This window comes from Canis lupus, chromosome 17 (assembly GCF_003254725.2).
Source record: "Canis lupus dingo isolate Sandy chromosome 17, ASM325472v2, whole genome shotgun sequence".
NCBI classification, from domain to species: domain Eukaryota; kingdom Metazoa; phylum Chordata; class Mammalia; order Carnivora; family Canidae; genus Canis; species Canis lupus.
Window position 1 is genome coordinate 36613182 of NC_064259.1, and position 55565 is coordinate 36668746.

At 49.6% G+C, this 55565-nt stretch overlaps 1 protein-coding gene and 1 pseudogene across 6 annotated transcripts; one reads left to right on the forward strand and one right to left on the reverse strand.

The window, feature by feature from the left end:
- The first annotated feature begins 2078 nt into the window (after positions 1-2078).
- On the forward strand, positions 2079-50953 carry FBLN7 (fibulin 7). Of its 6 annotated transcripts, none has more exons than XM_025453938.3 (9): positions 2079-2332; positions 24057-24216; positions 28853-29023; positions 39802-39927; positions 40254-40358; positions 42639-42776; positions 43684-43821; positions 44883-45021; positions 46502-50953. In XM_025453938.3, exons 1-9 carry the CDS (start codon positions 2252-2254, stop codon positions 46872-46874), a joined length of 1431 nt encoding a protein of 476 aa, XP_025309723.1. In that variant the 5' UTR covers positions 2079-2251; the 3' UTR covers positions 46875-50953. The 6 variants fall into 6 exon arrangements, with proteins under 6 accessions (XP_025309723.1, XP_025309725.1, XP_025309730.1 ...); XM_025453945.3 differs by lacking the exon at positions 2079-2332 and adding an exon at positions 2561-2704; XM_025453939.3 differs by lacking the exon at positions 2079-2332 and adding an exon at positions 2615-2741.
- On the reverse strand, positions 11946-12674 carry LOC112664405 (DNA excision repair protein ERCC-1-like; annotated as a pseudogene).
- Positions 50954-55565: the final 4612 nt, after the last annotated feature.

The following is a 55565-nucleotide window of genomic DNA, read 5'->3' on the forward strand; positions in this document are numbered from 1 at the left end:
GAGACACAGGCAGAGGGAGAAGCAGGCTCCATGCAGGGAGCCTGATGTGGGACTCGATCCTGGGTCTTCAGAATCACGCCCTGGGCTGAAGGCGGCACTAAACCGCTGAGCCACCCAGACTGCCCTAAAAATATTTTCTTTAGATGTATAGACCCTCCACCACCACCACCAATCCCTGACATCCTGGAATATTCTCTTAAAAACTAAAGATAGAAGAAACAGAAGAACTAATATAGAGGACAGACCCAATTCGTTTTAAGTCAAAGGTTGGTTTTTGGAGCCCTGAATAACTTTGCTTATTTTCAGTCTGCTTTCGGACAGCCCTAACAGGTCCTGGGCTGCAGGGGGGCTGCCTTGACCACTGCAGGTCCAGAGGGGTTGAGGACAGAGAGAAGAGGCAGTACTGCTGGGGCAGTGGGACCTTAGAAGTTTAATTCAGAGCAGACACCAGAGCTCCAAGTGGAAGGCTGCCATAGGACCAGGGCGACAAACAAACCAGTAGATAGGGGAATAAAATCCCTGTTGAAATTTAGAAATGCTTACAAAATATAAAAAGAAAAGGAAGGGAGGGAGGGAAGAAGGAAGGAAGGAAAGGAAAAAGATGAGACAAATTCTATAACTAAAATTCCTGAAATCCTCTGCTCGTGTACTTAAGTGAAATGTGGTGAGGTGGAAGGTGGTAGCCTTTGCTGGAAACAGCACAGCTCCGGGAGGGAGCCTGAGTCTGGGGTTTACATACCTTGGGCAAGTCATTCAATCATGCCCAGATTCAGCTTCATGAATGCACAGAGAGGGCAAGAGAGAAAAACAGAAGCTTCCTCAGATCTGCCAAAGTCTGGTTCCCAGTGCGCAGCCAGAAGACGGCCAAGAAGTCTGGGCCCTCCAGGGGAGGTCACCACGTAAACACAAGGTGGGATAAAACACGCGTTAACCATGGAACCAAATCTTTCAGTAGTGGGAGGGAGAGAGGAGGGTAAATGAAAGGGGCTGGGGGGGGGGGCGCACTGGCTTTGGCATCAAGGGCAAAAGACAGAATGAGGCAGAAAACCATAATTTCCACAGGCTTCCTGGGACTGAGCCACTGCTGCCCAGTCCCTGCACTTGGACAGGGGGAAGCAATGTTTCCTGGGTCTCCAGGAATGCAGAGTAAGATCACACGGGCGCTGCTCTACTTCCTGCGACAGGAAGGTGGAGGGAGAAGCACAGGCGAATTTCCTGGGTAACGAGGGCTCAGGTGGCCAGCCCACACCACACCCTCACTTTTCTGGGGACTCCGACTTCCCCTGCTGCCTTCCAGCGGAACTCTTGGTCTGAGATGACGGTCTTCTGAGCTCCGGTCCTTGAGCTGAGTGGGCTCTGCTAAGTGAAATGCGGGGAGGAAAAACCGCCCAGACTTGGTGTGCACCGTAGACCTCTGCAGTGGGGACCCCTGGGTGGCTCGGCGTTGAGCGTCTGCCTTTGGCCCAGGGCGTGATCCCGCACGGGGCTCCCTGCAGGGAGCCTGCTTCTCCCTCTGCCTCTGCCTCTCTCTGTGTTTCTCATGAATAAATAAATAAAATATTTAAAAAATAAATAAAAGTAAACATCCTCAGTGTGGCCTCCTGCAAACATTCCTCCGGGAAGAACTCGATCGTGTTTTCCAGGAGCTGGGGGCTGAGGCCGTCGGGGTCCTCCCGCCGCCCCGGGGCGATGCCCTCCCGAGGGGTTTCGCCCCGACGTCTGCGGAGCCTCGGGAGCCCCGCTGAGCCGGCCTCGTCTCCCGCGGTCTCTCCTTCCGGGTGGGGAGGGGGGAACCATCGGGTCCGAGGGTCCTCGCCCGCGCGACCGCACTGGTCTGGGGCGGCAGCCCAGGTGCCCCGCGGCCCGGCGGAGCTCTCCCGCCGGGGCCCGCCCCTGCCCCCTGCCCCCTGCCCCAGGCCCTCCGGACGGATGCCCGGCTCGTCCTCGGCGCGGCGCCCGGCCTCCTCGGGGAGCCGCGCGGGCTGGGCGCGCTCCCAGGCGCATTCCTGGCCGGGCAGCCCCCCCGCCCCCCTCCCTCCCTCCCTCCCTCCCTCCCCTCCCCTCCCGGCCCCGGCCCCGGCCCCGGCCCCCGGGCTGGCGCCTCCCCGCCTGGTCGCGCGGGCTCGTGCGGGCGGCTGCGGAGGCTCGTGGCGGGCGCGCGGCGCACCTGGACCCGGCCCCGGCCCCCGCCGCCCCCGCCCCGGCCCCCGCGGCGTCTCCCCGCCCCCGGCCGAGCGGCTCCCCCGGCAAGATGGTGCCCGGCCGCCCCCGCGCGCTCCTGCTGCTGCTGCTGCTGCTGCTGCTCGCCGGCCCCGCGTCGCGGGCTTCCCAGGTCGGTGCCCGCCGCTCACCTGGGCCGGCCGCTCGGGCCCGGGACGCCGGGCTGGGGGCGCGGCGGCTCTCGGGGTCCCCCCCGCGCCCCCCGGGAGCACCGCTCGGCCCGCGGGTCCCCGGGACGCCCCCGGCCCCGCTAGGGTCGACGGCGTCCCCGCCCCCCGCCGCACACGCCGAGCTCCAACTGCGGTCCCGCCGCCGCCGCCGCCGCCCTTGAAGGCGCGCGGCCGGGGAGGTCCCGGGACCCGAGCGCGGGGCCGCCTTTCCCTCCCCACCCGGCGGGCGCCGCACCGCCCCCCCCCTCGCCGCTCGGGTCGGCCGGAGTCCCGCTGGAGCCCTGCATTGGCCGCGGTCACTCCTGCGCTAGCCGGTAAGAACCGGTGGTCAAAGTGAAGATGAGAACGCAGGTAAAATAACGTCCTCCGAGAGGGGGACCGTGGAACTGGAATTGCTGAATTCCGCGCCAGCAACCGCCGGCCGCGCTCGGGCCGCGGGACCCCCCCCCTCCCGGGATTCCCCCCCCCCGGGAGCTCCCGGCCCCCCCCGGGAATCCCCCCCCCGGAATCCCCCCCCCGGGAGCTCCCGGCCCCGGCCCGTGGCGGGCGTCAGGGCAGTTACAGTAACGCGGGCAGCAGCAAAGCCCGCACGCGCCTCCTGAAAGCCTGATGACTGCCCGGCTCTTTGCTAAGCATCTGCCAAGCCCTTAATTCTCAGCCCTGGGCGCTGAGGACCACGGTCTGTCATCCCCATTTTGCAGAGGAGGGTACCTAAGGCCCAGGGAGACTGTGACTTGAGGCCCCACAGCCAGGAAGGAGTAGAGGAAATTCAGTCGGTCTCCTTGGGTTCCAAACCTTTCGCCTTTCCCGTCGACACGCCTTTACGGTCTAAATTCCTGAACCAGGCAGGCACCCTCTTGGTCACCTGGGAGTCCCTGGGGTGCGGGAAGGGATTCCAGGCCGGGAGACTGCAGTTCAGACCAGAGATGCGTAGTGGAAGTGCACAAGTGGTCAGGAAAAGAGGCAGTTGATGGGGAAGGGGGCACAGCTGGCAAAGCGTCACACACTTGGTTTCTGCTCAGGAAGCCATCTCAGGGTCTTGATCTCAGGGCCGTGAGATCAGCCTCGGGGGAGTCTCCTGCTCAGCACTGAGTCTGCTTAAGATTCTCTCTCCTTCTCCCTCTGCCCCTCCTCCCTTGCACACAGGTGCATGCTGTCTCACAAATCTTTTTTTTTTTTAATTTGTATTTATTTATGATAGTCACACACACAGAGAGAGAGAGAGAGGCAGAGACAGAGGGAGAAGCAGGCTCCGTGCACCGGGAGCCCGACATGGGATTCGATCCCAGGTCTCCAGGATCGCGCCCTGGGCCAAAGGCAGGCGAGGCGCTAAACCGCTGCGGCACCCAGGGTTCCCAAATCTTTAAAAAATAAAAATAAAATAAAAAAAGCAGGCAACTGCAGGAAGCCACTCAGCAACCAGGCAGCAGAGGCTAGTTCAAGGCCACAGTGAACCCACCAAGAGAGCAAAGTCTCTCCCACCCACTTTGCAGAATACAAAACAGAACAAAACATCAGGTCCAGAGCGGAAGGCCAGAAGCATAGGTGGGCGCATCTAGTCCCAGCCGTCAGAGGATGGACAGGATGCACAAGGAGATGCTGAGGCACCTGCTCTGCCGCGGTCTCACCTTCTGGGGCCTCTTTAGGTAATCTCCAGATTACCGAAAAACAGGTGAGACCCTGGCAGTTCTCAGATGTCTGTGGCTACTACAGAGGCAGAAGAGTGAGCCCTCTCAGGCTCTGGTCCTGGGGGATCTGGGTCCAATCCCTGCCTCCCTGGGCTTTGTGAGGGGGAAATCAGGAGCAAAAGGGATTGTCCAGAGAAGCTGGTTTAAAAATGCTAGTGAAACTGTCCTTCACACAAAGTCTTATGTGTTTGAGGGGTCTCTGCCCCCAACCCCTGCCTGGGGGAGCCTGACAGGTAAACCATAAAGAAAGCCCCAGGAACTTTCCTTACCTGGCTTCTTCTAATCTCTTGGTCCTGCTCAAATAAGCAGAGGCCTTCCCAACACCATGCTAAACGGATCTCCTCCTTGCCTTTGTGCTTCCTATTGTGGTCCTATGAAGGGCTCTGGAATAGGACTGATCACGTTGGTAGTGGTTTCTTTTGGTAGATTTTGAGGGTTTTTTGTTTGTTTGTTTTTGTTTTTACATTTTGAGTTTATTGTCTGTCTTCACTACAGGCCTCAGGGCTAGGGATCATATCTGGGGTTTTTAACCAGGGACCACACATCGCAGGAGTTCAGCAGAATGAATGGAGTATAGTCACACTGGTGCTGCTCTGAGCAGGACCAAGCTGGGCAGCCTCTGGGTAAACCTTAGCTGCACATCAGGTCACCTGGGAAGCTTCTAGAAATCTCAGTGCCAGCCACATCCCAGAAAATCTGCTTCAACTTGTCTGGGCTGGGGGTCAGGCATCAGGATTTAAAAAAAAAATTGTCCCTAGTGATTTTAATCAAGCACATGTATGAGACTCAGTGAAACCCGGTCTTTCTGAGTTAAAAGTGGCAGACCTAGGAGAGGGCCAAGAGCAGGGGAGTTTAGAGTGGGCAAAGGATTGGACTCAGGAAGACCCAAGGTGATATAGCATCCCTGGAGTTGACTTGATCTGAACACAGTGTGACTCTGGGGCTCTTGGACCCGACAGTAAGACCTGCCAGCTGGTGGAGACTCAGCTCATGTCTGGAGAATGAATGGCACCCATGGGACTATGTGCTGCCACACAGGAGATGGACAGGGCACATGACCACCCACGGACCTCTAGCTAGAGGCAGTGGGCATTGCTTGCTGGCAGTGCTGCACAGTGCTGTCCGGGGTTCCTCTGTTTCCCAGGAAATGTGCTTACTTTGTTCTATCAGGTGAAAACCCACAGGAAATACGATGGGTGTGTGTTTGTGAGTATGTGTGTGCATATCTGTGTGCCCGTGAAGACACACATGTCTGTGTGAAGGAGTGGTTGTGTTTACTGTGGCCTGTGTATGTGCATGCATATCTATGTGTGTCTTTGTGTGAGTATGAGTGAGTGTGTGTGTGTGTGTGTGTGTGTGTGTGTGTGTTACCGAGTAAGGGGAGGCTGCTGTCTGCAAGGGTCTGGAGCAGTGATCTCTTGGGGATGGACAGTATCCTCCCCTCTCCTGTGGCCCTCCATGGCTTTCCATTTCTGTCCCTCTTGTCAGCACACCTGTCCTGAGTCACTTTGCAGGGTTTTTGTGATTAGCTGAATGGGAGCAGGTGGTCATGGGGAGGGACGGCAGGTTTAGCAATGTGGGGATCCCACAAGTGGGGGCCCTATCTTAAAACTGCTACATACTCTGTGGTCTTTCCACTGGAAGAGAAACAGTTCTGTTGGGGGAGACAAGAACGGGAAACGTGTAACAAACCCCTGCACCTCTTGTCCCCACAACAGCCCTAGGTGAACAAGGAGGGCAGGGTCTCAGCATCCTTCTTGCCTATGGGGTTATTCAGAAGGCTTCCCCTTCCCGAAAACTTCTCCTTGTGAACAGATGTCACAGGGTTCCAAGTTCCACCGTTAGAAGTTCATTCTTTTGGTTACGGTCTCCCATTTACTTTTTACAGTTTAATGCAAAAAAAAGTTTTTGGTATACATTTCCATGATTTTTTTTTCCATGAAACTATATTCCATATGTGGTAACCCCCACCACAGTCGGGATACTGTTCCACTACCCCAGAACCAGTCTGTCCGTCATCACTGTATAGTTTTGTCTTCTCCACAATGTCCTGTAAATGGAATCAACAAATGCATAGCCTTTTGAGTCTGGCTTTCTAAAATTTAGCATAATGCATTTAAGATTCTTCTGTGTTGTTCTGGGTCTGCATAGTTGTTTTTACTAATACTATGACTGAGTCATATCCCGTTGTGCAGATGTACCACAGTCTGTGCGTCGGTTCACCCACTGAACTGAATGACACCTATGGTGTCATTTCGACTTTTTGGCAATTATGAATGGAGCTGCTATTATAAATGATTCCCAAGAGAAATACTCATTTCTCTTGGGCAAATATGTAGAACTGAGATTGTAGGGTCATATGGCAAATGTATCTTTAACTTTGTAAGAAACTATCAAACTGTATTCCATTTTAGTTGTATCATTTTACATTCCTACCAGCAATGTATAAAAAGACACTGTCATCCTCACCACTTAATATTGTCAAGTTGGTTAGTTTGTTTCCAAGTCATTCTGATAGGTATGCAGTGGCATCTCACTGTGGGTTTTATTTCCATTTCCCCAATGACTATAACATTGAAAATCTTTTCATGTCTTTATTTGCCATGAGTAGTCTACAGGTAAAGTGTCTGTCTGCCTATTTTAAAAATGAATTAATTTCTTATGGTTCAGTTTTGAGTGTTCTTTGTATATTCTCATTGCGAGTCATTTTCAGATAAGCGAACTGCAAATATTTTCTCTCAGTCTGTAGCTTATCTTAATGTCCACCCCAGAGCAAACATTTTAAACTTTGATGAATCTAACTAAACTGATCGGCTTTTTATTTTTATGGATCATGCCTCTGGTGTCAAGTCTGAGAACTCTGCCCAACCTCAGGTCCTGAAATTTCTCTTCTGTGTTTTCTTCTAATTGTTTTTTTTATATATAGTTTTGCATTTTTACATTTAGATCCGTGATCCATTGGAGTTAATGTTCACACAGTGTGAGTTTTATATTGGGGATCACTTTTTGCATGTAGATTTCCAATTGTTCTAATATTGCTTGTTGAGAAAATGCTTGAGTCACCTTTGAATTATCTCAGCAGCTTTAACAAAAATCAATTCATCACACAGGTATGGGACTATTTCTGCCAGTCACACACTATCTTGATTACTGTAATTCTATAGTAAGATTCAAATCAGGGAGATTTTAAGATTTTGTTATTCTTTTCCAAAATTGTTTTGACTATCCTAGTTTCTTTGCCTTTCCATTAAATTTTTAGAATTAGCTTGTCTATTTCTTGTAGACAAGAAATCCTATTGGAATTTTGATTGGGATTACATTAATGCTATTGATTGATTAGGGGTGAATTGGCATCTTAACAATACAGTCTTCCAATTCGTGAACATAATATGTCTTTTTTTTTAAGATTTTATTTATCTATTTGACAGAGAAAGAGAGAGAAAGCACAAGCAGGAGGAGCGGGGGGGGGGGGGGGGGGGGGGAGGGGGGGGAAGGAGGCTACCCGCTGAGCAGGAAGCCCAGTGTGGGCTCCATCCCAGGACCAGGATTATGACCCAAGCTGAAGGCAGACACTTAACGGACTGAGCCACCCAGGTGCCCCAATATGTCCATCCATTTATCTAGATCTTCAATTTCTTTCATCAGCATTTAAAAATTTTCAACATAAATATGCTTTGTCAGATTTATGCCTAAGTATTTCATTTTTGGAATCTTTAAATGGTATTGCTTTGTTAAATTTTCATTTTCAGTGATATATTCCTAGTATATGGAAATTTAATGGACTTTTTCTTTTTTTTTTAAAGATTTTATTTTATTTATTCATGAGAGACATGTAGAGAGAGGCAGAGACACAGGCAGAGGGAGAAGCAGGCTCCACGCAGGGAGCCCGTTGTAGGACTTGATCCCTGGTCTCTAGGATCAGGCCCTGGGCCGAAGGCAGCGCTAAACCGCTGAGCCACCCGGGCTGCCCTAATGGACTTTTTCTATATTGACCCTGTATCCTGTGACATTGTGGAAATCACTTATTAAAGGGTTTTTTTTGTTGTTGATTCTCTCAGATTTTTTTTACATAAACAATTGTGTCATCAGTGAATATGGGCAGTTTTATTCCTTCCTTTCTAATTTATGTGTCATTGGTTTATTTATTTAGCCCTATTACACTGAAACCTCCAGTACTATGTTGAATAGGGAAGTGAACATCCTTGCCTTGTTCTAGAACTTAGGAAGAAAGCATTCAGTTTGCATTTTTTTTAAAGTGTGATGCTACCTATAGGTTTTTGTAGATGCCATTTATCAAATTAAGATTTCCTTCAAATCATAGTTTGACAGAATATTACAAATGGATGTTGAATTTTGTCACATGCTTTTTTCTGCTTCAACTGATATGATCCAAGGGGTTTTCTTCCATTTGTTAAAAAGGTGGATTACCTTAATTGATTTTCTGATTTTGAAAGCAGCCTTGCAGTCCCAGATAATCCTAATTGGTTGTAGTTTTATTCCTCTCTCTCTCTCTCTCTCTCTCTCTCTCTCTCTCTCTCTCTCTATATATATATATATATATATATATATATATATATATATATAAAATTCTGGATTCTCTATATTTCTGCTAATATTGGGTGAGAATTTTTGTCTGTTTTCATGAGGGATATTGATGTATAGTAGGGGTCAGCAAACTATGGCCCCTGGGCCACATCCAGCCCACTGCTGGTCAAATCTGGTGACATCTATTCATTTACATATTTCTGCAGCTACTTTCTGCCCTACAACTGCAGAGTTGAGAGGTGGCAACAGAAACCATATGGGCTTCAAGAAAGAAAATACTCTCTGACCCTCTACAGATAAGTTTGCTGACCCCTGGTCCTGTCTTTGCGGGCTCCTGTTACCAGGGTAGGGCCGGCTTCATAAAGTGAGTGAAGTGTTCCCTTGTCTTCTGTTTTCTGGAAGAGATTGTGTAGGATTTGTGTCAGTTCTTGAAATATTTGGTAGAATTTACCAATGAAATCACGTGGGCCTGGAGACTTCTTTTCTAAAAGGTTTTAGCTATGAATTCAGTTTCTTTGACAGATACCAAACTACTTAGGTTAGTTTTCTTCTTTGGGCGAGTTTTGGTAGTTTGTGGCTTTCGGGGGGGGTGGGGGGTGGGGGAATCGATCTGCAGTCCTCTGCGTCTTGAGGCAGTTGTTTTTGAATGCCCTGGAGGTGACTCCACATTTCTAAACAAGGGATCTCCTGTAATGACAGATAGATAGATACTCTGTTCCTTTGTTAACAGCTGAGCCAAATAGTCTACTATGATTAACTCTGTTTCTTGTGCAACCCTTTGGCCATCCTGAAGTTTTTCCCCTTTGCCCTCAGTCAGATACCTAAGCACGGTGATTTCCAGAAGCTCTTTCCTATTCCAGGTTATGTCAGGGCTGCTTTCCCTTGGAGCCTGTGCTCTCCAGCCGGGCTGACCCTGACTTTGGCTGCCTCCTCCTCGGAGCTGGAGTCTGTGTTTTATAGATCAAACCTCTTCCTCTTTCTTGGCTTACTCCCTGGTTTTTTTGAACGCGTCCCCAGGAAAATGCTGTTTTAATCTGCTATCGTTAGGCATTCCCAAATCACTGGCGTACTGTAGATATTACCCCTTTTCCACGCCGACCGGTTAGAGCAGTCCGGGGAGCACCGTTACCCCGGGCTGCGGATGGGGCACCTGCCGCGCGGGGAAGCGGGCGGCGCGGGAGTCGCGTGGGCAGCGGGGCCACCGGGAGAAGCGAGGGACGCAGCTGCCCCTTCCACTGTCCCTACGGGCTGCGGGGGGTGGGGGCTGGTGGAGGGGTTCCAGGCGGAGATGACCAGACGAGGTGCGGCGGCCAACCCGAGCGCTCCTCCGCCCGCGGCAGAGCGGGGTCAGCTTTCCCAGGTCAGGGGTGAGCACCCAGGCTGCGGGTGCGCCCCTGGGCCCGCCTCGGGCCGCCGCTGGGACGGCTCGCTGCTCCCGTAGGAGCTCGGAGGGAAAGGACACCGCGAGGCATCGGGGGAGTCTGCACGCGATCCTGGGGATGGGCTGGAGCGACAGGCACACGTGAAGCATCCAGACCTGAAATAGGGGTACAGGTATCCCCCACTCTTTGAGAGTCTGCGTTGCGCCACGTCGCTTTTAGGAATGACCTGTTTTCACGATCGGGAGGAAATCCGAAGAGGATTTTCGCTGTTTTTGAAAAACAAGGCGAAAAGCAAAAATGCGCGTTCGGTGTTGGTTTTGCAGCGAGCGGGGGTAGCGGGCGCGGGCGAGAGCGCAGCGAGAGTGGCGCCACCCAGCGCCTTCCCCGGGAACTGCACTCGGCTTCTCGCCTCCGGCCGCCAGAGCTTTACCTGGGGTCCGGGAGCATCTTTGCTCCGTCTGGGAAAGCTCAAAAAAAAATGTCCATATAGATGAATTGTAATTGCATCTTTGCTTTATGCCGCCCTGGCTTACAGAAGGTTTCCTAGGAACGCTCAACTTTCAGATGGGAGGGTAGAGGGGTGGGAGAGAATGGACCTGTATTTCACGGAACAAGGACTTGGTGTGCCTCCCATGGCCCAAGGATCCAAACAGACCAGGATCCTGCTTTTGGTTTTAAAAGCAGGAGCTTTGCCCTGGAGCTGAATTTGACAAGCCAGGATGGCAATTGGAGCTAGCCTCAGCTGGGCTGTTCTGTAGATCTGCTCCAGACTCGGCCCCTCTGGGCTGGGACCCCCTTCATCTGTGGGCAACTGCCAGGTTAGTTGGGGCAAGTTGGCCTAGGGGGGCTCATCTGGTGGTCTCTGCTCTGCCCCACACAGCCTCTTATCCTCCAGCAGGCTAGCGTGGCCTTTTCACATGGTGTGGTGGTTGAGGGCTGAAGCTGAGCATAATGCACAGGACTTCTTGAGACCCTGTTCCAGAATGAAGCTGGGATTTGAGGTTTATCCAGGTATGGTGATGCCAGCAGATCAGGAGACAACCGCTATTGAAAACAGTTCCCAAGCAGATGGGGCATGACAGACCTTAGGAGGCCTCAGGAGAGAACAGCAGGCATAGAGAAAGAAGGGAACTTCTAGAAAGCCTATCCTGGGGTTTCTGAGGGAAGGAATGGGTGAGACAGGGTCAGGGGGCTAACCAAGTTGGGACTGACTAGTTTGACTCATTTTAGCAGGATTGAGGTGTAGGGCTTACCTGGTGCCTGACCCCAGGGTTACTGGAGAAAGGGGGAAAAGATTGGGGATCAGGGGGTGTTAGAGCCAGATAAGGCAGGGGGAATGGTTCTGGACAGGTTGGCTTGCATGTCAAAGGTGTGCTGGCAGGTGGGTGCAGGGTGTTGAGCTGTTTGCTACCTCTAGGAATTGGCTAGTCCTGAGAGGGGCAGTCTCTGCCAAGCCAGCAAGGCCCCACATGTCAAAACATCAGACACCGAAACTAGACAACATGGTTCATCTAGATCCAGCCTTGGAACTGGTATATCACTTCCACTACATTCTGTTGGCCAACGCCAGTCACAAGCAAGTCATAAGGCCAGCATAGCCCCGAGAGGTGGGAAAACAGATTTCCTTATGGGAAGAGCGGCACAGTCTCCTTGCAGATGCTGTGGATGCCTGGAGCGGGGGTGGGGGGGACTATGGCTGTTTATGCAGACTTTCCCTCACAGTAACCCAGAGGTGTACTCTGCACAGGCACTTGCGTCCAGACAAGTACATGCAGTCTGTGAGGACAGGGGAGAGAAGGGCTTTCCTGGGCATCTCGAGCCTTCTCTAGCCATCTCCTCCTCTTCCTGGCACCTTCAGGAAAGGGACTCAAGTCCTATCTGGGGCTTAATTACAGAGAAGAGTGGAGGCCCCTTTGTTCCCCTTTTTTTTTTCTGGGTCAGAAAAATGCTTTATTGTTACACTGAGGGCCTCCTCCTTCACAGCTGGGGTCATCGGGGCACTTTCAAGAAGGGCTCGTGTAGGACATCAAACAGCCTCCAGGCCTTCTGGGGCCCCAGGCCTGGACACAAAGCCAGATCTTCCCTCGATGCGATCATGAGCTGTTCCAGAGACCCAAAAGTTGTCAGGAGGGTCTGGCTGTCTGTTTTATTGACTGACTTCACGGTGGTCAGGCATTCAGTCACCCGGGAGACGAAGTCCTGCTCCAGCTTCTCCATCAGGAGGTTGGCCAGGCTTCTGCTCATAGGCTTTGTAAGTCTCCAGGTACCGCCCAGCCTCCTCGGGGCTCCAGGCGAGGACCAGGGTGCAGTAGGCCAGGATGCACATCTTAGCCAGCTCCTTGAGGGCCTGCTGAGGATCTTTCACGTCCACCTGGACCAGCAGGACCCGCAGCGCAAAACTCTTCCCCAGGCTCTGCAGCCGCTCGTGGAGGTAGTCCGGGTGGAGATTGTGGTAGCGGAGGCTGAGGAACAGGGCACAGGTGCTCTGGCCCAGCACATAGTCGGGAAGCACGTCACCAAATTCCCAGGGCCACATTCCGCACAAACTTCAGCACAGGGTTGCCCCTCTGGCTCCAGCCTTGGGCAGTGGGGACTGACAAAGTGAACAGATGTGGCCCTCTAGGAAAGGAGGACAATGTGACCAGTGGCACCATGCTTTCTTGGGTCGTCTAGAGTCTTTCAGTTGGGAACCAGTGTCCTGCCAGGCCTGCTCACACCAGAGGATCCATCCTCACTGACACAACATGGTTTGATTCCAGGGAGATCAAACCATCTTGGTCTGTGGAACTGCTCCCATCACTGTCTGGGCACCGGCCCATTCTCCATGCCCACCCAGTCCTGCCTCCAGCCAGCTGCCCATGCTCCTGATGTCCCAGGAGGGATGGCCATCACCTGATTGTTGATATAAGCCTGGATGTGTTGCCGGTCATTCCCTTGGTCCCTAGGGACAGTGGCAAGGCTAATGGACTGCTGCCAACCTTCCCAAGGCTTATGCAGCCCTAGGGTCCTGGGGACATCAGGGTAGACTCCCTGGGTGGGTAGAACTTTCTACATCCTTTCCTACCCTTCACCAGAGTCTTCCATGCTTTTCAGTAACTGCCTAGGGCCTATGATTAGGCCATTACATTTCCATGAAACAAAAATAAATTCCCTATATTTTGATAAAACCCAAATCAACCCATTTCCATAAGTAAAATCTATACCTCAAGAAAGTAATCATTTATTTTCCCCATATGTAGGAGAACGTGTGCCCCTCTGGCAGTCTGGGCACCAGGCTCTCCCTGGGGAAGCACCTAAATGGGAAGCAGGGCCCAAGGCACTCATCCCAGGGTTGGGTTTCCAAGTAAGATTGAGATATGACAACTCTTTACATCAAAGACTGAAGAGGCTAGGGGAGAGGCTGGTGGCAGTTCAGGGCACCTAAAAGTCCCCAAGCTGAGTGTTGGCCCCACTTGGCCCTCTGGATTGTCCAGTGACTCAGACATTTCTCTTCATGCTGGAGATTAAAGTACCTCTAGACCCTAAACAGAAGGGGAGGGCACCCTCCAAGCCCAGGAGGAACCCTTTCCTCTGCCCACTGGGGCTGTGTCCCCCATCTCTGCAGGAGGGGCTGAGGTCAGAGAGCATCACCTGTAACTGGGCTCACTGTCCAGGGAGCTGAGGGCATCGATGCTTCCCAGCTTTTCTGAAGGAAGGGAAAGCACCACGGAGTTCTGGGGCAGGAAGGGGTATCTGTAGTTTCAGAGGCAAAAAAGAAACAAAGCTGTTTCCAGAGAAGTACCAGTCATTTACACTGTAGTGAGAAAACAAACAAACAAGTTAGAATCAGCTAAACATGTTAGTTATCACCTCAGGGGCTCCTGTGATTTAGGCTTTTTGTCTGATTGCATGATTCAAGACTGTACTCTCCAAGAAGGGAATCTAACAAGATAATGTGCTCATTCAACAACTATGTCCTGAGAGCCCATCCTGCTGCCAGGTCCGGTACTGTTCTGGGCCTGGGGAGGCAGCAGGGCCCGAGGCAGTATAGCAAGTGGAAAAAACTCACAGTACCTGGTGGGTGTCTGGGCTCCCACTCTTCCTGTCTGAATGCCCTGGGCAAGTTCCTGCTTTTAATGAATCAGTTTCCGCCCGTGAACAGTGAAAATAGACATACGCATCTCGTAGGATTGTATTAAGGAGAAAATGCACGACATTCAAAGAACGGGTTCATAGTAAATGCTCAGTATGTGGTAGGGGAGGGGAAGCCGAGGCGGGCATAGGCCCTGCTGTCACGTAGCTTACCAAGCAGGGAGAGAAAACCAAGATAAATGTGAAAAGTATCCAAAGGCAGACAACTGAAGTGAGGTGCTGTTTTGAAGGAAGACCAGGAGGCTACTGTATGCTAAGTAAGCAGGTAAGGGGACTTCTCAGTCAAAGTGGAAGGACAGGACCTGACTTCTGAGGACTAGGAGCAGATTTTCTGAGCAGAGGAAATAGCCAGTGCCAAGGCCCTGAGGTAGAAACAAACTTGCTATAGTGTGTGTGGAGAAACACAGAGGCGGTCCAGATACTGGAGTTCACTGGATAGAGGAGGGCGCTCAACCTGGGCACAGTTGGCAGTGGCAGGTCTTGATCACACACAGCTCTGTAGGCAGAGTAATAGCCCCCAAAGATGTGTATGTTCTTACCCCCGAAACCTGGGAATCTCACCCTGATTTCAACCCAGTGAGAGCCATGTCGGACTCCTGATCTACAGAGCTGTAAGATAATAAATGTACATTGTTTTAAGCTGTCAAGTTTATGTTGATTTGTTACAGCAGCAATAGGAAAGGAATACGCTCTCAGCGCCGTGGTGAGGAGTTGGCCTTATTCCCATAGGTGGGGAGCCATTGGTGACACTTAAGCAAGGAAGTGATGCCGTCTGGCCCTGACCTCTGACTTTGGGAAGCAGGATCCTAGGGGGGGAGGGTGAGGACCCAGAACACCCAGAAACACTTGGGACTGTTGGCTAGAGAGTGTAGGAAGATCCGGAGACATAGCACACCTTTCATTTAGCCTTCACCATCATCCAGGCTAGTTATTACTCTTAGAATAATGACTCCCAAGACTCCGAGTCTCCCACCATGCCCAAGCTCAAAGCAGCCATTTTATACGTGCCTTAGCTTTGCGCAGGCTGTCCACGGGGATCAGGCCCTCCCTCCTCAGCCCTCTCTCCTCCCCATCTTTCAAAGTCAACCACAGGAGACACCGTTTTCCAGTAAAACCCAGATGTCAGTTCTCATGACCTAAATCTTGGGTCATGTGTGAACATGCATGCACATGTGTGCCACACACTGAACAACCAACAGCCCAGTGTGAACGTTCCTGGAAGGGTCTATGTGTGTGTCAGGGGACAGCCTGGGGAACTGAGAGGGGTCACCAGCAGATGGGGAGACTTCTCGGAGACCCCTACCCTGGTTCCCATAGGCTGAAGAAAGAGGCAGGACATGCTTTCTGAATGGGTGGGCTAGATGCAGTGTGGCACACAAGGTGGTCACACCATCCACCAACTGAGTGTCCTTTAGCCTCAGCTTCTCTAGCTGTAAAATTAAGATAATGGTACCTGCCTAATAGGGCTGCAAGGAGGACTAACTGAGATGAGGATGGTTCCGTGTTCTGCAGCAGCACCTGACTTGAAGTAGGGGACTCGGTAGATATCTGCAGAATCGTAAATACATGAATGAATGAAAAGACGCACTCTGTTAAATTTTGCATAACATGCCCCATTTCTGCGGTTCTGAGGTCCTCAAGTAGTGGAGAGAGGGGAGGGGAGGCCTGCATACCAGGTGGGCTCCAGCAGGAGACTGCACCTGGTTGTGCAACACAACTCTGTGTGTGTGTGTGTGTGTGCACACGCGCATGCATGTGCATGTGTGGGAACTGAGCTCTCCACTGGGCTGGGCATTATGTGTGCTAAAGATAATTCCGATGCTGGTAAGACACAACCAGGTCTGTAGGTGAAGGTAGTGACTGGACAAAAGTTAGCTGGGCAGCAAGCCAGTGAAAGAGTAAGGTGGGTCTGGGCAGTGAGATGAACACGATTGTCCCGGCCGCACACTTATTTCATTTCCTCACTCCTTGTTGATCTGTGAGGTGGTTTGTTGGTTCATCTATTGCGAACGCAGATCCTATGCTCAGTGATGAGGATTCCAAGTTGTCCACAACTTGTTTTCTGCTCTCACACATGCAAATCAGCCAGGGTAGAGGTGGGCTGGGAGGGTGTCTGGATGGTGGCCGTCAAGGCCAGCAGGGGGCCGGGTTTAAACTGAGAGGAGTCAGGAGATGGCCAGAGCTGGCACTCCAAGGATCCCTCTCTAAAGTAGACCCTGCCATCCCATCACATTAGGGTCTGGAGAAAGCATGCTGGGCTTTAAATTCTGGATGTGTCACCGTAGCCAAGTGACCACTTGGCTTCCTTACCTATAAAGTGGGCATAATAATGTGTCCACATTCTGGCGTTGTTGTGAGCATCTAACAAGTTACTTGGTGACATAGCTGGGTCTAGGCTCCCTCTGTTGTCATCGCCCATGTAGGTCATTGTAAAAGATACACAAAAAGGGGGATTGGGGTGTAAATACAGAATTAGAGACAGCTAGCATAAAAACCCCAAATGCCCTGAGTACCCCAGTGGTCCAGAGCCCCAAAAGGAGACTCTAGCTGACGGACTGTGGTGGCTAATTTTATGTATACACTTGACTAGGCCATGGCACACAAATATTTGGTCAAACACCTAGAATCTAGATTTTGCTGTGAAGGTATTTTTTTTTTTTTAAGATGTGATTAGCATCAAACCAGTAGACTTTGAGTACAGCAGATTGCCTTTCATAATGTGGGTGGGCCCCATCCAAAGGACCAGGATCCCCCAAAATGGAGGGAAGTCTGTTTCCAAACTGCCTTTGGATTCAAGCTACATCAGCTCTTCCCTGGGTCTTCAGCCTGCCACATGCTTTGCAGATTTTGACTTCTCAGCCCCCATAATTGCATGAGCCAGTTCCTTAAAATAAATCTGCCTCTTATCCTCTGTCTCTCTCAATAGGATGTGTACGTATACAACATGCATTCTGCTGGTTCTGTTTCTCTAGAGAACCCCGATTAATACAAGGGCCTCAGTCAAATCCCCAGGCAATTTCTCTCATTTCCCCCCAGAAGCATCCACTTTCACTCCGCTTCCTGAGTCCTGGGTAGAGGTCACTGGGATGAAGTTGAAGGAGTTCTAACTCGCTTCTGACTTGGCCTAAAATTAAAATAACTTCTGGAGAAAAAAATACATGCACGAATCCGACATGACTCAGACGCGGAGGGCTTCAAGCCTTGGCTAGCAGGCACACATTTGGCAAGTGTGCTCTGTCCTTTCCTAGACCTAAAGGCATCAAAACATCTGTGTTCCCATTAACAAAATGCTGACATGACACATAGCTGTGGCTTAGAAGAAACCAGCTCAAGAGACAGCCCCTCTGAAGTCTGAGGGGTCATCCGTGGCCACCTGAAGGGGTCTCGAGGCACTACTGTCACCGAGGTGGCTCTCGGGAATTGTCACTGTATCAAGACTGCCACTGTAAGAAAGACCATCAAGCCAGGTCATGTGAGAAAAAAAGCTTCAAGGACCACCCCCCCCCCCCGAATCGTGCACACCCCTGGAGTTTTACCCATGCCCTGAGGTGCCTTGAGAGCTGGCTCTGAGGCTTGAATTTCATTTATAAATTGAACCCAAGTGGCCAGAAGGCCTGGATGTAGTGACAGGGGTGGCAGGCCTACTGGGTTCTGGCATGGTGACAGGGTGAGCTGAGGTAGGGGGCACATAACGTCTTTGTCTTTGTCCATCCCTGGCCAGCCCAGCAGGTAGGGTCTTGAGGTATAAAATGGCTCTGGAGGCCCACTCTACCGGGACACTGGTTAGTCTCAGAGAAAGGGGAGTGTTGTAAGTGCTGAGGAGTGTCCGTTAGATCCTCCAGAGTAAATACTGTGAGAGAATGGGTTGGGGGGAAGGTGCGCAAGATTTTCCCGGGGGTGGCAGGATGTGTGGAGCATAGTTCTGTGGCTGCATTACCTCCAAGAGCCTTTGGACCAGTGCCTCTACCCTCCCAGCTCTCGGTACTGGCCCGTGTGTTCCAGAACCGTCTATGCCACCTCCACCCCGCTGGGGAGCAGCTAGGTGGGGTGACTTCTGCTGCTACTTCTTTCACTGGCTCACGTCCTCTCTGCAAACACTGCCATCCGCACTGGGTGACATGAGGTGCCTCCCCTTTGAGGGGTTTGATCACAGACACCGTAAATCCTGGTGTTTTCCCCTCAAAGATGGAAGAGGTTCACCGCATGTCTCTTCCTGGTTCCATTTCAAAGAAGGTTATTAACTCCAAGAAATGGAAACTATTTTTCGTTATTTATTGTCAGTGGCGTAAGCCAGGCGCGGGGCCAGGTTTAGAAGGGATGGAAACTTAGACCAGTGGAGGGGATCTTTTCAAGAAAAATATTAAAAAGGAACTCCCCTCTTCAGCCTCCGGGGTCTGCCCATCCCTCCCTGCAGGAGCGCTCACCTCGCCAGCCCCATTCGGATTTGACTTGACCTCGCCCGGCGTGGCTGCTGTGCGCCTTCCCAGCCTTCCCACCGGAATGGCAGATTGGCTGTGAAGCGGCACGTGGGGCCTGCCGTGGGTTTACAGTTGGGGTCTGGGACTATGAGCTGGGTAGGGGTGGCCCCAAGCCAGCCTTCGCTGTGGCGGGGCCAGGCTGCGGTGTAGGTTGGGGACCCTGGGGGTTGGGCCTGCTTCCCCCTCAGGCTGACCTTGCCAAGGGCCACGTTTACAGAGAGGAAATGACTCTTTCCAGGCCACTGCTCCTCAGTGGCCCAGGTCAGGGGAGGGTAGTGGGTGTGGGAGAGGAGGGGGGCTGATGATTGGAGCCCGTTCCCCAGACAGAAAGGAGCACAGGGGCCAGAAGTGAAGTGGAGGCCCAGGGTCCTACAAGTTGCTGTGCTTGTTGACAGGGAAACGATGCCACGCTCCAGTGTGGAGAAGAAAGAGCAATCTAGAACCTGCATTCTGTGGTCCAGGGTCTGCAAGATGATACTTGTCTGTGTGTGCCTTTGTGTCTAATCCAAAAGCTAAAAACAAACAAAAAGTTAACAGTGGTTGTCTTTGGTCATGGGACTTGTTCTTTGTTTTGATGTGTTTTCAGGATTTTGAATTGCTTGGCCAGGAGAAATGCTTTATTTTTATGATCAAGCAAGAGGCTGAAGCTTTCTCAGTTTGGAAAGGGGAAGCACGTACCTCCTTAGTCCCATCCAATGACCCGTTTTGTTCCCATAACGCAGACCTCTTGAGCACCTGACTTGGTCTGTGAGGACTCCAGCTTCAGCACCCAGCTCTGCAGATGAACCCAGTTAATGCCTGTGCCAAAGTCCCACTCCAGGTGACACATTCTGAGCATGGCTCTCAAAGGATCCATTTCAAGCACTTTGGGATCAAGAAGGATCCCGTATTAGTAGCAACTGCCATACAGGCCCATCAAACCTCATGTCAAAAGGCAATAATTTTCTGCTTTCCCTGGCACCCTGGCCCTGACCCCGGCATGCTGGCTTACCAAGATCACAAGGATCTTTCTTTCTTTCTTTCTCTCTCTCTCTCTCTCTCTCTCTCTTCCTTTCTTTCTTTCTTTCTTTCTTTCTTTCTTTCTTTCTTTCTTTCTTTCTATCTTAGGAACTTTATTTCTTTTATTTTTTCCAGTTTTATTGAGATATAATTGATATATATTGATATACATATACATATTTGTATACATATATATTGACATATATATGTATATGTTGCGAAACAATCGCCACAGTACAATTAGTTGACATTAGCTCACATAGTAACAAGTTGTTTTTCTCTTGTAATGGGAACTTTTAAGATCTACTCTCTTAGCAACTTTCAAATGTACAATACATGCTGTTAACTAGAGCCGCTATGCTGTACATCACATCCCCAGAACTTATTTATCTTATAACTGGTATTTTGTTCCTTTTGACCTTCTTCATGCATTTCCTCCATGCACCAACCCCTCAACTCAGGCAACTGCCAATCTGTTTGCTATAGCTTTGGGTTTGGTATTTTAGATTTTACATATAAGTGAGTTCATGTAGCATCTGTCTTTCTGGGTCTGACTTATTTGAAGGTCTACCCATATTGTCTCAAATAGAAAGATTTTCTTCTTTTTTATGTCAGAGTAATATTGCACTGTTTATGTATACCACATTTTTAAAAACTTTTCATCCATTGGTGGGCATGAGGTTACTTCCAAGCTAATGTGAATAATGCTGCAACAAATATGAAGGTGCTGATGACTTTCCGAGAGAATGGTTTTGTTTCCCTTGAATATATGCCCAGAAGTAGAATTGCTGGATGATATGATAGTTTCATTTTTAAGTTTTTTAAGGGATCTTAATACTGTTTTCCATAGTGGCTACACCAATTTTCATTTCCTCCAACAGTGCATGAAGGTTCCCTTTTCTCCACATCTTCTCCAACACTTGTTATTTCTTGTCCTTTTGATGCTAGCCTTCTAACAGGTGTGAGGTGGGCTCATTGTAGTTTTGATTTGCATTTCCCTGATGAAATGTGATGTTGTGCATCTTTTTATGTGCCTGTTGGCCATTTGTATGTCTTTTTTTGGAAAAATATCTATTCAGTTCCTCTGCCCATTTTTAATTAGTTTTTTTTTTTTTGCTATAGAATTAGATGAGTTTTTTACATATTTTGGATATTAATCCCTTATCAGATATATAATTTGCAAATATTTTCTCCCATTCTGTAGGTTGCCTTTTCATCTTGTTGGTGGTTTTCTTTGCTGTGCTGGAGCTTTTTTAGTTTAATGTAGTCCTGCTTGTTTATTTTCCCTTTTGTTGCCTTTGCTTTTGGCGTCAAATCCAAAAAATCATTGCCAAAAATGATGTCAAGGAGCTTATTCCCGCTGTTGTCTTCTAGGAGTTTTATGGTTTCAGGTCTTATGTTCAAGTCTTTAATCCAGTTTGAGTGAGTTCTTGTGTATGGTATCAGATAGAGGTTCAGTTTCATTCTTTTGCATGTGGCTGTCCAGTTTTCCCAACAACTCATTTATTGAAGAGACTGTTCTTTTCCCATTGGGTGTTTTTACCTCCTTCGTCATAAATTGATTGACCGTAAGTGTATGGGTTTACTTCTGGGCTTACAAAGTTCTTTCTTATACCTTCTTTGTTCTGTCAGCTTCACCCCAGTGAAATGGAAGGCAGGGATGGGCCAGGGTTTTGAGACTTTCCCTCTGTAAGTCTGCCTGAAGCCCTGCCATCGCCCTCCCGACCTGGGATGCAGCCCCACTGTGCTTGGTCTTGAAGGTTTTTCCATTGTGCCCGGCCAGGTGAGCACATCTCATCTGTAATGAGCCTTGAGAGGCTGGTGCCTATTGTCCACTGTGCAGGTGCTGGGAAGGGCTCCAGAAAGTGCCACTAGAAGCAGAAGACAGCTGTGCTTGGACCCAGGAGCCAGTTAGACATACTTGGCAGCTCAGTGACCAAGCAGAACCTAGGCCTCTTTTCCGCCACATACTCTGACCTTCTTTCTTTACTTACTGGAGCCCCATGGCACCACCCTCATGGCACCAATCCCCTTGACATTGCTCTCCTCTTCCCTACTTCAAAATGTAGCCCTTCCATGTCCCCTAGAGCAGCTGTGGCCCAGCGAACCCTCTCCCAGCTGTCAAGACCCTGGACACCTGTACAAAAGCAGGGCAGCTGTTCACCTGGCTCAATGTGCTCGGGGATGTTTCCTCCACTCCCTCCCCACCTCCACCCCCACAACCCTACTCCCTCACTCGAAACTTGCACAAGAGTCTGAATTGCACTCCTGTGGGATATTTTGCTTGGGTCATAGAGTTATCAATTGCTAGTACAAATTGATCGGTCAGACCATTCACCACACAGTGATGTGTGAAGAACAGATGAGACAGGGCATGAGAGTCCACTGGGACACATGCAGTCGAGGGGCCTGGGACTTGGGGCTGGTGACTCTAGGATGGAGGTCACCAGGCTTCCCATTTTGGTTCTATCACTCCTAAGCTGCATGATTTAGGGAATGTTGCTTGACTTTCAGCCCATATGTTTTCTTTTCCTTTTTTTTTTTTTTTTTGAAGATTTTATTTATTTATTTGACAGAGAGAGATGGAGATAGAGAGAGAGAATAGCACAGGCAGGAGGAGAGCTGCAGCAGGAGAGGGAGAAGCTGACTCTTCAGTGAGCTGGGAGCCCTATGCGGGGCTCACTCCCAGGACGCTGGGATCATGACCTGGGTGGATGGCAGACACTTACCCAACTGAGCCACCCAGGCACCCCAGCCTGTATATTTTCATCTATGAAAGAGAGGCAGTCCCAGGCCTTCATAGGGTTGCTACCAAGTAGTCTCTGAATCAGAATTAGCTTTGTAAACTGTGAGGAACTTCACGAATGCAAATTACACACAAGTCACGCAGCCATCTATAAAAGCAGCTCCTAATCATGTCTAGGCCTTTGGGCTGAGATCGAGCGTATAAGCAGCAGCAGCTTATACGAGAAGGGAGTGGATGTGTTGTGGGGAATCAGGTCTGGATGAGATGGCTGTGCGGTGCTGGGCAGGTAGGGGATTGCAGGAGGTCACTGCCCGGGGACCCCAGAACCTGCATGGGAAGGACCACAATGGGGGAGAAAGAAGGAAAACAAACAAAACTTCCCTTCCCAGCAGTTGCATTTGGGGCTAGGCCCAGTCAGGCCATGGTAGGGTGGAGGCCAAGGAGCCCCCATGGATTAACGAGTTCCAGGGGCAACTGGGGATTCAGCTGTGTCAAAAGCATCCATTGAACCAGGCCAGTGAGTCATCTGTTTGGTGAAATCCCCAAGGTGCAGCGGCCTGGCAGCCTCCCCGGGAGCAGCGGCCGTGGCTCTGTCTCCACCGTGGCGGCAGCGCTCCACTGGCGAGGCTGGAAGCCAACCAGCCTGCGGCGGCCACATGACTTCCAGCTGCCCTGCTGCCTTTTTGAAAATTTTTTTAAATTATAAAAACCAGTACTCATTGTACAAAAAAATAAAATAAAATAAAAATTAGGTACAAAAAAATAAAATTAAAAAATGATCCATAAGCCACTCCCTGGAGATAACCTTCATTATCTCCTTGATGCTCTCCTTTGTTCTGTGCAGGTCACGCGAGTCAGGTTAGACAAGGCTATGCCGAGGTAACACACAGCTTCCAGGGGACGGCCCCCAAGGCCAAGGGCCTACTGTGTTCACCTCCTCCTTTACTCCTTTTTATGTGCTGGCTCTCAAAGGTAACTGAGACTGGAAAGCTTGAGATGTTTATCCCTAAGTGTGATGCTGGGTGTTGATTGAAGTGAGACAGTCTATCATGATAAATAAACACGTGCCACCTTTTTCTATTTCTTAAGCTTTTTAGAGACCATCGAACTGGGTGTTGACTTTCACTGAACTCTTTAACTCTACTGAGTTTCTTTTGTCTTTGCCTTGGTGCATTTTTAAAAAGGTACAGGAAGCATAGAGTGTTCCTGTTTCGCCTGTTTTATACATTTTGTCATCTATCTGTTTTCAACAATGTTCACAGGAGAAAGAAAGAACAAGGTCACCAAGCCCAGATTTCAGAGCATTGATTCAGAGTGAAGAATGAGGGAGTCCTTTGAAGGAACAGACTACTGACTGTAAGGCCCTTGGCGTTGAAATAACTGCTCAACCACCCGATTGTTTAGAATCATCAGTTCTGCCCTTTGCTCCAAAAAGCAGGAGTTTTGTTTTTGTCGAGAAGCGAACTGGCGCTGTGATCTGTGTGCTCGGGGCCTCCGCCTGGTGACCCAGCTCAGCACCAGATGTCGGGGAGTCTTGTGAGGCCACCCTCGCTCATGTTGTGCTTAGGGAGCCGCCTTGCCATTTGGGGCCTAGAGGCCTCAGTAGGACCTACAGGTGACCTCTCAGAAGCTGAGAGTGAGAGTGTGGCACTGAGGTGGCCGCTGCAATGGTGACACCGATTCTCTCTCCCCCGCAGAACTGTTTCAACAAACAGCAGCTCCTTGCGGCCATCCGCCAGCTGCAGCAGGTGCTCAAGGGCCAGGAGACCCGCTTCGCCGAGGGCATCCGCAACATGAAGAGCCGGCTGGCCGCACTGCACAACTCCGTGAACAGAGTGGGCCCGGGCGCCCCCCCAGGTAAGGTCCCCCCATCTGTACCACTGGGGCCGCAGCACACCCAGGCCCTTCCCCTGTGGGTTCCCTGCCCATCCCACCTGCATGCCTCATCCTGTCCTGAGGCAGGTCCCCAGGCCTTTCCCTGCCTTCTGCAAGGGGCCCATTTTCACAGCCTGGTTAGTAGGGAGCACAACGCAGTGAGTATGTCAAAAAAGCATCTGTGGGCTCTCCTCTCTCTTTTTTTTTTTTTTTTTAAATTTTTATTTATTTGTGATAGTCATAGAGAGAGAGAGAGAATGAGGCAGAGACACAGTCAGAGGGAGAAGCAGGCTCCATGCACCGGGAGCCCGACGTGGGATTCGATCCCGGGTCTCCAGGATCGCGCCCTGGGCCAAAGGCAGGCGCCAAACCGCTGCGCCACCCAGGGATCCCATGGGCTCTCCTCTCTATCATCTGAATGTCACCCACTTCCTCTCAGACCTGTTCATTCTAGGCTTGGTAACTCCCTCATCCACCTGTCATCCTTGTAGAACTGTCCAAAAGCAGGGCTTTTAGAGCATGAGCTGCTTTCCCCTGCCCTGTCCTCACCCAGGTAGACTCCAGGTGGTTCCTTTTTTTTTTTTTTCCTAACAGTTTTAAGTTCACAGCAAAACGATGGAAATCACAGAGAGTTTGGTCCCCAAACACACACTTGACCTCCCCTCCATCAACATCCCACACCAGTGTGCCATGCCCTCTACGACCCATGAAACAACACTGGCTCCAGTTTTTCAGGCATGATAGCTAGTCCTCTGACGTGAGTCCCCCATTGGTGGTGGATGCGGTGGGGGATGCTGCTGAGGGCAAGTCCCATTCAGTGAGGTTCCAGTAGCCCCGCAGACTCCCTCCCCAGAGCGTAGGATTCTGACTGACCCTGGGTGTTTCCCTGGTGGTCCCAGTAAGAGCTTTCACTATGGAGCCATTGGATGGGTTTCCAGTGGATTTCTTTTGGCCGCTCCTCAGGGTGGTAGGGGTCGGGGGGCACTCATCATGTTTGCTCTAAGTCATGAACCTGTGGCACATCTGATGTCATTTACTCACTTGAGACACAGTAAGGGCCCTCTCTGTTGTGTGAGATGAAGTTTCCTGGGAAAGGCATTGGATTTCCTACATTTTCAGAGAGTGTGGTAGCAGATCCAGAGCCTCCCCAGCACTGAGTCTGCGGTTGTTTTCCTTGGCTATACAGGTGCAGAGCTAGACCTGCCTGCCAAGGTCCTCATGCTTTCCAAGGCACCGTGAGGCCCCTGCCTTTAGGGGGGGTCACCACAGCCAGACCCTGAGAGGCAGGCGGGGCATCCTTCTTTTGTGTTCTAGATGAGGAAATGGAGGCCACCAGAAGTGAGGTAGCAGTCCTGCATACCAGATCTGACTCTTATTTTTATTTTTTCCTGCTAGAGGCTCAACAGCACAGAGCTTTTCTGCTTTCATTGGATCATAGTTCCTATGGTCCCTGGGAGCTTCCAAAAAGAACTTGCAAGGGATCATTCATAAAACAGCCCTGCCTCTGTGTTGTATTGGAGGCCTCTGTCCACTAGAACAGACGGACAGGTAGCTATGGTTACATTACTGATCCTCTCATTGCCAGATGTAGGGTCTTTCTTCCTTGAAACCTACAAGATTTTTTAAAGTGGCCAATTCTCTTTTTAGATACCGCCATGGTATGTTTGGTCTCTCCTGTGTGCTGGACGGGGAGGCAAGCAGCTGTCAGGACCCTTGCCACAGGGCAGGGGCTGGGGAGCTGGGTCTGTACCTGGAGGAAGCCAGAAGCTTGCAGGTTGTAGGGAAATTGTCTTTTCCCTTTTTTTTTTTTTTTTTAAGGGCATTTGCTAGGAGTCAGGAAGAATAACTTTTGGTCCTGGAGAACTCTTGGCCTTCTTCAAGACTTGCCCTCCTATCTTCCCAGCATCTCTTTCTGGGGAACAACACACCCAGTAAGCGTCAGGGCTTATCAAGGCAGCCTCGTTCCATTCCTGTTACCAAATCTCTAGGATTACTCCACTGCAGATCTCACAGCTTACCTAGTAACCTCATTCCAGAAGCTGCAGGAAGCTTCCCTGTGGCTCTGTAGCCTCACCACGTTGTGCTCAACATGAGTCAGCCAAAGAGGCACGTCCTTCTGCAGGACAGAGGCCTTTGGCTCCCGTATGAGAAGTGACTGGAAATGGATTTGCAGTTGGTCTTTACCCGTTTATTAATTTCACTGACATTTACTGAGCACCTACTGTGTGTGTGCCAGATTCTGCTGCGTTGACTCAGGCATGATTCACCTGTGAGTTGTCCCAGCAGGTAGGTTTTTCTTTTGGAGGATTTTAAAGATTTCTTATCCCCAAAGAGATCCTACTCCTTTCCCCTAAAGCATCTGCAATCCCTTTCAGCACAATAAAGTAAGTTGATATTTTAAGAGAGCTATAAAGGCATTTATTTGCAATCTGGGAGCACCCATGCACTGGGATGTGAGCTCACTGTGGCTTCCAGCTCACAAAGTGATTAACACTGGGTGCCACGTTGAAGGCTTACTAAAGGAAAGGGGTATAGTGATGGTCTCCCAATAACCAGGGGGCACCGTGAGTGCTCAGAGGGGCTGGCTTCTGCCTGTCTGTCCAGGCCAGCCTGCCGTGGCTGCTGCATGCAGGACGCGGGTGGGATATGTGGGCAGAGCCGCAGCGGCCTGCCTGCTGTCTTCTGGAGTAGGGAGGCTCATCAGGGCCTGAGCTGTGTGGGCAGAGCCAGCACAGCTGAACCAGCACCTTCTTTCCCATCTGTCTAAAACCCCAAGAGCATTTTCACAAATGACACTTGGAACTTATTTTAAAGCGTTTTAGGAGTGGCTCTGAATTTCTAACTAAACAAAATCTAAATCCAACCTGTCCCACCTTTGGCACTTTCACTCAACAAATGCTGGCCATGGGAGACTGCCCGGCCACAGGTAGAGGAGGAGTGGAGAGCTTCTCTGTGTCCCCACAGCCCACAGCACACATTTGGGAAATCCACTTGGTTCTGCCTTCACAGCACAGCCAGCATCTAAGCCGCCTGTCTCTGCTCCCAGTTCCTGCCCTGGTCCACACCAGGCTTCATCTCAGGCTTGTGCCTCCTCCTTCCTGCCTCATACCCGACACCTCGTGCTCAGGCTGCAGCCAGCTGGTGCTGTCAGCATGGAAGTCGGCCACTTCATGCCTCGGCTCAAACCCTCTCTGACTCCCTGATGCCTCTCTGACTTCCTCCCCGACTGTTTTCCCCTTGACTGTAGTCACTGTGCTCCCCTTGACAGTCCTCAGACCTGCCAGGCACAGTCCCACCACAGGCCTTTGCACCAGCTCGTTCCCTCTGTCTTTCGCAGATGTCTGCATAATTATGCCTTCATTTCTTCAACTCTGCCCCAATGAGGCCTACCCTGACCACCACATTCAAGATTGGGCCCCTCCCCTGGTATTCCCAAACTAACTCCCTATCTTTACATGACACTCCCTACATGACACTTACCACTTCTTATCACCCTCTACCATCTGCTTATGGATCTTGGTTATTGATGGTCACACCTGTTAGAAGGGGACTTCCCAAGAGCTGGGTTTTGTCTGTCTTGGTTACTAATTATTCCAAGCACCTGATATAGTGCCTGACACATGATAAGCCACTCAGTAAACAATTTTTCATTCATTCGTTCGTTCAAGAATTATGTATTGGGCACTCACTGTGTGCCAGGCACTGGGCTGGGGCTGGGGCCACATCAAGGGTACAAGGCCAGGTAAAGCCCCTGCCCTCTCGAGCTGCGTTTGGAGGAAGAACACTGACAACAAATACGTCAAGAAGACAACTCCAACAATTACACATACTAAGAAGAAAGCAAAGTCAGCTTATGCGGTAGAGAGTGCCTGGGGAGGTTTTAGTTAAGCGAGGTGGCCAGAGAATACTCTGGGAGGTGGTGGCGTTCGAGTCAAGACCTGAAGAGTGAGAAGGAACCAGAGAGGGGATGTTCTGGGGAAAGAACATTCCAGGCTGAGAAGAGAACAAAAGCCAAGTCCTAGAAGTGGGCCCGACCATGGCCTGTTCAGAAAGCCTAAGAAACCCAGGGTATCTGGAGCTCCTGGGAGGCCGGAGTGGGTGGGCCAGCCGCACCCACTGGTGAGGGTGATGGGTAGGGGTTGTCCCAGCTCTGACCCTCCCACGCTGCCCAGCTCTATATTCAATCCTTGGTGTCTCTGAGGCGCCAGCTCAGCTTTCACTAGTGGGCATGTATCATCCATGCCTAAGAGTACTTTGAGGATTCAATGAGACATAGCATTAAAAATGTGCAGCACTGGGGCATCTGGGTGGTGCAGTCAGTTGAGCGTCCGACTTGTGGTTTTGGCTCAGGTCATGGTCTCAGGATCACGGGATCAGCCCCCAAATCAGGCTCTGCACTCAGCAGGGAGTCTGCTTGAGACTTTCCTTCCCTCTGTGCCACCCTCCCTCAATCTTTCTCTCTCTCTCTCTCAAATAAACAAATAAATCTTAAGAAAGAAATTGTCCAGCGCTGAGCATAGCCTAGAGGAGACACTCAACACAGGAGTACTTCAAGATGAGAAGCCTTGTAACAGAGAGAGATGTTAAGTGACTGTGGGCCTTCGTTTTGTCCTTACAGTGTCCTGCCCTGCTCTGAACGCCCCTCCCGATGGCAGAAAGTTTGGAAGCAAGTACTTAGTGGATCATGAAGTCCATTTTACCTGCAACCCTGGGTTCCAGCTGGTTGGGCCCAGCAGCGTGGTGTGTCTTTCCAACGGCACCTGGTCAGGGGAGCAGCCCCACTGTCAAGGTACAGACTCTTCTTCTCATCTCCCTCGGCTGGACCCGTCGCAGCCCAGCAGCGGTCTGCTGGATAGAAGGGTCATTCCGCAGGACACTTTTTGCCTGATGCCTCCACCATTCCTCAGCTGCAAAATAGTGGCGCACATGTCCAGTGACTTACCTCCATGCCAGGCCTGGGCTGGTCAGCATGAGCTCTGCCAAACCCTCTCACCAGTTTAGTCTTGCTTTGCACATGGGGAAATTGAGGCAGGGAGAGGTGGGAGAACTTGCCCCAGACCACCCAGCTGGGGAACAGGCTAAACTGATTCATTCCCAGACACGCTGACCCCAGAGCCTGTGCTCCTCAACACCTCACTCTGCTCTAGGCTCTGGTGATGGGCTCTTACCTATGTCCTGGGGCTGTAGTTTGCAAGACTATTGATGACCAGTAGGGTTAAGGAAATGCCCAGGTGTCTTTTGTGTCTGCTTTGGGACTTGGGGTAGACAGGCTCCAGGAGAGAGCCTGGATGAGGGGCAGGCATGAAAGCATAAAGCATTCCCTTTCTCTCTGCTCAGCTCACCAGCAGTACTTTCTTAATGTAGAGGAAAATCAGACTTGGCATTCTCTATCAGAAGAGGTTTTTCAAAAGTCTGTGGTCAAGTCATGGATCTTCATCAAGTCATGGATACCAGTCATTTTTAGAGCAGGGCTCATAGGATGTCTACAGGGGCAGAATGTCCATGATTTTAGCCCAAGAGTTGAAAGAGAAATGCACATGTTACATAAATAAGTCTGTTGTCAAGAGCAGTGTAGAGAGATTTGAATACTTGAAAATACAATGGAACATTAGGAAATATATCATCTCAGGGCACCTGGGTGGCTCAGTCACTTACGTGTCTGACTCTTGATTTTGGGTCAGGTCATGATCTCAGGGTCGTGAGATCCAGCTCCTTGTTGGGCTCCATGTTGGGCAATGGAGCCTGCTTAAGAGTCCCTCTCTCCCTCTGCCCCCCCCCAAGCTCTCCAGAGACAGCTTGTGTGGGTTGACATGCAGAGCCCAGGGCAACCAGAACCCCATTCATGGATTTAAGACTTCCATTTCCCATCTCCTGGGAAAAACAATGGTTTGAAGGTTGATTGCAGGTACCAGCTCTCAGATCTAGCTGGGAACCAGCCAAAAACCATCAACTATGTAACTGGCAAACACAATGGGGGAATACCAGTATCTGGATTTACCCCAAACCTGAAAAATCTCCATCTAGGGTAAGCACCTTATGGGTGACAAACTATGGCAGCAGAGGTGGGAACAGAATGACATCTCATGTCATTGCTTTGGATGTCTTCATTTGTAATTTACAGATTGAGTTACAGACTCAATTTGTTGATTTCTTTCTTGCAGCACACAGGTGCTCCAATGGCTGCATCATCCTCCATGGGATGCCCCCAGCATCTGCCCGGATGGTGGTCAACTCCCCATCACCATAAATGGTGCTGGCAAGGTCCTTTGATTTCCCCTCTGTCTCCAGGGCTATCTCTGGGTTTGGAGTTGGGGGCAGTTGGCTGCATGCTCACTTCCTTTGAACTAAGCACTGCCATGCTGCTCAACACATTTTGCCCATAGGTTTTCTGTCTTGCTCAGGTATTGTCTACGTATTCTGATGTCAGTAGTGATAGGCATTTACAGTGAGCACGATGTGGTTTCACTGAAAACATTAGATCATCAGAGGAGATAGCTGAAAGAATGTGTTTTTAGGCAAATGAGTAAGAAACACCAGAGGGTCAGGACCATAGTTACAAGGAACGGCTTGAGCAAAGGAATACATAGCAGCTTAACAAGGGTAGAACCCCATAATGCTCCCCACAGCCCAGCTCCACCTTAGCAGCTGGCTAGGATGCCTCCCCTGAGGATTCTGAGCACGTCGGCCAGCTTCCCTCTTGAGCTTGCATGTGTCAGGTCACCCTGTCTCCCTGCAGCAGGACCCCTCTGTGTAAAAGAGCGTCCTACTGTACCATGATTTATGTGCTGTGGTTCTCAAACTGTCAGGTGCTCCAGAGTCACCGAGAAAGCTTGGTAAAAGGCAGGCTCTGAGGCCTCAAAAGACCTACAGAGTTGGGTGAGAGCTTTAGAGATGAGACTTTGGAAAACTACATTTTTATTTTTATTTTTTATTATTTTTTTTGAAAACTACATTTTTTTTTTTTTATTTATGATAGTCACACAGAGAGAGAGAGAGAGAGAGGCAGAGACATAGGCAGAAGGAGAAGCAGGCTCCATGCACCGGGAGCCCAACGTGGGATTCGATCCCGGGTCTCCAGGATCGCGCCCTGGGCCAAAGGCAGGCGCCAAACCGCTGCGCCACCCAGGGATCCCGAAAACTACATTTTTAATGTGATTCTGACATTAACTCAATTTTGAGAAACACCAAAGTGGTTCTTGGCCACTGCCAGAGGGAGAAGATATTGAAAGTTTTGAAGCATGGATGCATTCTGGGCCCTCACCAATCAGAATGCTGCCTGCGGCAAGCCAAAGGTAGAGCCACTTCCTGATTGGGCCTGTGTCAGCCCTGACCAGGTGAGACTTACCTGCACGTGCTCACATTCACCTGCACTGACATTTTGGGAAGGCCTTACAAAGATCAGGCCACCCTGCCCCACTGAGAGGTCTACTTTCCTGAGATGTAGAGATCAGACTTTCCCTGGAGGACCAATGCCAAGTGTGGCTGGCAAGCCTGCTGGCCTTCTTCATTGTCCAACATGGTGCACTTCCTGACTCGCACCCTTGAACTTACCACCTTATACCAGATTTGCCATGCATTCTTTGTCTCCCCTCTCCCTCAGCCTCCTTCCTATTTGTCCTTCTTCCCTGACATCCCTCACCCCCCGCCCCCTGCTGCCTGAGGATTGCTTGGCACTGCCCACACTGGACTTCTACTGGGACCACATTAACTACCTAAAACCCGGGAAAGATTGGCTCAGGGAACGAGGCTGTGGCCATTCCACATGGAGACCCCAGATGGATATTTTTCATCTCTTTAAGTGTAAACTGGTCATGGGAGTTAACCTGTGATCGTGATGGGCCAAAAAGACTCTGATATGTCATAGCCCAGGGGCTCAACCAGCTATGGCACATGACGTCTCCTTGGGTTAGTGGCTCGTCCCTGTGTTGACACTTCTGTCCCTGGCAGGAATTGATTTGACTCATGGATGCTGTCTCCAATAAGAGCCTCAAAGGGATGCCACCCAAGCCTGTCAAGAGGGAGAAGCAGAACTTCAATCTGCTGTTTGGTGACCTCTTGTAACAGTGTTAACAGTGTGGGCAGGACATGGGCTGGGGTTCAGCAATCCAGTGACCACACACACACCACACCTCAGATGGCCCTAGAATCTTAGCTACACATGCACCCGCTTCATTTTCCATATCCGCAGTCTTGTGGTCATTGTGTTGTGACCACAGAGAGAAAAGAATCTTAATCATAGGGGATTCATTTCAAGAACCAAAATGTCAGTGACAGTGAAAGATTTAGCAGCTCTGTAATACTTGCCCCCACCCCATCCACAGCCAGCTGCTTGGAAAGAAGGTGATGAACCCAACTTGGCATGGAAGGAAATTGCACATAATCCTGCCATTAGAAAGCCCTGTGGGCAGAGAGGTAGGCTCCAGAGCTCCAGAATGGAAAGCAGCCATTTGGCTCCCTGGATTATTTCCCTTTTTCCCCTTCTTTCTCGGAAGGGTATGTTTTTAAGATCTGAAGCTTTCTGCACTGGGAGAACCATAGCCACAGGCCTTGTTGCTTTGACAACACTGGTAACCAAAGAAAAAACTTGAGAGAAATAAATAACTTTTCCCCTTATTTCCATGCTAGGAAAAAAGAATTGTTTGGGGCAGTCACCTCTTCCCCTCTTCCCCCCCCCTTTTAACCTTTATTCATTCGTTTTAACCTTTCATTCATTCAACCAATTTTCATTGAGCAACAGCAATGCACAAAAGATTGCTAGAGATTCACACTGAATCTAAGAGACACGGCCAACCTTGGGGGGGAGGTGCTCACCTGCGAAGGTGGAAGCAAGCAAAACAGATGGGCAAATACAAAGGTTAAATGGGGGTTTGTGGTCAGTGCCTTGAAGGGATCTAAGAAGGGGCTGAGAACATGATGAGGGTGGGAACACAGGAGGGCCTCTCTGAGGCTGCTGTGGGTATGCAGAGATGTGGAAGGGTGTGTGGGGTCCAGTCACATGATGAGCAGGGTGTGGGGTGGCAGGGGAAGATGCTGTTTCAAGAAGAGGGAATAACAGGTGCAAGGAAGCCCTCAGGAAGGGAAGAACTTGGCATGCTTGAGGAAACAAAGAAAGAAGGTATAGAGCCTTGCTCCCGGAGCAGGTGTGAGCTGAGCGTGAGCAAGGAGAGTGGGGGAACACACAGGCCAGCCCTTGCAGCCTTGGAGGCCGTGCGGGAGGCGGGGTTGTAGTCAGAGCACAATAAACAGGTGTAGGATAGACATGTGGTAATTGGACTTGTGTGTTGCTGCTGCGTAGAAAGTGCGCTAGAGAGGATAGGAATGGAGTTGGGAGACCACGTGGGAGCTGCTGAAGTCCAGGGGAGAGAGGAGGTTGAGAGCAAACCTAGAGACAGAACTGATGGAACTTACCACGACCCCATGTGGGCCATCTACATGGAAGAGAAGTCAAGGCTCCCCGACTCCGCTTGAATGTTGGAGTGCATGGTGTCATTTATAGAGATAATGCAGACTGAGCAACCAGTGGAAATTTGTTTTTAAGCAACCTGTGGGGGGGGGTCACTGATCAGAATACCATCAAGCATCAGAATACCATCAGGAGACCCTCAGGCAGAACACCCCGTTACCAATCCCAGTGAGGACGCTGGGCACTTCTGGCCACTGCATCTTAGTAGTGGAGCCACCGAGGGAAACACAGCCCGGTCAGGCACCGGATGGAACAACATGTGGCTCATGTAGGGAGGAGACAGAGCAAGATCTGCCTCAGAAGTGCCGGTTCAGGGTGGCCAGCAGGTGTCTCTCAGCAGCTGATACGGGCAATCCCTAGGTGTGTACCCCTCTCCAACCCCTTCCCATGGAGTCTGAATGTTTGGAAGCTCAGGGTCATTGACATGCACATGTGAGCAGAACCAAAGAACACTCGTTGAGCATGAACCAGGGAAAGGAAGCTCTCCCAAGAGGTGCGGAGGCCACAGCGGCTTGGGATCTTTAGCACATGTTAAGGAAGCGTTCCAGGCCCAAGGCCCATTCTCATTCAGCCAAATGGGGCTCCAAAGACCACGTGCCTGAGGCTGGCTCTCCCGACAGAGAAGTCAGGTGGACAGGCGGACGGTGGGAGATACACACTTGGGAGTTACTAGCACAATGACGGGATTGAAATTCACAGACCGTGGTTAAGAGCAAGGGTGAGGAGAGTAGAGACAGAAAGGAAGTGGCTCAGGACCTGAAGAGCACTGAAAGGTCAGATGGAGAGGGAGGGCCCAGCAGACAGGAGAAGCCCACCGAGGCCCGAGCCCCCAGGATACTGGAAAAGCAAGGCTGTAGCAGTGGATCAAGGGCTTGGAAGGGTATTTTGCAGTCAGATTAGAGCACACACACTTCGCTCAACTGCTGCATATGAGGCCTTTTCTCAGAGATCTTTAAAAAAGGATTTGAGTAGGGGCTCCTGGGGGTCTCAGTGGTTGAGTGCCTGCCTTCAGCCCAGGGCGTGGCCCTGGAGTCCTGGGATGGAGTCCCATCAGGCTCCCTGCTCAGCGGTAAGTTTGCTTCTCCCTCTCCCTCTGATCGTGCTCTCACTTCATCTCAAATAAAAATCTTTACCAAAAAAAAGTGGGGGGCACCTGGGTGGCTTAGTGGTTGAGTGTCTGCTTTGGCTCAGGTCATGATCTGGGGGTCCGGGGATCAAGTTCCCCATCGGGCTCCCCACAGGGAGCCTGCTTCTCCCTCTGCCTATGTGCTGTGTCTCTCACAAATGAATTAAAAAATCTTAAAAAAAAAAAAAAAGATTTGAGTAGACAGCTTCCTTTGCTACAGTAGCCACTTAGTAGTTACTAAGAGACCAGCTGGCTAATTTACCCAATGGTGGAATGAACAAATAAGGGATTATGTTTAAAAACCTGTGAATTTCCTTGCAGACTTTTATGTAGGACTGTATATGCAAGTTTAGCATCACCTATGTATAGATATTAACACAAGCAAATCTTCATTAACTCTTCCTTCTAAACAAAACTTTAATGATTATGAAGCACTTCCTTATAAGGGTTATTCTGCACTTTACTGAACTATTCCTTTGCTATATCCAGGTTTTCGTAATCATAAATAATGCTAAAACAAGCAATCTGAAAACAGTATTCACTATGGACAATTTCAACTGCACAAAAGTGGAAAGAAATAGTATCATGATCTGTACATACTCAAATATAGCAAATTCCTTTATTATCTTCAAATATCTCATCAGGGTAAAAATTTCTCCAGTTGTCTCACGTGGTTTTAACACTTTGGTTGAACCAGAATTCATTTAGGTGCCACACTACCATTGGTTGATATGTCTCTTACACTTTTTTTTTTTAAGTTTATGGGTTTTTTTCTAATTTCTATCTTATTTTTAGTAGAGAGGGAGAGAAGGGGGAGTGTCAGAGAAACAGAGAGTCTTAAGCAGGCTCCATGCTGGGAGACCTTTGGGTCTCCTTTGTGGAGACCAACAAAGAGCTAGATCCCACGACCCTGAGATCATGACCTGAGCCTAAATCAAGAGTCAGAGGCTTAAATGACTGAGCCACCCAGGCACCCCTCTCTTATGCCTTTTTATAGAAGTTTACCGTCTCCTCTTTTCCCTCCTTTTCCTTCCTCCTGCCACCCCACTTCAATCCCTTGTAGTTTATTTGTTGAAGAAATTGGTTTCTTTTCCACAGCCTTGATTTTGCTAACTGCATCCCTGTGGGGTCATTTAGCGTGATCTTCTGATATCTTTCTCCCTCACCCCAGTTTTATTGACATACAATTGAGATCCAGCACTGTGTTAAGTGTAAAGTGTGCAGCATAATGACCTGACCTACATTTACTGTGAAATGATTACGGCACCAGATTTAGTTACACCATCCATCCTCTCATATAGACATGCAAAAATAAAAAGGAAAAGAAATAGTTTTTCCCTTGTGATGAGAACTTTTAGGATCTACTCTCTTAACAACTTCCCTACACACCAACCCAACAGTGTTAGCTACAGTCACCATGCTGCAATCACAACCCCAGGGCTTACTTATAACTGGAAGTTTGTACCTTTTTGGTCTCTGAATTTCTTATAAACTGGTAGCTAACTCCAGAGGCTTGATGAGATCCAGGTGAAATTTTTGTTTTGTTTGGGCCAGGCAGTAGACACTGCTGCCGGGAAGCCGTGCTGTCTGTCATCCCTCCTTGTGATGCTGTGCCTTGGGGAGCCTCACTGCTGTCCTCATGTGTACATTTCCCCAGCCTGTTCCTGCAGAGGGACTGGGGGCCATTCCCTGAGCTCTTGTCCTTTTGGAGAGTGTACCACTTTCCCACTGGACGCCAATTTGGCTGGACATCAACTATCTCACATCTTCTTTCCCTGAGTATGTTAAATGTGCCTCCATGTCTTCTGTTGCAGCTGGTTCTGGTGCTGCCATCCATAAGTATCTTGGTCTTCTTGCCTGGATGCCCAAAGGATTTTTTTTCTTTTTCTTTGAAATCTAATAATCTTATTAGGATCTGTGCCAGTCCTGGCTTTCCTGGGCCAGTTTTCGCAAGGGCAAGGCGCAGCTTTTCAACACGAAGTCTCAGTTGCTGGAGTGCTCTGCTGGCCCAGAGGAACTCTCAAAACTTTCCAGGACAAAGCCCCGTGTTGAGAAGATTCTCATGAGCCCAACTAAGAAAGTCGGTGCAAATGAAAGAGATGGCCCAGGGAAAAGCAGGAGAGGAGCACAAAAGGGGCAGAGCAGAGAAATCCTGAACCATGGGACCCCTGGGTGGCTCAGCGGCTGAGCGTCTGCCTTTGGCTCAGGGCGTGATCCCAGTTCAGGGATCGAGTTCTGTATCGGGCTCCCCGTGGGGAGCCTGCTTCTCCCTCTGCGTGTGTCTCTCCCTCTCTCTGTGTGTCTCATGAATGAATAAAATCTTAAAAAAAAAAAAATGGAAAGAAAGAAAGAAAAAGAAAAAGAATCCCAAGGCAGACAGTCTGGAAGCTGGACCAGCCAGATAGGAAAAGTTGTTTCCCCTAAACATGAGGAGCAGAAAAGGATTTTTGTCAAATCCCATACAAACTATTATAAGAAAAAAAGAGAATAAAAAGTCTCTACAGACAATGAGGAAATGCCAGAAAGACATGGCCATGAAACAGATGAAAACTATTACCTAATATTGCCAAACAAGCTGAAAGAAATTTGAAAAAGATAAAAACTATGAAAGGACAGCATAAATAAAAACTAGAAAGCTTCAGCAATGAGGTGATTGGAGAAATGGAAAATCTGAAACAAGATGACAGAACACAGGAAAGGATTAGAAATACAAGAGGAAAAGCAGATCGTGCGTGTAAAACACACAGCCTAGCTCCAGGGAAAAAGTAAGTGCTCGCTAAACGGTAGATTAAAACAGAATTATCCTGCATGCTTTTGGCTTGGCAGCCTCTTTACAGCTCTGAAGTCACCCTGCACTGAACTAAATGCCACAGCCTGGGACAGATGTGAACGTGATGACAACTGGACTTCAATGAGGACGCAGATGGGGCACCAGGCCTGGGCGTCAGGCCATGGAAAGCCTCCAACAGTGCACCAAGATAAGAAAGAAAGAGTCTGTGGGGAGCCCGTCTAGAAATAAGAAGCCCGGGCAACAAGATCCAGACAGGGAGATGGACCCCAGGGTCCTGGGGCACCTGTGCATTTCTCTGTCGGGCCGATGACCCCCCCCTCGCACCCCACTACCACCACCCCCAGGTGCAGCTGGACCCCGTCCGTCCCACTGGAGGCCCAGAGGGGAGAGACAATGGAGCTGCTCCTCCCGGGGCCAGACTGCAAGCTGCCAGTGTCGCACTCGTTGGCTCTCTGCCCACCACGTCACAGCCTGTGGTCTGCCCACTCTCAGACTCTGCTGGTGAGCAGCGTTGGGGCTGAATGATGGGCAGAAACGGGAATTTCAAGCTCTGTGGCATTTGTGTGCAGTGTCATTCCAGACACATTCCTGGAACCCGGTCATCTGCGAACAGAACGGATGGGGAGAGCACAAGCAGGCTGAGGTTGCTGAGAAGCTGAAAAGGCTCTGTCCCCAGGGATAAGCAGCATCTGGACGGTCTGGGTCCCTTCACGACAAACAGCAACCATACAATAGTCCGTCTAACATCCCAGCGGTGAGGAGGAGGAAGGGAAGCCGAAGCCCCTGCCAACCCACCCACGGCAGGGCTGCTGTTCTCATCAGGAGCAAAGCACCTTTCTTCCCCTTGATAGATACAGCAGGGAAGGACGCTCGTATGCCAACAAGGCGAGGTCTCCAATTTCCTTCCCTGAGATGCTGTGGTCAATTCAGTGAACTGACAAATCTCTCTCTGGTAGAAAGGGCCTGTGCTCTGTGCATTAAGACTGGGCTAAGGATTCCTAGCAAGCAGATGTGGCCTGAGACTTTAAAAGAATTTTTTTTTTCTGATTAGAAAATTTATTGTGGAAAAGCTCATTATGGTAAAACAGAAGAGTACAAAAAAAAAAGTGTAAATAAAGAAAAATTGCCTGGAATCCTACCACACAGAGAGAAATCTATTAAATTTGTATATATATATCTCTATCTATAGCTTTCCCACAGGACTGCTATGTGTATGAGCAGAGAATATTTCTCTTTTCTGCCATTGAGGAAATTCAAGAGTCAAAAGGAAGTCTTCCTTGGATGCACAGGAAATGAGCACTGGAGGGCTACTGGGTGGGGATTTGGAGAGACTTCATTTTCCCCTTCTCTGAAAACTGCGGTGGACCATCTCTCCCTCTTATAACTCCCCTGAATTGGGTTCTTATTCAAAGGCTGTTCTTCCCGGGGCGGCTGGTGGCTCAGTCAGCTAAGCATCTGACTCTTGATTTCAGCTCAGGTCATGATCCTCAGGGTTGTGGGATGGAGCCCTGTGTCGGGATCTGTCCTGGGTGTGGCATCTACTTGGGATTCTCTCTCTCCCTCTGCCCCTCCCCCTGTTTGTGCTCAAAATAAATAAATAAAATCTTTTAAAAAAAAGTTGCCCTTCCTGGGTGCTGGCTGCTAAGGGCAGAGTTGAGGGCGACAGTATGGCTTGACTCAAAGGCAGATGTGTCAGGAACTCGGGGAGAGGGCTTTTCTACCCTTTGACCCCTCTGGTTCCCTGATGTGGTTATCTGGGACGGAAGTTAGCTCTTTTGTGTAAGCAAAGTTTTGGTCCTTTTTATGGAAGAAAATGAAGGTAGAGAGATTGCCCCCTAATGTGAAAGCACCCCAGACTGGGGTGCACACGTGGCAGCCTACCCTGTAAATTAGAGAGTGCGTCTGATGGAGCATAGCTGGGTGACAGGCCAGCTCCTGCAGGCAGAGCTCCAGGTGAGCAGAGTGTGTGCCAAAGGGTACGTGGCTTGCCGAATGGTGGGTGGGCTGCAGCTCAGGCCCAGCAGCCCCTCTCCCAGCTCTTGCTGCTCGGGGCAGCAGCGAGGGCAGAGTGGGCGAGCAAAAGCTGAAGTCATCCTGTCATGTGAAGACAGGTAACCCATCTCTGGTTTGGGTTCCTTTTAGAATTAGAACCCACCTACATGTATTTGAAAATTATTCCTTTCCTAGGCATCAGCGGATGCTCCAGCGAGCCTTGTCAGAATGGTGGAACATGTGTAGAAGGAGTCAATGAGTACAAATGCATCTGTCCTCCAGGGAGGACTGGGAGCCGTTGTCAGCACCAGGCCCAGACAGGTATGTGGCTGCTGTGGGGCTGCGGGAGGACGTTCCGCTGCAGAGGGAGGGCAGCCTGATTGTGGGTCACCAGATGCAGATGTGTCAGGACCTTGGTTGCCCACCTGGGGAGAGGGCTCTTTGACTCTTAATTCCTCTGGTTCCCTGACGTGGTTATCTGGGATAGGAGTTAGCTCTTTTGTGTAAGCAGAGTTTTGGTCCTTTTTATGGAAGAAAATGCAGGTAGGGGGATTGCCCCCCCCCCAATATGAAAGCACCCCAAACTGGGAATTTGGCCCAAGAGGTTTTGTTGTTCCACCTTCACTTGTTGCACATTTTCTCTGCAGATCGACAGAATGGCTCTTCATTTCAAATGCTTCCCTCACACCCTGTAAAGTCTGTAGTTAGTGAAACTAACCCTCAGAGCTGTGCAACTAGATATTTGACTGATGGTGAGATTATTTTTTCTTTACAGATTTTATTTTTATTATTTATTTGAGAGAGAGAGAAAGCATGAGCAGGCTGAGGGAGAAACAGGTTCCCCAATGAGCAGGGAGTCCGATGTGGAGCTCCATCCCAGGACCCCGAGATCAGAGACTGAGTGGAAGGCAGACGCTAAACTGACTGAGCCCCAGGCCCCCCTGGTGGTGAGCTTATTATCCACATCTTGAGTCCCAACACATCCCTAGCCAGGTCTAGAGGCTATGAAGTGGCTGTTTTTGCAGATGGCAAGACAATCCAATAAGGAATCTATGAAGGGTCTTACACTGTGCTGTAACCAACATTTCCTATATAAAAAAATCAAATCCTAAAGATGTCCTTTTTCTTTGCCAGAAAATTCTGGCAAAGTCCTGTCTTGTTGTCTGGATTTCTATGTGGAATCTTGGTGTGGGGAGGAGGAATTGGTAGTTAACAGCAGTGTCCAGAAAATAAGAGCTTTGTCAGTACTTGATATTCTTGCATCAGACCCAGTGCAAGGCCAATTTTAAATACTGCCCCCAGAGATTTGCTGCTTAATTGTCTTGGTTCCATTCAGCTGAGTCAGCCTTGCTGGGAGCTTTCTCAGAAAGAAGCTGCCCTCCCCAGGAGCCCAGAGGCTCCCTGCCAGCCTGCCCCTATCCCCGTGGCTGCTCTCTCTGGAAACAGAGACCAGAGGCAGGGCCTTCTTGACAGCCCCACTGCCTCTCGTCCTACTTACAAACAGGAAGGAAAAAGAAATGGGCCTTCTTTCAACCCAGGTGAGCTGGTACTGGGTCCTGAATGTTCTAAACCCTACATGTCAGGGTTTCTGCTGTCAGGACCTTAGGCAGTTGCTCCTCAGGTCTGGGGGGTACTTTATATATAAAGTATCCCCTTGACAAGAATCTCCCCAGGGAAGGGGAAGAGGGAGTGAGCAGGTGCATCTGAAGCCAGCTTATGTCCTCATGGTCTCCTTGAACAGCTCAGCAAAGGCCAGGGTTCTTGCTCACCCGGTCTCCCAGCCTGGATCCTTCCTTCCCATCGGCTCTGCTCATGTCTGCTCAGCTCTGAGGGGAGCCTCTCTCCAAATACTTTTTAAAATCCATTCACCATTTCCCCCCTATTATAATAGAATATACATACATAAAATTTACCACTTTAACCATTTCAAGTGTACTGGCCAGAGGCATTAAGTGCACTTACCCTGTTCTGCTGCAATAATCCACCTCCACTTTTTCACCTGGCCCTTGAAACAATAATTCCCCATTTCCTCCTCTCCCGGCCTCCTGCTTTCCCAGTCTATGAATCTGACTACTCTGAGAACCTAGCCTCAGTAGAGTCACACAATACATGTCCTCTGGTGTCCTCTTCTGTGTCATTACTTTCACTTCTGATTCCTCTACCATCTCCCCTAACCTTGAGATCTCCAAATCCTTTGAAAACTTTCAAAAACTAATTTTTTTTTCTGATTAGAAAATTGATGTTCCTAGGGTGCCTGGGTGGCTCAGTCGATTAAGCATCTACTCCGGCCCAGGTCATGATCCCAGGGTTCTAGGATGGAGCCGGAGTGGAGTCCGTGTCTCTGATCAGTGAGGAGTCTCCTTGTCCCTCTGCCCCTCCTCTTGCTCAGTCTCTCTCTCTCTCTCTCAAATAAATAAATAGGGATGCTTGGGTGGCTCAGTTCACTAAGCAATTGCCTTCAGCTCAGGTCATGATCTTGGGGTCCTCCCCTGGAGCCTCATGGGGTGCCCTGCTCAGTGGGGAGTCTGCTTCTCCCTCTCCCTCTGCTCCTCCCCTGTTCGTGCTCGCTTGCGCTCTCTCTCTCTCAAATAAATAAAATCTTTCAGAAAATAAAATCTTTTTAAAAGAAAATTGATGTTCTTAGTTTAAAAACAAAAAGCTTAGATATTTTAGTAAAGTATAAAAATGACAACAAAAAGACACCCTGCCCCACCCCCTCCAAAGAAAAGTTGTGTTTTACATTCCATAGTTTTAAACTCCGGGGATCACGGTTAGCATTTTGGCGTTTGTTCAGCCTTTGGAAGGGAAAGCGTGGATTTCAGAGCACTGGGGTCCTTCTGTGCGCCGTGGCCGGGCTGCGGGCTCCTGCCAGGTGCTTCTCCCGCCCTCCCGGGGCGCCTGCGGGTGTCCGGTCGCTCACTTGTCTTTCCTTTCCCTACTCCAGAGTAAGCTCTGAGGGGCGCCGCGCCCCGGTCTGGGTTCTCCTCCGGCCCCAGCCCGGCAGGTGCGCTGAGGGTGTCTTCTCCCCGCAGCGGCCCCCGACGGCGGCGTGCCCGGCGACCCCTCGTTCAGCCGCGCGCCGCGCTGCGCGCAGGTGGAGAGGGCGCAGCACTGCAGCTGCGAGGCGGGATTCCAGCTGAGCGGCGCGGCGGGCGGCAGCGTCTGCCAGGGTAGGCGGGAGCTCTGGGGGCGGGGCCGGGCCGGGCCGGGGCGGGGCCGGGAGGGGCGGGGCGGGGGCGAGTCTCCGAAAGCCCCGCCCAGCTCGCCGTCTAGGTAAGCGGCGACCTAAGGGCTGCCGAGACGCAGCTCTGCGCCACCGGCGGTAAGAAGTCAAGGCTGGAGAGAGCGGGGGAGCGCGGGCTGGGCCCGGTGTCAGGAGCCCGCGGGGCCCTCCAGACGGCGCGCACCCGTGTCGAAGGGCCTCGCGCCCCCTGCCGCATCCCGGCTGCAATCCCGCGGGTGGGCGCAGAGAGAGCTGGAGTCCTGGTGCGTCAGGAAGGCCCCTGCGCTGTGCCCGGCAGGAGGACTCCGCCCCGGCCCCCTCTCTACTTCGCTTTGTGGACCCAGCCAACCCCAGCCAACCCCAGCCAACCCCAGCCAACCTCTCTTGATACCAAAGTGCCTCTGAGAAACACTCACACCAAACGGGCCCAACCCAGAGAACTGGCCAGTTTGGTGCGAACCGCCTCGTTTTACAGCAGCAGAAACGAGACCCTCGTTGATGAGGCCTGTTTCAAGTGGGGCTGGGACCCAGGCTGGTACTCTGGGCTGCCCACCTGATCTGCCAACCTCTGCAGGGTCCCCCGTTAGTCTTCAGCCTTACACGGAGCAACCCATCTGGGGTCTACTACTAGGTCCCTGTCACCCCTCCCTTCAGCCCTCTCGGCCCCTGGCTGGGGAAGAAAGAGGCGTATGCCTGCCATTCTTCTGGGTGCTCTGCTGGGGACAGGGCACTGGGCCCAGCCACTAAGCCACAGTAGCCATCGCCTCGAAGAATTGAGGCACAGCCATCCTGGGTCATGGTTACTGGATGTCCACCTCGTGGCTTCTGGTCATACCGGGCACTTCTGTCTCCAGATGTGAATGAATGTGAGCTCTACGGGCAGGAGGGACGCCCCCGGCTCTGCATGCACACCTGTGTGAACACCCCAGGTTCCTATCGCTGTGCCTGCCCCAGCGGGTACCGGATGCTGGCTGATGGGAAGAGTTGTGAGGGTGAGTGATGCTGCTGTAGAGGCAGGTGGCTGCAGGGCTCGAGGGAGAGCCTGGCTGGTCCCAGACAGTGGCTCCAACACTGGGAAAGAAGGAACAGAAAAGGCAAGGGCTCGTCCATGTGGAATGTGAGAGGAGAGGGGCTTCCCAGTGATGTCCTAGTGGGGCTCTGCTGCAAGGATCCTAGAAGTGGGTAACCTGGGACTGGAGAAGACCCTTCCATCCATCCCCCATTCGTCCACACCTCCATCCATCCCTCCTTCCGTCCCTCCCTCTCTCCATCCATTCATCCATCCTTTCCTCCATCCATTCTTCCATTCCTCCATCCATCCATCCCCCAATCATCCACTCTCCATCCATCTCTCCTTCATCCCTCCCTCCCTCCATCCATCCCCCCTTCCATCTCTCCAACCATCCATCTCTCCTTCTATCCATTCATCCCTTCATCCATCCTTCCATCCCTTCCTCCTTCCATTCATCCATCTCTCCATCCATCCCTCTATCCATCCATCTCCATCCATCCCTCCCTCTATCCATTCATCCCACAAATGCTCAAGAAGGTCCAGGTAGGTTTGTGCAGATTGGGTTCCAGCTGAGGGGAAGGCAGCAGCAGAGAACTCCTACAAAGGAGAGTGGAGACATCTGCATTTGGGGTGGGGTGAGGCTGAGGAGAAAGCCTTTCCACAAGATTTGACTCTTAAGGGGCCTAATAACAGCCATTGAGGGGAGACTCTAGGGCATTTAGGCTGAGGAGGAGGCAGGTCTGAGTGAAGCATTGTGACCTATGACCTGTAACACTCCTGTGTTTTTAGCAGCTCTGTAACGTGTCTACCCTGAGGAAAGACAAGATCTCGGGGAGGGGGGCTCCCCTGCACGGTTCTGCAGCACTTCCACAAGGTCTGGATTTCAAATAGTTAAAGATGACAGGGTTTCCCGTTTGAAAAATAAGTATTGGGTATTTGGAAAGCTCACCACATTCCAATGCCTGTTGGGTTTTTCATGTGGTCATGTGATGGAAGGGACCTTAGGGGATCTTCACCCTTCCTGGGTGTCCCTTATTTCAGATGTTGATGAATGTGTGAGCCCACAGCTCATGTGCCCCCGGGGGACCATGTGCATCAACACCGGTGGAAGCTTCCAGTGCGTTAGCCCAGAATGCCCTGAGGGCAGTGGCAACGTGAGCTACGTGAAGACTTCTCCATTGTGAGTATAGCTAGGGCCATCCACGGCTGGGCACATTTGTCCCTCACCCAGGCCTCCATGGTTGGACCCCCTGGCTGGGCCAGATTCAGAGGTTCTTAGGAGAAGATACAGTTATATCCAAGGAAAGATGGAAGGCAGGGAGCTGGAAGTCGGCTTCTCTGAACTTCCATTTCCCTTTGGTGGTTCCATTTAATGCAATGCTGCTGTGTGCAGCAATAACCCAGTTTGCCCTCATAGGAGTAATGTTCCAAGTGTTCCCTATGGACATGGAGGATGATGGATTATAGCACCTTGGTGCAGTACTGTTGGGCATGGGGGTGGCCACTGGAGAGAAGACTGCTGTGGTGATGTTTCCAGGAGGGTAGGGAGATATTACACAGATTTGGGAGAGGATTGTTTCCTCATGTTCACTTGGCTAATAACTGGGCATTTCCAGTCACACTGCATGTCCTGTGCACTTTGTGTTCTATTGATCTACTTTTCCACTGGTTTAGGAGGTTTGAGTTCCGGTAATCTAAGCACCTAATGGTTTGTGGGGGTTTTTTTGTTTTTTGTTTTTTGTTTTTCAAAAGGTGGGAGACGGGCCTTTCAGGAGAATAACAACAACTATCACAAAATACCTCTATTCTCTTCTGAAAGAGATCACAAGAGCCTTAGCATTGTCTTTAGAATGAATTAACTTCACAAGTTCAGATACTTGAATTGCTTTCTGGGCTAGAAAGAAGTATCTATGCTGCTTTCTGGCAGCATAGAAGCATCAAGAAGGTCAGTGGTACTGAACAGTGGCAGTTATTTACTGAGACCAGAGGCAGCAGGATCTTCCTCAGAAGTCACTCAGTGAAGGGACCGTATGTCATAGCCTATGGGGACAACCCCGATTATCAGCCAGGTGCAATATTCGACCTACATAACTGTGATAATATGAGTCACTAAATATGCTAAATCATATCTGTGTGTTGGATAAAGTAGAAAAATATCAGAAGCACTTCCACAAGATCCTGATTCCAAATGGTTAAGACGAGGTTTCCTCTTTAAGAATAAATACTGGGTGCTTGCAAAGTTCACCTCCTGTAGAGCACCACATTCCAGGGTTTTGCCGGCAACCTGCTGGGGTCCCAGCATTGCTGAGAGAAGTCTTGGCATGTATAGAAGGGGTGCCTGGTTTGAATACCAGCATCATCACTACTTAATCTTCGTGGCTGTATCTGTCTGTGAAAACTACAGTAACAGCATATATAAATATACGTGGACATGCATACAGATGCAAATGGGTCAGGGGAGCACTTCTTCCCTGGCCACACCTGCCGCCCGCCCCACTCACTGGCCAGTAGCTTTGAGTGCCTGTGGTGAGGGGCTGGTGGTGGAGAAGGTCACTCTAGTGGCCTCTGCAAGAAGGCAATGGGGCAGACAAGCCAGGGCAGAGCAGCCTCTCCTGAGTCTCCCCAAGACTGACTCCCTACTTTTGGCCTCTCTGTTCCAGCCAGTGTGAGCGAAACCCCTGCCCCATGGACAGCAGACCATGCCGGCACTTGCCCAAGACCATCTCCTTCCATTACCTTTCTCTGCCCTCCAACCTGAAGACACCCATCACACTCTTCCGCATGGCTACAGCCTCTGCCCCCGGCCGACCTGGACCCAACAGCCTGCGGTTTGGGATTGTGGGTGGGAACAGCCGGGGACACTTCGTGATGCAGCGCTCTGACCGGCAGACGGGGGAGCTGATCCTCGTCCAGACCCTGGAGGGGCCTCAGACGCTAGAGGTGGATGTCGACATGTCGGAATACCTGGACCGCACCTTCCAAGCCAACCACGTGTCCAAGGTCACCATCTTTGTGTCCCCTTATGACTTCTAGGGCAGCTGGGGGGTCACGGCGGTGCAGAGATCTGGGCTCATTTCTCTTCCTCAAAGATCCAGCTGAGGGCCCTGCCAGCGACAGCTCTCTCTCCCCAGCCTGCCTTGCCCCTGCCCACCCGTCTGTGCCCCCAGGTTCCTAGGGCAGTGCTGACACTCTTCCACGGAGTGGCACACATGGCAGCTACAGGACCCAAACTGCTGCCATCACGGTTTGTTTTGTTTTTTTTTCTGCTTTAAGCTCTTCCTGTAGATTATGCACGACCCTTCTCAAGTCTTTTCTACAGGGAAATGGGCACTTTTTCAAAATGCTAGGTAAATGGCAGTGTGTGTTTGAACCAGCTGGGGAGGGAAATGCTTACGGTGTGTGTCTGAAATGACTGTCAGTCCTCTGTATCACTAGAGTCAAGCCTCGTTATGAAGCTGCTCTAGCATGCTGAGGGCCGGATCATGCCCCTGCAACGTGGGGCATAGGGAGTGGGTCTCCTGCCACAACCTGGCATGCTGTTCTCATCTGCATTCCCTCTGTGACATGCCTGCCAGCCTTTTCACAGAAAGCCATGGCAAGGCCTAGAACCCGCACACAGATTCTTCTAGACCAAGGAACCGACATTAAAGCATAAGTGCTGCCTGAATGAATTCCCTTTTGAGAAATCATATCTCAGAACATAACCTGGTATTACAACTGAATAAATAAAGTCAGTTGCTCCTCCATGCCCACCTGGCCTGTCCCTGAATGGGAGTTAGCCCAGTTCCTTCTAGGAGGGGATACCTGGCTCTCTTTCTATCTAGGCTGGAGCCACTGGGATAAATGCAGAAGAAAGAAAACATGGAGGTAACCTTGAGATTACACCACCAACAGAAACTTGGCTTGGCCAAATGGGAGAAGGCAACATCTGGCTGTGGCGAGCTTACAAAAATGCTTGAATTTACATTGATTCCAGGGCCTCCTACTTCAGGTGTAGGAGCCAAGGGGCAGTGCCCTCCAGGTGACTGAAGAAAACAAGCACGGCTTGGACATGGGGTGGGGTGGAGGAGACCATTCAAGTTAAAACCAAAAAGCCAGCTGAACTGGGAGGAGCCAAATACATGTTAATCTAGGTGAGATTTCATCAGATATTTTAATTAAAAATTCATTGTATTTGCCTTGGTGAGATGGGGCCAGAGGAAGTGTGTTGCCCAGTTAGTGATTAAGCCATATACCAAGATGGTTTCTAGGAAAACCTATCCTTGTCTTATTGTGTCAAAGAGTGAAACCCGGTCAAGAGTTGCTTTTGACATGTTTCTTCTCTCGTGGGCCCAGCTGCAGTCTCTCTAACAGAACGAGGGCCTGCAAATCTGCTTTTGTGGACTGTTACAAGACTGTAGTCACAATATTAGCCACAGCCTTGTGTTTTCAAATGGTGCTATGACTGGGGTTAGATCCTTGCATGCCATCCAGTCCCCTGTGCAGAATGCCAGGGAGGGCAGTCCAAGGGCATGGCCATGATCCTGAAAGTACAGTGTCACAGCAGTGCATTCCTCCCTCCTAGAGCAGGACTGGTTTTGAGGGACAAGTCTCTCACCTCCCAGCAGATGAGGAGTGATTTGGGAGCTACAGAGCACGTGCCCTGCCTAGACTGATGTATGATGATGACTTGGATGCCATGTAGGCCCAGTCTAAAACAGTGGTTTACATCACCATGACTGCCGTCATCAAAGCTGCTTCCCATTTATGGATTCCCAAACCCAGCCCTGTCCCCACAGTACCAACATATGAATGCCTGATGGCTTGGGACCCCATTTTGTGGATGATGCCTGGGCTCTTCCTCCCTGGGCAATACCTTGTCTCTGCACTCTTTCCACTACTCACTTTCCTCTGGAAAACCAACTTCTCCCTTGTCCTTTCCTAGCTGTAGTATGCACTAGGCCAGAGTAGTGAGGAGTTACCAGAGAAGCTAGGAGTTGTACCTCTCTCTAGGTAAGACAGCTTCCTATCATTGGCATTGTAAAACTGTTACCATGCATAGTTGCAAACACGTACAGAAGTATAGTATGATGAACACCATGTGGAAACCACCAGCTTCAACAATTAACAATTGTTAATTCAACAATTAACATACAGCCAACTTTCCCCTACCACGATGTTTTTGAAGCAGATCCTGGACATCATATCATTTCATTGGTAAATATTTCAGCATATATCTATCTCTAAACCACAGGGACTTCTGAAAAAGCATAACCTCAATACCAATCACGCTTAAAAATCAGTAATTCCTTACTACCTTCAAATATTCAGTCATTTGTCAAATTTCTGAGTGGCTCATGAGTTTTTGTTTGTTTGTTTGAGTTAGGTCCATGCTCTGTAATTTGTGGACATGCATCTCAAGTCTCCTTTAAATGTAGCAATGGCTCTCACCCTTTAGCACATACTGGAATAACATGGAGACTTGATAGAAGATGGTATTGGATCGTGTGACCTGTAGAATTTCTCAGTGTGGGTCTTCCCGAGTGCATCTCTGTAGTGTCTTTTAACAGGTTCCTCTGTCCTGTTTCTTATATATATATATAGTTGTATTGAGAGATTTAGTCAGAGTCCAGTTGTGTTTGTTTGTGCAAGACTACTTTATTGGGGGTGACAGGTACTTCTGGTGGGAGCCATACAATCTCTAGTTGCCTCAATTTTCTGATGGTAGCAGCCATTCATGATTACTGCATAGACCTGCTACTTCTTCAGGGGTTGCAAACAGTATTCTTCCCATTTAATGCACAGCACAGTATTCTTGTGCTGTTGTTTCTTGTTAGCTGGCATACTTTATAAAGAGAAACTTCTTTTATCAGTTCTTTGTTTGGTTAGTCTGAAGTTTGGTTTGTATAGGAAGGCAGCATAAATTCTTGATTTTTTCCCCCTTCCTTAGTTTCCATGGTGATTTTCTGGCATCTTTCCAAGCTCTCCAGTGAGAGTTGTTTTCTGCTTTGAGTATATTATGAACTTATGGTTTAAACATATTTCATGTGTGTTTCAATCCATTGCAGTTGTAATCTTTACTGTTACTGAAATTATCTTATTTTTGGCTCTTGGGAACTGTGTTAAGTTGGCTGATTCCTTTTGATATGACCCTAGTGGTCTTTGATGGTTTTGTAGTTATCTTGTATGGCAAAATGTTTCAGGTTCATCTTTGTATTTTATGCCCTAGCTCTGAAGTCATCCAGTGGTTCCCAGGGGCCTCTGGTTCCTCTTAGTAGGCAATAATAATTAGAGACCAAAATCTGGGTGTGAGGAGTGCTCACTAGTGGTTTGGTCACTGTTTCTTGGTGTTAGTGGACAGATCTAGGAAATATATACTATGAGTTTATAATGATACTTCCAATTCAGTTCAGGAGTATAGGGTTTTTAATGTAACCTTACTGATTTTACATCTGCTCTTCTTTTACTCATTCTGAAAACCTCTTTCTCAAAATCACCAAAATAACTGCATATTGTTTTAAATCCTCAGAATAACAATGCCCAAACTACCATACAAATAGTTACTAAAAACAGTTAAAATTTTCTTTTGCAATTCTTTTTGTCCTTAGGGTTTTGCCATTAGGGATGTCCCATCAAATTACTATTTTAAAATAACTTAGAATAGTGGTTATGTTTCAAACTTAAATCAGGTATGGTTACTTTATTTTGCTTAAAATTTTAGATTGCTTTTTTATTTTAATTTTTTTTATAATTATGTAAACTATTCACATGGCTCCAAAGTCAAATCCACAAAATGAGCTACTTTCAGAGAAATCTGTATCGTGACCCAGTCCCCTCCCCCTCCTTCTTCCTTAGATAATACTTTTTTTCCCATTTATTCTTCCATTAAAAAAAATATATATATATATATAGACGAATGATAAATGATAGCACAGTATTTCACACTTTCCTTGGTCTTGCTTTCTTTTCCCCATAACAATATACTGAATATCATTCCATAGAACAAGATAGAATGTTCTCCTATTAAATGCTCCATTATGAGGTCATACATACCATTGTTTATTCAACCAGTCACCCTTGATTGACATTTGGGTTGTTTCCAATCCTTTGCTATTAAAAGTATTGCAGCAATATGCATTTGTCTTCTTGTATTTTTGCCTTTTTACCTGAGGTCAATTTTTCCTCTATAAGAATTACACTTCCTGTCTGCAACAGTGTATGGGAGTTCCTATTCCTGAATCAAAGAAGGCCCCAGTGGTGTCCCTAATTCTCATAACTGCACACATACCAGACCCTCCTTTGGAAGGACATAGAAGACTGAATGTAGGGCTATTCCACAACTACCCCACCTGCCTGTCCAAGACTTCTAGCAGTCAACAGTCACCAGAAAGGTAAGAGACCAGCCAACCGGATCGCAGACTCATGACAGATGGAAAGTTAGCTAAGTTTTTGGATAACTTTTAAAAGTCAGACTTTTAAAACGTAGCACCTCCAACAGTAGCCACTCCCCTCCCCCAAAAAAGGGGAAAATGAGCCTAGAACAAAATATCACTGCAGAGACATAGTAAACTTGATGGGTTTACTGGAAATCTGAGCATATGCCCCAAGGACAGACGTGAAGAAGCAGACTTGAATGGGTTACCTGCCACCAGCCACTGCCTCAGCTTTTACCACACCCACACTGCAGGGATGGGAAGATGGACTGTCATGCCTTTTACCTTGTACATATGAAAATCTACAGGTATTTATAAGGTGCATAAATATTCCTGAATGTCTACTCTGTTGCAGGCACTATTTTAGTTGCCTAGGACACAGCAGTTGACAAGATTGACAGAGATCCTGACCTCATGGAGCTTATGTTTCAGCAAGTGAGATGATAATACACATGAGATAAGAAAAGTACATAATTTCAAAGAGGGATGAGTGCTATGAAAATGAAAGCAGCACAAGAGGGTGTCAGCGTATAGTAAATGCACGCACTAATCCACGCAGACAGATCATCTAGGAAGCCTAGATGTTGCAAACACTGTAATCGTGTGTGGTGACAGTGAGATCTGACCTCTCAGTGTTTGGAAATATGACCCAAAATCTCTAGTGTTTGAATGAAGGAGTGATGTAAAGCAAGGCCTAGAATGACCACATTGGCTTATGGGCATGAAGGAAAGCCATATACACAGAGAGAGAACAATGATGTTGACATGGAAAGAGGAAACGAGACCATGGGGACTTGCAAGGGGAGCCTAATTTTGTATTTTTGTCATTACTGCTGTATAGCATATCCCATTATAGTATTATACTCTTGGATTCTGTGGGTCAGGAATTCAGACAGAGCAGAGTTTGTATTTGCCTCCACACTGTTGGCACCTCCCTCAGCTAGGAGGACCCCAGGGCCGGGGCTGCAGTTACCTGAGGGTCACTGACTCACTCACATGTCTGACCTGGGCTGGGAAACTTGAAGACTGGGACTGTTTCTCTGCTTCTTGGATGTATCTGTCCTCCCTACTCAAGCCACCAAATGCCATCAGAGGAAGTTTGTTTCTCACCCCTTGCCAAGTCCTCCCACGGGTTGATAGATGTTACAGGTTCCTTCATTTCCACCTTTGGCCAGGCCAGTAGAGGGTGGCAGACTGGGTTGCAGCTTGGATGCTGGAGATAAGAACACTGCCCTCTGTGTGTGTGTGTGGGGGGGGGCGGGGGCGTTGTGGGAGGGGGACAATCCTTTCTACTCCAGTGCTGATTTTAGGTTATAGATGTATCGCTGAGGTTACCTGGCCATGTGGGAATTCAACACATTCCATGTTCAATCATAATTGTGGTATCTCCCCAAAGGCAGCTGGATCCTAGAATGTAACCCCAAATCCTGAGAGTCCTGAATGGTCTGGCCCCTGCTGACCTCTGGGACCACTGCTCATGAAGTTCCCAAATGCACTGCCTCCTTTCTGCCCTTTGACTCTGCCAAGCTCATTCCTGCCTCAGGGCCTTTTGGCTTTGCTGCTTCCTCCCTGCAGTGCTCCTCGCTTAGCCCTCACTGGGTGTAGCTCAGACATCCCTTCCTCTTGAGGGGCCGTTTCAGCTGCCCTTGCTAATGCTGCTCACCCTCTGTAGTCCCTCTGGATTGCTTTCCTCTGCTGCTTTTTCTTATTTAAAAGCATTTTTCACTATCTGAAATAATTGTATTTGTTACCTGGCTTTTTTTCTGTCTCTCCCCATAGCACAGACCCTGTTGGTTGCCCATTCAAGATCCATTTTCCTTTTCTACCTTCTGAAAAGAAGCCTGTTTTGTTCAGGCCACCTTCTCTCGTTGATGTGGGCTAAATTCTGTCGCCCACACCCCAAAATTCTATGTTGAAGTCCTAAACCCTAGTACTTCCAAATGGGACTGTATTTTGAGACAGGGTCTTTAAAGAGATGATTCAGTTAAAATGAGGTGATGAGGGTGGTCACTGATCCAGTTTGACTGGTGTCTTTATAAAAAGAAATAAGGAAAGAGATCACACAGAGGGAAGACCATATGAGGATAGAGGGAAGAGAAGATAGACATCCACATGTCAAGGAGCAAGGCTTCAGAAGAAACCAACCTTGCTGACACCTTGATCTCAGACTTCTAGCTTCCAGAACTGTGAGAAAATCGTGTTGTCACATCGCCTGGCCTTCGGTACTGTTATGGCAGACCTAGCCAACAAATACACTACTTATTCCAGCCTGTGTCTTAGGGGAAGGGGACCACCACACTCCACTCCCCTCTAGGCTCCAAGGCAACACAGTGCATCACCCTTGACAGATGAGTATCTGATACCCAGACTGGAACCAGCCATGCAGGGCATTCCCCAGGTGAGTGCTGTGTCCCACAGTATCCCAGGCAGAGTGAAGGGAATGGGGCTTTCTTAAAATGTGGTTGGAAAGGTCTCTTTTCCACTGGATGGAAGGAAATGTCATCACATTTGAAGTGGGAAGCTTCTCTCAATGAGAGAAGAGAGTTTAAGGAAAAAGGTTCCTGGCTGAAAGCAGAGCCAAGGGAACCCAGTTAAAGATGTCCGAAGCTTTCCCACCTGTGGACTTCCTGTTATATGAGATAACGTGGTTGTGGTGTAAGTGGGCTGGAGATGGAGTTCTTGGTGTTTGAAGCCCAATACAGCCTGGATCTAACTGGCTTGACTCCTGGCTCCATGAGAGCAGGCAACTTTTCTGCACGCCTGCTACCGCAGCCCCAGCCTCTGCCTGCTAACAGAAGGTGCTCAATACTTGTTCATCAACTGATGACTGAAAAACCTTTCATCATGAGGACTGATGTGAATACATTAAGGGGGACCACCCATGGCTGCTATAAACAACTTGGCTTTAATTCAGTTTGGAAAGAGGAGGGCCGGGACAGTCGATTGGGAAGGGAATATTAGAAAGAGGAACAGGAAGGAAACAGGGGCGAGGGCCTCTTATAGATGGAGATTCTTAATGGCAGACGCTGGTGAATTCGGGGAGACCTTTCCTATTCTCCTGTCTCTGGAGTCGTGGTAGGCCTTCCCCTGTGGCTGGGGGTGGGACCTGTCCTGGCTAAGAGGGGGTGCACGTCTCTTTAGGGCCAAGGACTGAGCTGGGCCAATGGAACCCCTGAGTTCTCTAGCCTCCAGCATGGCGACTGGCCCCACTCACATGGAGGCTGCCCTTTCAGCTCAGGTGCCTGATGCAATGAACTGCTGGCCTACAGCATGAACAGCATGAGCATAATGTCATCCTTGTGGTTTTAAGCCATGGAGATTTTTAGGAGTCACCCCAACATAACTATCCTTACTGCTTCAGGGCAGAAAGGGAAAAAATAAATGAGAGAGAATCCCTCCATCACTGGATGATGAGATTATGCTGTGGACTCAGAATGGAGTAAATTCGACTCCTTCTACCTGCTTTACAACAAACAGACATGCACATGACTTATATCTTAAATTGCAAAACTGGGCTAGAATGGTATGTCTCAAAGTTTGAGGTAGGCTTCCCAGCACCACAGAAGAGTATTGGGAGGTTGTAGAGGCCAAACCCCAGCTCTGCCCCCAAACTCCTACCTTGGAGAACAGGCTTTGTGTTGTTGGTTGAACTGTGTCCTCCTGAAAAGTTATGTTCAGTCTAACACCTCGTACTTGTGAATGTGACCTTGCTTGGAAATAGGGTTTTCACAGATATAAGCAATTAAATGAAAATGAGGGTGGAGGGATCCCTGGGTGGCGCAGCGGTTTGGCGCCTGCCTTTGGCCCAGGGCGCGATCCTGGAGACCCGGGATCGAGTCCCACGTCGGGCTCCCGGTGCATGGAGCCTGCTTCTCCCTCTGCCTGTGTCTCTGCCTCTCTCTCTCTCTCACTCTGTGTGACTATCATAAATAAATTAAAAAAAAAAAATTAAAAAAAAAAAAAAAAAAAAGAAAATGAGGGTGGACCATAGCCCAATGACTGGTATCCTTAGAAGACAGATGCAGAGATTGGATTTACGCTGTCATAGCTAAGAAGTGCCAAGGATTGCCAGTTATCACCAGAAGCTAGGAAGAGGCAGGGCAAGATCCTGCCTTAGAACCCTCAGAGGGGGTGTGGCCCTGCTGGCGCCTTGATTTTAGACTTGTCACTTATGGAACTGAGAAGAAATTTCTGTCGTTTTAAGGTACCCAGTTTGCAGTGCTCTGTTACAGCAGCCCTAGGAAACAAATACAACTCGTATGTTTCCCCTCCAGAACAGCTGCTGAGGGTCCATCAGCTTACCTGCTGGGGG

Bases quoted from the DNA above. Each gene is read 5' to 3' on its own strand.
- FBLN7 (XM_025453938.3), top strand. From the start codon at position 2,252: ATGGTGCCCGGCCGCCCCCGCGCGCTCCTGCTGCTGCTGCTGCTGCTG. The intron at 2,333-24,056 runs GTCGGTGCCCGC...TCTCCCCCGCAG, and splicing joins CCGCGTCGCGGGCTTCCCAG to AACTGTTTCAACAAACAGCA. The intron at 45,022-46,501 runs GTGAGTATAGCT...TCTCTGTTCCAG, and splicing joins TACGTGAAGACTTCTCCATT to CCAGTGTGAGCGAAACCCCT.